General features: G+C 39.8%; 1 protein-coding gene and 1 long non-coding RNA gene across 3 annotated transcripts; one reads left to right on the forward strand and one right to left on the reverse strand.

The window, feature by feature from the left end:
* Positions 1 to 18,664: 18,664 nt before the first annotated feature.
* On the reverse strand, positions 18,665 to 25,919 carry LOC129708849 (uncharacterized). The gene is made up of 2 exons (XR_008725421.1): positions 25,686 to 25,919; positions 18,665 to 21,883 (listed from the first exon to the last, which is right to left on the reverse strand). It is a non-coding gene; the product is annotated as an uncharacterized LOC129708849 (long non-coding RNA).
* Positions 25,920 to 26,000: 81 nt separating this feature from the next.
* On the forward strand, positions 26,001 to 60,303 carry LOC129708848 (lamina-associated polypeptide 2-like). Of its 2 annotated transcripts, none has more exons than XM_055654873.1 (7): positions 26,001 to 26,154; positions 46,342 to 46,462; positions 47,301 to 47,426; positions 49,158 to 49,193; positions 52,241 to 52,320; positions 54,387 to 54,454; positions 54,606 to 60,303. In XM_055654873.1, exons 1-7 carry the CDS (start codon positions 26,071 to 26,073, stop codon positions 54,946 to 54,948), a joined length of 858 nt encoding a protein of 285 aa, XP_055510848.1. In that variant the 5' UTR covers positions 26,001 to 26,070; the 3' UTR covers positions 54,949 to 60,303. The 2 variants fall into 2 exon arrangements, with proteins under 2 accessions (XP_055510848.1, XP_055510847.1); XM_055654872.1 differs by lacking the exon at positions 26,001 to 26,154 and adding an exon at positions 37,122 to 37,387.
* Positions 60,304 to 64,950: the final 4,647 nt, after the last annotated feature.

A 64,950-nucleotide genomic window follows, 5' to 3' on the forward strand; every position in this document is an offset into this window, starting at 1 on the left:
GTCAAAATTCCTTTGATAATTTATGAAGCTTATTTCCAAAAAATGAAACCATTGAAGATTGTGGACCAGTGAAACTGCAGCACTGGGCTTGCATGCCATGCTGCAAAATCAGTCTGTAATAGAAAGAGCCATGCATTCTCATAACCAATATATCGGACATAAGCTCTGAAGCCATATAGTTGATCATGAATGGTGGAGGCCAGACACACGAATGGAAGGAGCAGATGCTGGTTTTGCCCCTCTCAACTTAAAGCTATGCTCTCTAGTAATAGATATTTCCATCCTGGGAGAAAGGATCTGACTAGTCAAGTCAAGTCACTTTTATTGATATAGCACATTTAAAAAACAACTCTCGTTGGCAAAGGTGCTTTACATTGGTGGAGGTACAGATTCAGATTCAAATGTTATTGTCATTGTGCAGTGTACAGTACAGAGACAACAAAATGCAGTTAGCATCTCCCTAGAAGAGCGACATAGAATGTGAGCAATAAATAAATATATTTACGTGCATAGTCATAGTGGTGCAATTATTTTTTTCCTGTTTATAACGTTTATATAGCAGTGTTCATAGATTAAATACAAACATCACTACATATATATAGCCCTCGCTCAGAGGACGTCAAGAAACAAAGGTGACAACGGTAACAAGACTATCTTATTACTATCTAGTCTTCTTATCAAGACAAACAAGACTATCTTCCCTATCTATGCCTCTCATAATTTTATATACTTCTGTCAGGTCTCACCTCAACCTCTGGCGTTGCAGAGGAAACAATCCAACCAAGTAGCTAATACCCCCTAATCCAAGCATCGATTTAGTAAAGTGTTTAAGAAGGAACGGCAGATGCTGGAAAATCGAAGGTACACAAAAATGCTGGAGAAACTCAGTGGGTGCAGCAGCATCTATGGAGCGAAGGAAATAGGCAACGTTTCGGGACGAAATGTTGCCTGTCTCCTTTGCTCCATAGCTGCTGCTGCACCCGCTGAGTTTCTCCAGCATGTTTGTGTACCATCGTTCTAGTAAACCTCTGCTGTATGCTTTTCAAAGCCTCCACATCCTTCCTGTATTGGGACGACCATATCTCCATGCTATGCTTTAAATATGGCCTAACCCAAGTTCAATAATGCTGCATCATGACTTCCTGACTCTCATACTCAATGCCCCAATGGTAAAGAAGGCACGCATACCATATGCTTTCTTTACCACTCTATCTTCCTGCGTTGACACTCACAGTGAGATATGGACTTAGACCCCAAAATCCCTTCATACATCAATGCTGTTCAGCGTCTTGCCATTAATTATATCTTTTCCCCCTACATTCGATCTCCCAAAGTGCAACATAGAAAATAGATGCAGGATTAGGCCATTCGGCCCTTCGAGCCTGCACCGCCATTCAATATGATCATGGCTGATCATCCAACTCAGTATCTCATCCCTGCCTTCTCTCCATACCCCCCTGATCCCTTTAGCCACAAGGGCCACATCTAACTCCCTCTTAAATATAGCCAATGAACTGGCCTCAACTACCTTCTGTGGCAGAGAATTCAACAGATTCACCACTCTCTGTGGAAAAAATAATTTTCTCATCTCGGTCCTAAAAGACTTCCCTCTTATCCTTAAACTGTGACCCCCAGTTCTGGACTTCCCCAACATCGGGAATAATCTTCCTGCATCTAGCCTGTCCAACCCCTTAAGAATTTTGTACGTTTCTATAAGATCCCCCCTCAATCTTCTAAATTCTAGCGTGTGAGAGTGGCAACACCTCTGAGTGGCTTGGATTAATCTCCAAGCACCATTTCTCCACCCATTTCTATTGCTGATCTTTATCCTGCTTTTTACCTTGGCAGCCTTCACCAGAATCCACGACCCCAGCAATAACAGTGTCATCTGCAAACTTAGTAAACAACCCACCGTTCACATCCATTTTACTTATATATTTTACACACAACAGAGGTCCCAGCACAAATCCCTGCATTACTCCACTGGTCAGAGACCTCCAGTCTGAATATTGTCCTTACACCACCACCTTGTCGTCTATCAGTAAATTAGTTCTGAATCCATGTGGCCAAGTCACTGTTAATCATGTGCATCTAAATCTTCTGGATCAGCCTACCAGAGGGGAATTTATCAAATGCCTTACTGTGGACAACATTCATCACCCAACCCTCATCGGTCACCTTTGTTACCTCCTCAAAAAAACTTGATCAAATAAGTAAGACATGACCTGCCGTGTACAAAGCTAAGAAACCTAAGAAACCAATTCTCGTACAAATGGGTGAAAATCTTACCCTGAAGAATCCTCTTCAATAGCTACCCTCTACTGACGCAAGGCTCGCTGACTTATAATTCCCTGAATTCTCTCCACTTCCCTTCTTAAACAAAGGAACAACATTAGCTACTCTCCATTCCTCCGGGGTCTCATCTGTGGCCAAAAAAATATGCAATGATCTTCATCAAGTCTCCCGCAATTTCCCCTCTTGCCACTCTCAATAACATGATCCCATCAGGCCCTGAGGATTTATCCACCTTAATGCGCTTCAAGAGCCCCAATATCTCCTCCTTCTTGATCTCAAAATGCCCTTGCATGTTAGTATTCCCCACACTGATCTCACTGTCCTCAATGTCATTCACTTTGATGCAAAGTGCTTGTTTAGTAGCTCGCCTGCATCTGACTTCAAGCACAAATTTCCTCCTTTATCCTTGCGTGGTCCTACCTTCTCCCTGGTCCCCCTCCTGTTTTTAAGGGAAGGTATGAAAAGCCTTGAGATCTTCTTTAATCCGACCCACCAAAACCATTGCATGGCCCCTTTTAGCCCTTCCAATCACCTTTCCTCCTTGCTTTATATTCCTCTAAGGCCCTGTCTGATTTCATCTTCTAAACCCCCTGCATACACTTCCTTTTTCTTTTTGACCACATGTAATACAACCTAAAACCTCAATCCAAAAACAGCAGAGTGGAACTTCTTGCTAGGTCCTTCGCAAATTTGCTTGCAACATTGGCACCTGTCTGCAATCTTAAACATTCTTTTCTTCTGCCAAGTCAGAAAGCTAAGGCAAGCAGGAGAGGAACATTTAGAAAAAATCTTCCTGTGATGAAAATTACACTCCAGAGACTGATTATACATCAAATGAATTTATCTTGCATCAGTCAAGCTGCACGTTTCAGACCCAAATCTATTTCCGTTAACATTCATTAGTGTATGATGTTCAGTCACTGTGAATGATTGATGCCTGGGAATCTATAAGCATGTTATTTTTAATTTGTAATGGGATAACATATTTCTGAATGTTTTAGAAGATATTATACTAAGACTTGCAGTAGGTCTTAAAAATGTCAGCAATATGTATGGATGTTAATATAACTAAAAGCACATTTGTGCAAAACCAATTTCGGAATGCTGCTCTGGTGGAAGGAATTGCAGATGCTGGCTTACACTGAAGATAGACACAAAATACTGGAGCAACTCAGCGGGACAGGCAGCATCTCTGGATAGAAGGAACGGGTGACGTTTCGGGTCTAGACTTCTATCCAGAGATGCTGCCTGTCCCGCTGAGTTACTTCAGCATTTTGTGTCTATCTTCAGAATCAGTCTGTCATGTACATGACTTGTTCTTAAGAGACCGTAACGAAAACTAGCAGCAGGTTCATTAGACATGCACCCTTAAGAGTGTTGTTAGTCTGTTAGGACCAATTATGTCCTTCTTCAAAAACATTTTATGTCACTTGCATAACAGCTAAATATGGAAAGCATCTCTCGATGTTTTTTTATCTTCTGTAAATTCCACTAGTTTTCATTTCAGATTCTGAAAATGTGTATTGGTGACGACGATGGTTTACTGATATCTCTGTTACCTCTGAGGTTTGTCGGCTCTAGACCAACAGATTTAAGTACATTAACGAGCTTTATTCTCTGATCCAGAACTAAACAAATATTGTTGCAACTACTGTCCTTATATCAAGAAATCATTTATGACTATGTTAGTGAGAAGGTTTTGGTTATACCAAGGTTACATCAAGGTTACATCTTGCTTCCTCATCAACACTGACATAAGGTCATAAGTGATAGGAGCAGAATTATGCCATTCGGCCCATCAAGTCTACTCCACCATTCAATCATGGCTGATCTATCTTTCCCTCCTGACCCCTTTCTCCTGCCTTCTCCCCATAGCAGTGATTCTATTCTAAAAAGGAGCATGGGATTTGTCTATTGTACTGAAAGTAATTATGGCTCAAGTATCATCACCAGCAAGCCTTCTGGTGCCTACCTCATTTATATTTGTATAAGTTCCCCGTATAAATTGGTTGCTGCTTTTACTCGATTACAAAAGTTAATATATCTCAAAATGTCCTTAATTGGCAGGAAAGCATTTTCAGTTACCCAGAGGCCATCAGGGGCACTAAATACAAATCTTTGCATATAAAGCCTGAACTTAGAAAGCGCATAAAACATTCTTGAGATGCTGTGTATGAAAATAATACTACATTAATAATACCATACCAGTGTTATGAATGACACCTTCACTTTTCCAGAGGGAGAAACCTATGGGTCAATCGCTATCACGCGCCATTCATCCTGCAAAGTGAGGTGTTATCTATGGGATTTAATTGAGTAATCTTACCTTATTATTTCCCAGAAACAGTTAGACAGGTACATGGATAGGACAGGTTTGGAGGTATATGGGCAAAACGCAGGCAGGTTGGATAGGACATGTGAGGGAGTTAGATGCCCTTGTGCTAAGGGGAAATGGAGAGAAGGCAGGTACGGGACTGAGTTGGATGATCAGCCATGATCATATTGAATGGCGGTGCAGGCTCGAAGGGCCGAATGGCCTACTCCTGCACCTAATTTCTATGTTTCTATGTCTATGTTGGTCAGTGTGGGCAAGTTGGGCCGAAGGGCCTGTTTCCATGCTGTATGGAATATGTTTCCTATGACTCTAATGCAATCTCTGTCTCTCAAATCCTGAAGGCACTATTTATTTACTTTTCAGATCTACGTCTTGCTGATACCATGCACCGACTCGCATAGGCGATGCCCCAATTTACATTTGCCTGCTTCTGTGGACTCCATGGCCTCTGCAATTCGAAGGAAAAGAAGGAAAAGCATGGATCGGAACGGGAAACATCTGTGTAGAAATGGACTCAGGATTATGGTATACTCAGCCTGGCCCCGCCGTGCACAGTGGGGCAACTGTATCTCTTGGAATCCAACGTGATGCTCCTACCCCAAAATTATAAAGGGGGTATGAGTTTGTCAAATGCAGTCCATTGAGAGAAATACCTTTGTCCTGCAGACCAATTGGAGAGTGCAATGAATGTCTATTTTGCATTCGCTGCCTCTGGAAAATGGGTCAAGCTACAAGATGATATGAGCACATAATTTACATAGCTCCACTAAAAGAAACACCGCAAATCTTGTTCAAAATAGTGTTATCGTATTCTCTCATCCTACTCATTCATGTATTCATGAGTGGCAAAGCAAGATATCCAAAATGTTTTGCATAGGATACGGACTATGCAAAACTTTCACTTAAATACCTTAAATACCTTTTAGTATTTTTGGATGAGGAGGTGGTTGAGAGCTTGGAGAAATAAGATTACGTTGCTGCTATTGTGATTCAGTGGTCTGGGTTAAAGATCTGAACATGTCAGAAGGACTTGGAAAATATATACTTGGGTAATTAAATAAAATTTGGCATAAATAATTGTCATCCATAATGACAACCTTGACACTTCCAGACTGTTGTAAAAATCCACCCAATTCATCAATGTCTTTGAAGATAAAATACATCTGTTGTGATTTACATGACTGACAATAAGTGGTTGACTCTTAACTGCTCTTTAAAATTGCCTAATAAGCCAATTGATTGAACCAAATTTGTTTTGCAATGGAAAAGAAATGCTGCACTTTGCCAGAGAAGAGTCAGTTACTGCAGTGTCAGTCAATATGCTGAAGGAATCCGATACGCCTGTATCAGCAACACTCAACTGCCACCAAAAATGGAATTAGACGCGTGCTAGTTCCCTCTGGAATGAAGAGCTGTGATAGAGAACAGTGACTTCACCGTGATCAATTGGAGAAGCAGTAAAGTATGGAGGTTTCCTCCGTACGACAATTGCCAATGCTGCAATCAAATGACGTCAAGTTTGAATGACGTGAAATCATCTTTTCTGCTGCTTGTAGAAGTGTCCAGAAGACTGACTTTTAATTCTGAGTGTTTTTCCACGTATATTGGAAGTGGAAATCAGATGTTGTCAGACTGTGCCATTGAATGTTTCCTTTAATTATTAAGATGATGCATTCAGGTTTTGACATAATTTTGAGGTTCAAATTATGTTTATTATTGCTCAAGCATCATCTCAAACAGGATTGATAGCATCACACCAGCTTTTCATACCATCAGCAGCACTTACCCTTGTATCTTTTAGGTTTTGAGTCAATGCTATCCAACCTTTTCAAATGAAGTGTGGCAAGTTATAGCAATGTTGCTGCAGCCCACCCCCCCCACCCCCCAATTTCCTCATCCTGCAAACATCAGGTTTTGAAATGTACAGAAAATCATTTTTAGTTGACAGGCTTTTTTTTTTTAAAAAGCTTTTAAGCAGATTCGCTGATCAGTATTCATCAGATTCGGCAAATTCCATTTGCTACATTGGAACAGACTGCAATGCGGGGTGCACTTGTACTTTTCACATTTGCAGAGATCAGTTGGATCAGATGGTTTATTTCTGTGCTGTAAACTCTGCAATTTGAGGCAATTTGAGGCAAAGTATTCCACATAAGAAATTTGCCGTACAAAATAACAGCTGAAGAAGTGCTTGATCTATTTGGGAAGTATGGACCAAGTATGGAAATACACCTGAGATGAGAGGAACTGCCTATATGGTATATGAAGACAACCTCCGATGGAAAACATTTGCAATAAACTTACTGTTTTATTCATTTCATATTTCTGGGATTATTATATCTGTATGTGTAAAACCTTTAACCTTCCCTTTTTGGCCACTATTACTTTCCACTTCCACTCCTGGAAACATGTAAAATTCCCAGTCGTCCTTAGGTAACTTATGTAATCGGCCATTATATGAAAGCTTGACAGTCAAAGAGGATTTTGTTATTTGTAACATTTTCAATGTTTAATTCCTGTACAATGAATCCTCAGCTTTATTGACTAGATGTCTGTCCTTATATTATGCACCCTTCCATTTCAGTTGCATTTAATACTTCAGCCGACGTGACATGATATCTTGTGTTGTGATAAATCAAGCAGAGATTAGGAGGCTTCCTTGCTCCATGGGAAACCAGGCAAATTCAAAAGGTCTTTTTTGCTACAGAGCATTTTCAAGGCCGACTGTCAGCGGTACTTCCCACTGGAATAATGAGACATCATAGAGAAGCTCAATTTAAAAGAGGAAAGAAATGCAAAGACATTAAAATGTCCACGCAATTCCTGCTCATGCATTTAGTTTTTTGCTCATATTCATGGTAAATCAAAGATTCATATACCACAGAAAGAGGACCATCAGCCCAATACACCTATGCTGATTCTGAAAGACCTAAGGAATTAGTCCTATTTCCCTACTATTTCTGCACGTCCCCTCATATTTTCCCCTGCCTCTTTCAGGCATGCACCCAATTACTTTTTTTTAAAACAATTACTGCTAAATCTGTATCTACCTACCACCCAACAAACTCTATCACAGTTCACAATGGGCAGGTCAAGAAGATACCATTCAGTGTTCATGTGATTTAGAATTACATGAAATAATCTTCTTTGACACAGTCAATTATGTTACTGTGGTGGGCTGAACCTTGGAATACAGCATGTCAAAGTTTTTACTTACGAGCAACCAAGCAGAAAATTTCCAATTACATATTGATTTCAATGAATGTAAAAATAGTGAGACCATTCAAAACTGTCACCCTCTGTATTCGAGGTGACGCAAATTGAAAAATGTCGACTGTTTGGTCTAGAATCCTTATTGTGGACATCAAAATATCACTTAGTTTCCTTTTTGAATATTTTTATAAACATAACTGATGCAATGCATTATTATAGTTAACCTGACTATGCACACCAATTAGTTGTACAATTTTACATAAAAGTAATATTCAAGATGTGTAGGAATGAACTGCAGATTTATCTATCTGGTTTAAACCGAAGATAGACACAAAAAGACGGAATAGCTCAGCGGGCAGACAGCATCTCTGGAGAAAAGGAATAGAAGAGGGGTCTCGACCCAAAACATCACCTATTCCTTTTCTCCAGAGATGTTGTCTGACCCGTTGAGTTAAGGGCCTGTCCCACTTGGGCGACTCTTTAGCCGACTGCCAGGGACTAGTTTTAATGTAATTCACCGACGACACCTAGTTTTAGTGGAATTCACCGTTGCCGAAAAATGTTCAACATGTTGAAAATTTTGCGGCAGTCGCCTGTAGTCGCCGAAGAAATCGCCTAAGTGAGACAGGCCCATAACGCCAGCTTTTTGTGTCATACTTCAAGATGCTGGGTCCACATACAGTATGTTTACCTAAAGGATTTCCCAGTTATATAAGAACTAAAGCTGCTAAATGCCAGAGGTTACCAAGATCTTTGCACTAAATCTCGTCGCACTGATGTGCAATGACAATAAAAGATATTATTATTATTCATGACCACCAATTACGCTTGCAATCACCATGACCACAGATAAGTTTGTAGTCACTATGATCGTGGATTATGATGCATGCGTTTACTATGCTTAATGCAGTATGCAACTAATGGTAACGCCATGTCTTCTTTATATTGTGCTTGAAGGATTAACTGAGATAGCAAAATTGCATCCAAGCTCAGGGATTAGAGAAGGAAGAAGTGTTATATATTACACAAATAAAATATACATGTAAAACGTCTATGGATGTAGTATGACATGAATGTAAATTTCCTGGTAATTAACTACAGATGTTTTTCCTCAAAAAAAAAATCAATAGTTGTTAACCATAAAATACGAATGTCATCCCTCACCAACAGCAGACTGGAGAATACTAACTTTTACAGCTTCAGCTTTATGTATGCCTTCTCCAATAAAAAAGATACAAAAAGCACCAACTGTTACGTTATTGCTGTGTCTTTAGAAACAACCAGACTTGCCAGACTTGGATGAGTACATGTAATTTCAATCAATGCCTTCAATTTCCCTGAATTGTGGAGGTTTGCAAATCTTTTGGATAACCATCCATCTGCCTCGTTGAGAATATTTTAATAAATCCTAAATTTGCTACAAAATGAATAGAAATGTATGTTAAGATGAAGAATTGGTTATTCAAATATACAATATGAATGGGTAAAAAGGACTTGGGGTGCTGGGATAATGCAGCGGGTCGGGCAACATGGATAGGTGATGTCTCGGGTCAGGACCCTCTTGAACACTGATTCTGGTGGGTGGGGGGAGGGGGGGGGGGGGGGAGAGAGAGCTGGAAAGAAAGAGAGGCGGGGGCAGGACAAAGCTTGGCAAGTGATAAATGGATACAGGCGAGGAGGGGTGGGGGGTGATAGGTAGATGGTTAGACAAAGGCCATAGATGAAGAGAAAACGTATGAAATAAGGATAGAAGCATTATGAAGCCATAGGAAGGAACATAGATGGAAGGGGACAGGAAAAGGGAGAAGTGGGGGGCAAATCCAGGTGCGGCACGGGGGAGGGGGGGGGGAGTTTGTAAGTAGATTAGTCACATGAAATTGGAGAATTCAATGTTCAGATCTTTAGGTTGTAAACTACCCAAGCGGAATATGAGGTGTTGGTCCTCCAGTTTGCATGTGGCCTCACTCAGGCAATGAAGGAGGCCCAGGCCAGAAAAGTCAGTGTGGAAAAGAGAAGGGGAGTTAAAATAGTTAGCCATGGGGAGATCCAGCAGGCTTTGGCGGACCGAGCCCAAGTGTTCGGCACCGAACATATCAATGGGACCTTGGCTTGTCCAACAATACAAAAAACCATATGTGTAAAATAAATATATATATATATTTGTGTATATATAGATATTCTTAATGTATGATTATCTTTACCTATGTGTAATATTTTATGTTCTTTAGTTTGATATTGCTAATGTAATTGATGGGAAGTGATACAATTATAAGGTAAACATTTAAAAAACTTTTTTAAATATATCTGTCAATAAGCAGAATTAGATGAAGCAGGATGCATATTTGTACATCAATTGTGTCAGTTTTGTAGAATGCCCCAAATTTCAGGCCAATTTGCCAAACCAGAGAAAGGGGCTGAAATGTATAGGAAGGAACTGCAGATGCAGGTTTACACCAAAGATAGACACAAAATGCTAGAGCAACTCAACGGGCCAGGCAGCATCTCTGGAGCAAAGGAATGGGTGACGTTTCGGGTCGAGACCCTTCTTCAGACTGAGAGTCAGGGGAGAGGAAGACTGGAGACATGTGGAAAGGTAAGGTGTGAACATGACAGATCAAAGCAGACAATGTTCAAGGATTAAGGAAATGTAGAATGGATCATTGTTAAATGAGGGGAAGGTGAAAATGAAAAATGTGCTTTATTTTGTTATCTCACACATTACTTCTGAAAGGTAACGATTTCTCTTATACATTATAAATAACTGTAAAGTCATTATTTTTTATTCTAATTAATGTCTTGCATGGAAATGTATACCCTTGAATGTTCTACTTACATATGCATGGAGGTCTGATGTGAAAAATTACTGACATGGAGATGGACTAGTTTTAAAAACTAATTATTTGATGAAAGCACACTAGTGCTTCCCACTAGTCGAAATATCTGGTCCTCAGGCAATCCATGGTAGAATACACTGGGTATTATTTTGCCAATTAATAGGTGAGAGAATTCATGTAATTACTTAGTGAGGGCAAAAAAAAGTGTATAATGTGACTTCAAATCCGAGATGACAAAGGGAGACAATTCAAAAATGAAGGAAATGCAAATAACAATAAATAAAAATGAAAACAAATAAGAATAAACATGGCCTGTTTTCTTTATCATTGATACTTTTTTGCAAATATTTCATTCATTGTTCTATATCTCTCTACATCATCGTCTATATCTGTCGATTCCCTTTCCCGTGACTTTCAGTCTGAAGAAGGGTCTTGACTCGAAATGTCCTTTTCTCCAGAGATGCTGCCTGAATTACCCCAGCTTTTTGTGCCTATATTCTGAATTTATAGACTGGATCAATTCACAATGAAAACAGTAGCCAGTCTAATTTTATGTCCATTTCTAGATGGTGATAGATGCCATCTACTATTTGGTATCTTCAGAAGAAACCAAGTTTTATAAAATCTTGGTCCACACATTGTACTATCATGAGAAAAAAATAATCATGTAGAGTATTAAATATCAATGTTGCTAATCTGATACATTTCATTTTTCCACTAAATATACAAAATGGCCAGTGATATCTAGCACCCACAAGAGGATAACACAACTCATGTGGTTTACCAATTCCGATTTTCCCTCAACTGCATTTATTAGTGCACTATTAGGATACTAAAGCATGATTTTCGTATTTCTCATGCATTCATTTACATTAACTACTAATTCATTTTACTCGTGCGGCAGAAGTCGTACAATTATAAATTGTATTCCTACCAAAAATATATATGGAATATGTGAAATAATTGTATTGGATCATTAAGTCGATGTTTCAAAAGGGCCAACAAAGTTTCAAACTTAAATACTTCAATTCCTTGCAGCATTGTTTTTGTATTTGAAATATTTCAGAAGGCTGCCATATTGTGAAGCAATCCTTGCTTTATCCTTTAAAATATCTGTACGATTTTACGGGGATACATCACAAATCTACAAATTACATATTGTATGACTTTATTGATTTTCTTTGATAAATTTCTCTACGATAGATTGCATAGCTTGCTTGCATACTGTGGCAACAGTGCCCTCTTGAGGCTGGGTGAAAACCCTTTGGTATTTTTGGTCACAAACATATTTTCCAATGTAGGGAATCACAAACTAAAACTATAAGGGTGTGCCTGAAGGACTGTGCATGAAAGGTTTTCATGGATCTGTTTAGGAAAGGTGTTGGCTTGGCTGGTATGGGCAAGTTGGGCCAAAGGGCCTGTTTCCACAATGTATCACCCTGTGGCTCTAATGTTTAAAATATAAATCTCTATCAGGGAAGATTTCAATAAAATTATAAAGTTAAGCAGAAAGTCTATAAATTACATTTCTTGCATCTCATCATTTCATAAATAATAGGAGCAGAATTAGGCCATTCGGCCCATCAAGTCTACTCTGCCATTCAATCATGGCTGATTTATCTCTCCCTCCTAATTCCATTCCCCTGCCTTCTCCCCATAACTCCTGACACCTGTACTAATCAAGAATCTATCTATTTCTGCCTTAAAAAAATCAGCTGACCTGTCTCCACAACCCTCTGTGGCAATGAATTCACCACCTTCTGACTAAAGATTTAGGTGATGCCAATAATAAGTACTCCGAACATTGCGAACGCTGTCATTTTACGTAACTGATTAACAAACCACCTTACCCTGCATTTTTCCATCCTCTGTGTCCCACCTGGATGCTCAACCATTCCTTTCCCATTACACCCATCCCCTTCCACCTATATTCCTTCCTCTGCCTTCACAATTGACGCATCTTCTATCCTTATCTCCTAATCTCACGTTTTGTATTTTCATCTCTGGCCTTTGTCCAACCAACCGCTCCCCCCTTACCTGTATCTTAGCCTTTGTCCTTCCCCATCACTCCTCCAACTTTCTCTCTCCATCCCCCCACCACAATCAATCTGAAGAAGGGTCCTGACCCGAAACATCACCTATCACTGTTCTCCAGAAATGATGTCTGACCAACCTTACCTTTGTGTAGTTTGGGTCCTTTTGTTTTTGCAAACCAGCATCTGCAGTTCCTTGCATTTGCTTTTGACAAAGCTGTTAATTAATAGAGCTGACATTTTTCTGTTGGATTTCATTTGTTTTGTGGAAAGTAGGCTGCTTAATTCCATTAGATATGGGTTGACCTTTAGTTGTGTGCGGCATGTAGTCAGCAGAGCATGATGTTGCCCAGTCTGTAACCAGTACATGTAACAATATACAAACAAGAGCAATGTTAGACGTGATGATTCCAAATCCTTCTCATATCACCTGAAGCAAATGCGATTGGAGGTTTAAATGGATCTGAATAATACGGCAATTTTTCATTGTAGAAATTGCAGTATTAAATTTAGACAAGTTCTACATATAATGAAAGATGTATTGGGTATAAGCATTGAATAATAAGAATCACATGTGATATCTGAAGACCAGTACATTACAATCTGCATGTATGCAAGTCTTCTGCAAAAAGCTTTCAAAAAAATTCTCAACATTAATTTTTCAACATCCAGCCAATTACATCACTTTCTTACCCCCAAAAAACTGCACATACTATTTATACATTATCCTATAAATCAATATTCTGATAAGTACCAGAGGCAAGATGAGAAATTTAATTTTATGTTTCAAGCTGCTCAGATCTGAAGTGCAGTGCCTGAAAAGCCTGATGACAGCAGATTCAACAGTGACATTAAAAAAATGAAAATTTGAGGACTATGAAGCAATGTGAAAGTAAAACTCATTCGATCTTCCAAGAACCTGGCTCCGGCACAACATACTGCTGTATATTTTTCATGGAACGTGCAAAATTGAAATGTCAATGGGCATCTAGAAATGAGATGTGTTGTGTGGACAATCACACAGAATAAAATGGTTATTAAAGAGGTTACAATCTAATTCAAGCACAGGGTATTCGACATATAGGAATATTTTGCAAGTTGTAACTCAACATACAGATTTGGATATGGACACAAAATGCTGCAGTAATTCAGCGGGTCGGGTAGCATCTCTGGATAAAAGGTATAGGTGACGTTTCGGGTTGAGATCCTTCATCAGGTTAAGATTCTTTGGTGTAAACCAGCATCTACAGTGCCTTCCTACAGATTTGGATGATTTTTCTTTAAAGAGAAGGACAAGAGGGAATCCAGCCAATGAGTTGAAGGTAGTTTATTTTCAGATATCTGCTAGTTTCCAAATTTTATATACATTTAGTGCAGAGCAACTATGAGTACAGGAAGATTTGAATTTGTATCCAAAGCACTCTGGCCATTTAAGTATTTTAATGTAGTCATGTGATAGTCAATCTGTGCACAGCATGGTTTCACAACAGTAAGGTACAGCTGATTGATAAATATGGGCGGTAGACAAAAATGCTGGAGAATCTCAGCGGGTGAGGCAGCATCTATAGAGAGAAGGATCTCCTTCTCTCCATAGATGCTGCCTCACCCGCTGAGTTTCTCCAAAATGTTTCATCTACCTTTGATTTTTCCAGCATCTGCAGTTCTTTCTTATACAACTGATAAATATGGGCCTCTTCTTTGCAATTATGTCATGGGATCCTTTAATTCTATCAGCTAGACGGCCTTGGCTTAAGAGCTCATTCAAGTGACACAATTTCTGATAATGGAGCCATAGAACGATACAGTATGGAAACAGGCTCTTTGGCCCAGCTTGTTCATGCTGACCAAGCTGGGCGACCAGAACTGCAGACAGTACTCCACTGTCTCACTTACAACTTGTAAGTGACTGTGTGGCCTCACTTACAACTTGTACAGCTGCATCAAGATGTTCCAATACCACTCACCACCCTTCGCAATGAAGGCAAGCATACCAAATGCCTTCTTCATCACACTGCCCACCTGACTCACCACTTCTCAGGAACCTTGCACCTGTACTCTCAGATCTCTATGTATTGCAACGCTTTCCAGTGCTCTACAGTTTATTGTGTGCAAGTTTGACATGCCAAAGCGAACACCTAACACTTGGCAGAGTTAAAGTCAATTTTCCATTCTTTGGCCCACTTTCTCAACTGATCTAGATCTTGTTGTAAACTTAAATCTCCTTCCTCACTGTCTGCTTTACCACAAATGTTGGTGTTATCTGCAAATTTACTAATAATGTTGACCACATTGTAATCTAAATAGTTAACATAGTCCTGAAATGTAATCTCTTTGGTGTAAGTTGTGTCTTATGTTCAAGTTCCTGAAGTGAAAAATCTTTAAACTCAGAGGTATAAAGGCTCACAACCAAAATACAATCTAATAGATTTTTAACTATTAACTAGTTGGCAGGTTACTCCATTGGGAGGTTTAGTTTACTTTAAGACTATGTCCTCATCAGCATGTTACCACCGAACTGCATGCCCATTGCAGGCTGCAGGCTGACCCGATATCAAAGAGCCTGCAGGTTGAGCAAGCTGATAGATAAACAAGTCTGGTAGCAGCAGGTGGGAATGAATGAAAAGATGATGTGGGTGACTGAGGGAAGAGTCAAAAGGAAGGAGCCTTCAGCACAGAAACCCAACAGAGAGCTTATGCTCTCACAAGCCCTACAAAGGTAATTTCAAAATACCTTCAGAGCCTCCATACTAGTTTGATTTTTACCCTGCTACTCCTTTGATACTACCCAGCACAGAACTGTCACCTTTCAACATGGCTGAGATAAGATAAAAAATGTGAAAGCATAAAATATGAACTAATTCAATAAAAACAATAGATATGCACAATGAATCTTCTCTATTCTCAAAGAGATTCAGAGGTTTTCATATCACAGCTCAATATTTGGACTGAAAATGTATATCAAGCCTTGACTGCTGATACTTTCATTGTTAGATCAACTGATTGATAATACCTAATAAATAACCTTTAAAATGTACTTGAATGAATGATTTTTTTTTTAATCTGAGGTCTTATTTAGTTCAGGCCTACTCTATCAACAAAGCATACCTCAAACATTCAATACATTTCTATTAGGAACTAAATAGTAAAATACTTTGGTGCAACTTTTGGCTATTGCCAATTAATCAAACAACAAATGTGTAGGTGACGCTGGCAGGTACCATTAATATCACCATTGGGCTGTGATAGAATTCTGGCCTGCTGGTTGATGTGTATTTTCAAAACTATAACAAAGAAGTTGGCTCAAAAAAAGTCATATTTCACAGGAATGATCATTGGTGACAATTGAAATGAAAATGCAATATTGTATCTATTTGAAGATAACAGAGTTACTGGTTTTACATTTGTGTTTGGCACACAACTATGTTCGTATTTTGTCCTCAAAAATACATTCAATTTGCTGCTTTCTACTGAATCCAATTATGATTTATGTCATGTAGTTGAATGATAAATCTAGGCAGTGATGAGTGAACATTTGATAGATATTGCAGCTTGTCCAATAAATCTACCTACTGATAAATTGGTCTGTTAATTATGATTCCATTATGCCATGTAGAAAAATCAGTTATAGTAATTGTTCATGCAAGAGTCCAGTCAAGAGTGTTTAATTGACATATGTATTGGGAAAAGAACGACAAAATACTTACTTGCTGCAAGTTTATAGGACCATTAATGCACAACTCAACAAATAAATATACAACAATTATATACAATAAATTAATAACCAGTAATATTTGGTTTCAACAGGACAAAATCAAAGTACATAGAGCAACCAAAACAATGTCCATAGTAGATCATTGCTGAGGTTGTGTTATGTTTGGGGTTATGCAGTGTGGTTCAAGAGTTTGATAGTTGCCAGGAAGAAGTTGCTGGGAAGAACCTGGAAGTCACAGTTCGCAGGCTCTTTTGTCTAGTGAGTGTGGACAGAATGGCGTGGGTCTTTGAAAATATTAGCTGCATTTCTGAGGCACACTTCCTATAGATCCTTTCGATGAGGAGGAGGTCAACACTCGTGATGGACCAAGCAATGTTTATTACTTTCTGTAGCTTCCTTCATTCCTGGGCATTTGCATTATTTAACTAGGCTATGATGCAACTAGTTAGTTTGGTCGATACCATAGATGTCCAAGGCAGCATTCGGCAACATGCCTAATTTCAATAAGTAGAGGCATGGATGAGCTTTCTTCACGATTGCGTCAATGTGCCGAGCCCTGGACAAGTCCTCAGAGATATGCATGGTGACGAACTTGAAATTGTTGTCTCTGCCAATGTCCAATCAATTCCCTGAGTTTGATGATGTTTAAAGGAAATTATGGTGTTGAATAACGAGCTGTGAACAATGAACAACAGTCCGATGTACGTGTTCTTTTTGTTCAAATGGCCCAGTGAAGAGTGGAGAGCCGGTGAGATCGCATCTGCTATTGCTCTGTTGTGGTGGTAGGAGAGGGTCCAGGTCCTTACAAAGGCAGGATTTGATATGCATCCTATCAATTTCTCGTGGCACCTCTCAAAGCACTTGCTTGCCACTTGATGGGGGCCATCAAATATATATGTTTATCACACTATTCAAAATAAATAAATAATTACAAAAAATAAAATATGAAAAAAAAGAAAAAAACTAATTAAGTACTATTGAAGAACATTTATTAACTCAACTAATTAAGAAATGTAAACTTCCCCAAACCAACCAGCCACAAGTTTGCAGTACTGATTTCTATCCATTTCTAAGCATCTGCAGGAAGTTTGTTCTCCAGCTTTGGAGTTCAATAACAACCTGCAATGGCAGCAGCGAGATATTTTCAAAATATTTTTTCTATCAGAAAATTAATAAATAACACTTTTAACTTCCGTCAGACTTGATTTGGAAAACCAGTTTGCTTCATCCCACAGATCAACACAGAGTGCTGGAGTAAACATTCAGACTAATTTTTATGTTCAAAGATTCAAGAAGTCACTGGCAAGAAATTAAACAACTTGTTTGGCTGGAAACAACAGCTGTTAAAATAATGTCATCACATTCCAAATTAGATATTATGCTGATAAAACTGTTCACCATTCCTTTGTTCCCAGTACCTGTCAGCTCAAATAGCTAAACACAAGAAAATGCAGATGCTGGTTTAAACTAAAAAAGATACAAAATATTACATGGATAGGACAGGTTTGGAGGGCCACACATGGGCAGGTGGTACTAGTGTAACTGGGACAAGTTGGCTGGTGTGGGTAAGTTGGGCCAAAGGGCCTGTTACCACCGTATGACTCTATGAACTCGCAGATCAGGCAGATGCTGCCTGACCTGCTGAGTTACTCCAGCACTTTATGCCTTTTTTTGTATCTCAACTGGATAGCTTGTCCATTTGTAACTGCTAGATGATAATCAGTTTTATATGCAAATCACCATCACTCATTGTTACCTTTCTTAACTATTTAACATAATTTCTAAAACACAAAACCTGCACAGAAATTATGGAAAAATCCCTTTTTACAAAGATGTCAGCAAATTATAAGCAAGGTGATAAAGACTTGTCACATTGGGGCCAATTTATGCTATGTGCAGTCAGCCAAATGTCCTCACACTTTCAAATTTCCAATATGAAAGTGACAAGCAATTATTAGGATAAATAAATAGCTTCAGTTAAACAAAATGTCATGAAAATGTGGGAGTTTCAGGCCCATGTGGAAAACCAATAGTTGCTGGCTTTCCCTGTTGAGATTGCTTTTCCTCTTGTTGTAAAGTATTTTTGTTCCCATCCTGAGGATAATGCTGAATCTTTTGTTTGTACTCCGTATTAGAATGGGATTAAACTGGACAATTTAGACATGTAAAGAAGGTCTGGGGAGGCATTCACATGCAGGTTTAACACTTTATGGAATAACCAGACTAATGGGCGTTTTCTTACAGTTTTGCATCAATAACCTTCCTTCACATACCTCCATTCGCCAAGTTTATCTTCTCTGGGATCAATCTGTACATAAAATCCATGTCAATTAAGTTTTGCTAACAACTGAATTATTTTGTGCAAGAGGTGTTTCAAGACATTTGTAAGAGGCGCAGTGCCATATAAATGAATATCAAACACCCATCACTTGGGGTGGGAGATTGCAACCTTCACATGGTCCACCCTGTTTTGACTAATGCAATCAACCCGACGTGCAGAAACAAAAGATCAAATAGAACAAGTTGACCTACAACTTTAGGCTGAAGATTCATCACTTCCATTCACGTCCCCCTCCCCCCCCCCTTCTCCCCAGTCTCCAGCAGTTAAACAAGAACAACTGGACTCTCATCTATTAAATCTGAAAAGTCAGCCATACCTTTACCTCCACAGATTCTGATTGACCTGCTTAGTTCCTCCATCAGTTTGTTTTCGTTCCTGATTAAGTTTCATGTGTATCCAGTTGGCCAATTCACTGTTATTTGCGTGCTGGATGTATGGACTCGACCCAAAACGTTACCTTTTTCCTACGCTCCATAGATGCTGCCTCGCCCGCTGAGTTTCTCCAGCATTTTTGTCTACCTTTGATTTTCCAGCATCTGCAGTTCCCTCTTAAACATCAGTCATTCATTAGATGCTATCACCCCCCAGTGGCAAGTTTTTTTAATTCATTTTTGCTCACATTCTCCATGCTGCAAATGTTGGCACATTGTATTTTATAAGATAAAAAACAAGAATGCATAAATATACACAAAGCAATGGGGCTTATCATTGTGGAATATTTCTAGAAATTACTATCTTGATTTTTTTCCCCCCCCAAAAATGGTTCATTATTGAACAGAAGTTTACAAATGGTACCAAACCAGGAGGTAACTGCAGTGAGGAAGCAAGTAGGATTCAGGGCAATTTGGACAGATAAAAGGAAAGTAAGTGCAAGGATGTGGCATAGGGAATATAATCAGGCCAATTGTGACATTTTCCACTTTGATAGAAAAAATAAAAGGTCAGGCTACTGTTCCAAATGTAAGAAATTGAAAGGATTCAGGGGAGCTGAATCATTGAAAGTCAACATGGAGCTGCAGTAAGCAATTACGAGGGAAATGGGGTGATGCGTTTTAATGGAAGAAAATTTGAAAACAATTACACGGATCTCTGCTGAGAGTACTCAAAGGCACGGTTTGATTAGGGATAGTCAGAACCACATTGTGCGTGCAAAATCAAGCTTTGCAAATTTAATTTAGATTTTTGAGGAAGCGTCCAGAAGGAGAACAGGGTAACAAATGTTATCTACATGGTTTTAAGCATGGTTTTTGACAAGTTTCCACATAGTAGACTGGTCCTCAAGGTGAGATCCAGGATGAGGTGTGATAAAGAACAGATTATGTACTTTAATCAATGATAACCGATGTGTTCATTTTAAGTAACAGAGTAACTTTATTCATTATAATGCCGATTTGAAGATATTTATTTATTTCAGAATTTTTTAATGAAGTAAGTTTTAAAAAGCAAATTTCAAAGGTGCCAGTTGGCTATTTATCAAGAACACCAAATAGGAAGAGTTCCGAATAACTTGTGGCTGTACGAGCGCTATCTCAGGTAATAAAAGCATACAAATAAACAATAATAATCGTGAGGACATGATATTAGTAATAATAGATAAGTACGAGATGTTGCATTTTGGAGTCACATCAGAGCAGTACATTCAGTGAATAGCAGGGTCATGGGGAGTGTTGTGGAGCTGTTTCATGATGTACGAGTCTATAAGATCGACTGTATTTAATTATCCACCCAATGAAGGGGAACTGTCTCAAAAAACAGGCAGTCACAAAAAGGCAGCCAATATCATCACGAACTCACAGCACATTGGTCACTCATTTCACTCCTGTTATCGGGAAGAAGATGAAGGAGTCTGAAAATTGTAACATCCAGGTTCAGGAGCAGCTTCTTCCCAACAACCAAACTCCAATTAAACTCTGAAACTCTGGGTTAAGTTTTTTTTAATTAAACTTTTTTTCTGTTCGGTTATTTCATTATCTATTGCCCAATGTGTTTATAAACCTGTTGTGCTGCTGCTGCAAGTAAAATTTTTATTGTTCTGTTTCGGGACATATGTCGATGAAATCCTTGTGATGATAATTCCAGCCTTCTTAATGCTTTAGCATTCATTGAAGCCTTGCTCACAACATCTAAAACTGTTCCTGCAAAATTAGGCACTTGACGTGGTAGGCCTAGCACGGCAGAGGTTTTGTCGTTTTGCTGTCCTTGACCGCACATCAACTCCATCAGGAGGGACTAGTAGTTTGTTTCTCTCTTTTATCTCCTTTGCTGCCAGTGTGAATTCTTCTTGCTTCTTCTGCAATGCCATTTTTTCTCTCTCAATCTTGCTTCTATGTCCATGAGTTTTTCCTCTTTTTCATGACGTTTTCTTTGTTGTTCTTCAAATATTTTGTTCCTTTTTTGCTCTTTTCTATATACAACTCACGCCGCCTTGCATTCATTGCCTCACGCCTCTACTTCGAATAGCCTGCACGTTGATTTATTTTCTTGTTCCGCTCATATTCTCTCTTATCAGCCTTCTGCCTTGTTAATGGCTTTTGGGGTTTATCCTTGTTCTTTTCCTTCTCCAACCTCTTCTTCTCTTGATGTTTTCTTTGTCGCAATTTGCCCTGTTCATTGTAGTGCATTTTCCTTTCGATCCACTTTTCTGCCTCTTCTCTCTCTCGTGGATTAAGATTTCCCTTCTTCATATTTTGTTCTGCAGTTGCCATGTTTATTCCATACAGCTGACTGTAGTGCTTTGCCATTTTTTTAAATATCACTGTACCTGTCTGGATTATTTGTCTTTAATTTGTCCCTCCATGTTTGTGCTTTTGATTTGACACTTGACTTAGGCCCATGCTTTTCTTTGTAGCTAGTGTTGTTAACACTCTTTTCATTTCAGGTTATGGAGCGAATCTGGAGTTGGAAGGGAAGATTCCTTGACGGAGTCCTTTTTGAAGGACTTTTCTTTGAACGAGCATTGTTTTGTTCGTTCGCTTGTGTGTCAGACGATGTAGTTCGCTGTTGGCTTCTGTCATCGTCCAACATGTTGACAGAAATGTCGCCCGACACAATGTCGCCCGTTTTCGCTTCCAGGGATTGCCATGAGGAGGCTTCTGTCATGATCCCATTGTTTGAAGAAACCTTTCGAGCAAATGTACAAAGACAGAAATGAAATAAACAGCAAAAAATAAGTAGGGAAAGGATAGAGGTTTTTTTTCCATTATGTAAAACAATGGTAACACTTGTTTTTCTTGTAGCTGGTCTGTTTTTTTTATGAAGACTGGCCATTTTGGAAAAAGAAAAGGTAAGGAATAAAATGGGCAGCTTCTTCCTTTTTCTGGAAAAAAAACCCAACAAATTATCTTTTTTTAAACTTGTGTTTGATAGTTTGCAATATTACAACCAAAAGGAACAATTCCAATGAAAAGTGGAGAATTTGTGCAAAAAAAACCTCAGCATTAAAAATGAGCCTACCTATAAACCATAATGTGGACCAATCACATGAGAATTTTTGTCAGTTTGGGTAACCGACGTGAGTGGTATGGTAAAGGGTTTGATACATCGGCACCCTTAATTTCATGAGCTGTTTTAATAGTAAAATCTTGTCTAAATTACTTCAAATTTGGGTCATGCATCACGAAAATACAGCAAATTCAGATGTGAACAGGTTTTTCCTGGTTTGCAACGGATGTACGGAGGTATCGTAGTCGGCCTGAAGCAATGTAAAAACATTGCGCCACAGCTGATTTTTGAAACCGGCGCCCCCCCCCCCCCCCCCCCCTGCCATAACTACATAGAAACACACAGTGAAGGATTTTTTCCCTTTTTGACATGCCCAAATAATGTCCAAATTTCAGCACAGGGCAATGAAAATAAATTAGGATTAAACATATATCTATATAATTCAGAAATAAAGTTTGGATCTTGATTCTGAAATGATTTTCTCTCCTGTACAGGAATTTAAATACATGGGACTACACTTCATTGTACAATTTTCACTAGTGAGGGTGCTCTTCCCACATTCGGTGACCAAAATGTGTCACCTTTTTCTGACATGGCCTCAAATTTCCCTCTCCCACTGTTTACCGCCGCCGTAATTGGCCACAAGTTATATACCATATGAAAGCTTAGGAGTCAGAGAACACAAAAAACAGTCACTTTATAGTCATTACCCCTAGCTTTTGAGCTAAATTGGGATCGAAATCGATCACAATTTGCCCAAAATTTCTCATACAAACTTTGCTTTCAAAATTTGAAAACAATTAGAAAATATTTTTTTTAATGTATAAACAAGAAAGAATATGATGTTAATTCATTTAATCTACTACAAAATTTGCCTGAAAACGAGCATTTGTGTAGACAAGAGCATTCATTGCCTACTTTGGACGAGACACGGTGTTATCTGGGACACGATCATTTTTCATTCCCTTTGCTACAGCATACACACCCTACAACCACATAGCAACAAGCAATGGAAATTTCATGTCATTTCAACATTTCCATTCTCTCTATCCCTCCCCCACCCAAGTTGCACTAGCTTCTCGTTTTCGCCCTACAAGCAGCTAACAATGGCCTGTTTCCTTTATCATCGTTACTTTTTTGCATATCTTTTATCCATTGTTCTTTATCTCTCCACATCATCGTCTATATTTCTCGTTGCCCTTATCCCTAACCAAAGATCCTATAGCAAGCAAGATAGCCCACTCGACGAAAAATACATAGTACGGTCATGGGCAGATTCATGGGTACTTTTCGGCCCCATTTCCGTAACCGGCTTCCGTCTACGCACCAAAGATCCCATAGGATACTAGTGCAGAGACGGAAGCCGGTTACGGAAACATCCTCGTAAAAATAAAAGTTATTTGGTAAAAATCTTCTCATTTTCAGAATTTTAATTTGTTAACACAAACTGTTCCCCCGCAACGTTGATTACACTGCGAGTCAGGTCTGGTCGGGTTACTGAAATGGATGGAAAAAAAGCCCACGTTCTGCTCCGTTGCGTACTACACGTCAGCCCATTGCATTTAGAAGGAGTGATCTATCTTGCTCCGCTATAGGATCTTTGTCCTTAACCAGTCTGAAGAAGGGCCTCAACCCGAAACGTCACCTATTCCTTCTCTCTAGGGATGCTGCCTGTCCCGCTGTTACTCCAGCTTTTTGTGTCTATAGAAACATAGAAATTAGGTGCAGGAGTAGGCCATTCGGCCCTTCGAGCCTGCACCGCCATTCAATATGACCATGGCTGATCATCCAACTCAGTATCCCGTACCTGCCTTCTCTCCATACCCCCTGATCCCCTTCGGTTTAAACCAGCATCTGCAGTTCCGTCCTGCACCAGCATTATGATTATTGATTTCTCTAACTTCAAGTGAGAAAGGTTTGAAAAGAACAAATCAAAGCCAGCAAAGAAGTTAAGGTGAAGCTCACAATGGTCCATTGTTGCCTGTGGAGAAAGTGATAACGAGTGAATACAAGAATAGTGAAACTAAGCAGGACGACAGTGAAACTAGTCGGACCACTAGGGTGGGGAAGGGACGGGGAGGGAATGCATGGGTTGGTTGACGTTCGAGAAATCAATATTCATACTGCTGGGTTGCAAGCTTTAAAGGTGTGGGAAGGAACTGCAGAATTTGTTTAAACTGAAGATAGACACAAAATGCTGGAGTAACACGGGCAGCATCTCTGGAGAAAAAGAATGGGTGGCGTTTCGGGTCGAGACCCTTCATCAGCCTGGGGAGAGGGAGACAGAGATATGGAAGGGCATGGTATTAAAACGATAGATCAATGCAGACATTGACCAAGGAAATGTAGAATGATTCATTGTGTAGGAAGGAACTGCAGGTGCTGGTATAAACCGAAGATAAGACACACAATGCTGGAGTAACTCAGTGGGACAGGCAGCTTCTCTGGAGATAAGTAGTGGTTCATTGCAGGTTTATTTGTGTCTATCTCAGGAATGAATGGTTCATTGTTGGCTGAAGCTGAAGAGAAGGAGGACAGGGAGGCATACAATCAGTAAAATTTAATCAGGACAGTGAAACCTAAGATCTTTGAGTGAAACTGGGCAGAAAACCAGGGTGGGTGGGTGGAGAGAGAGAGAGAGAGGGGGGGGGGTAGAGAGGGGGGGGGGCTACAGGGAGAGAGGGGGAGGGAGGGGAGAGAGGAGGGGGAGAGGGAGAGAGGGAAAGAGAGAGGGGGGAGAGGGAAAGAGAGAGGGGGAGAGGGAGGGAGGGGGAGAGGGAGGAGGGAGGAGGGGAGAGGAGGAGGGAGGGGAGAGGGGGGGAGGGGGGGGAGAGGAGGAAGGAGGGAGGGGGGGAAAGAGAGGAGGGAGGGAGGGAGAGGAGGGGGGAAGAGGGGGGGAAAGAGGGAGGGGGGGGGGGAGGGGGGGAGGGAGGGGGGGGAGAGAGAGGGAGGGGGAGGGGGGGGGGGGGGGGGAGGAGGGGGGGGGGGGGAGGGAGGGGGGGGGGGGGGGGGGGGGGGGGAAGAGGGGGGGGGGGGGGGGGGAGCGAGGGGGGGGGGGGGGGGGGGGGGGAGGGGAGGGGGGGGAGGGAGGGGGGGGGAGGGGGGGGGGGGGGGGAGGGAGGGGGGGGGGGGGGGAGGGAGGGGGGGGGGGGGGAAGAGGGGGATGGAGGGTGAGGGAAAGGAATGCAAGGGTTACTTGAGGTCGGAGAAATCAACCATACCAAAGATTATAGAGGAGCTACACAGAAAAGCTGGAGAAACTCAGCGGGGCAGCAGCATCTATGGAGCGAAGGAAATAGGCAACGTTTCGGGCCGAAACCCTTCGAAGGGTTTCGGCCCGAAACCTTGCCTATTTCCTTCGCTCCATAAATGCTGCTGCCCCCGCTGAGTTTCTCCAGCTTTTCTGTGTGAACCTTCGATTCTCCAGCATCTGCAGTTCCCTCTTAAACATTATAGAGGAGCTAGTATCTTTGATCCATACCGCTGTCCAAGTGACCCACGACCAAAGATCTGCTATAGGATCTGTGCCCACGACGTGTTTTTCCTCAACACTGGGGGACGAGGTGAATCTTGACGGACAACTCCCGGCCGGCGCTCAAACTGAGGCGCCACCACTGAAAAACCGGGGGGGGAGGGGGGGGGTGTCCGTGAAATCAGCCCCTCGACAGCATCACCCCGCTTTTCGAACTTAGCCCTCCCGACGAAATAAATCACTTGTCAACCATACAGCTGATGGTGGTGAAAGAAACGGCGCGCTGTGGGAGGAAGGGTCGCTGAGAAGGCGGCATTGCATGGGGTCTCCCCCCCTACCTACTCTCCCTCTCCCCGCGGTGGTAGCGCCGGTTGTCCGCCAGTGACGGTTTTAAATGGCAGACGGTGAAAACAGCGACGAGATTTTAAAGTTGCCAAGTGCTGGGGGGGAGGAGAGAGAAACGTCCTTTCGTTTCCAGGTTAGTCATTCATTATATTAAATAGGGGGTGGGGTTTTTTTAAAAAACGATATCGTAAGGCCCGTGGGCCTATAACATGCCTTCCAAGTTTTGCAGGGGTTTCAAAAATATCATATTTTTATAATATATCTATCTATAATTTGGATTTTTAACTTTATGTATTGTGTTGTTTAAAAAATATATAAATTATGATGTTTTTATAAGTGATATACTAAGATTTTATATGTATTTTATGATATTTAATATGCAATGCATTTTTTATGTAATGTTGCCCCTTGTCTGGACCTTGAGTCCGTAATAAAGTATTATTATTATATCATATATAAATATGATATGATATAGGAGTAGAATTAGGCCATTCGGCCCATCAAGTCTACTCCGCCATTCAATCATGGCTGATCTATCTCTCCCTCCTAACCCCATTCTCCTGCCTTCTCCCCATAGCCTCTGACACCCGTACTAATTATCTCTGCCTTCAATATTTCCACTGACTTGACCTCCACAGCCTTCTGTGGCAAATAATTTCTCCTCATCTCTTTCCTAAAAGAAGGTCCTTTAATTCTGAGGCTGTGACCTCTAGTCCTAGGCTCTCCCACTAGTGGAAACATCCTCTCCACATCCCCTCTATCCAAGCCCACTCTACCCAAGCGATATTCGAAGATATCGACATTTATTTTTAGCTTTAACAAATATCTGCTGCAGGAGAAAGTGCACAAAAAGCTGGAGTAAACTCAGTGGGTCAGGCAGCATCTATATGGAGAAAAGGAATCTGGAGAAATTCCTGCTGCAGGAGAAACTATTCAAGTCCAGCAGAATAGGTGTAGGAGTTTTAATATTTTTTAAATATTTTATTAAATGTTTAATATTATTGTTGTCACGTGTACAGTGAAAAGCTTTGTTTTTTTCTAATTAGAGCCTTCCTCCCACAACATTTTGTTTCTTTCACTATTATAAACTGTAATGTTTAGTGAATTTTTATGATGCTGCACATAAATAAAATTAATACACTGAGGGGAAGACACATAGTGCAGAATATAGACACAAAATGCTGGAGTAACTCGGCAGGTCAGGCAGCATCTCTGTAGAAAAGGAATAGGTGACATTTCGGATCAAGGGCCTTCAATTGATGGAGGGTCTTGACCTGATTCCTTTTTTCTGGAGATGCTGCCTGACCCGCTGAGTTACTCCAGCATGTCGTGTCTATCTGCAGTGCAAGCCAGCATCTGCAGTTCCTTGTTACAATATTGAATGCAAAATATAGTTCTCGACCCTGTGGACCAGTTCCATAGATTGTCCAATGGCTGCGATGGAGCAGAGGTGAACCAGACAGTACCGTAGTTTATGGAACTACTGTTCAGAAGCCTGATAACAGAGGGGAAGAAGCTGTTCTCTAGTCTGGTGATGTACGTTTTCAGGCTCCTGTAATGTGCTTTTTTTACCCTGAAGAAGGGTTTTGGCCCGAAACATTGCCTATTTCCTTCGCTCCATAGATGCTGCTGCACCCGCTGAGTTTCTCCAGCATTTTTGTGTACGTTAATGCTTTTTTTGCTCATTTCCAGCATCTGGTGTCTCGGTCTAGAGTTCCAGTTTTTGCATTTAATGGAAAATTTCTTGCATCAACCTGCATCTTCAGCCCGCTGACTGATTTTTTTTCTCTATGTCGATGATCCTGTGTAGACCATGTGATATGCTGCTCATTTACACATCACTATATTTGCATGGTGCACAAAAAAGCTGGAGAAACTCAGCGGGTGCAGCAGCATCTTTGGAGCGAAGGAAATGGGCAACGTTTTGGGCCGAAACCCTTCTTCAGATGCATGTTCATTTTGAAAAGAAAGTGGTTTAATTTAGAACAGAGAAGTACAGCACAGGAAATGGCCCCATGATATCTGCTAAACATAATGCCAAGATAAACTCATCTCATCTGCCCACACATGGTCCATATATCCTCCATTCTCTGTTTTTCTTTGTAATTGAAAACCTTGATATTATTTGAATTTTTGTCATTCCATTGAAAAGTCACCAACCAGTGTCAATTAACGATGTTAATAGATTTTGCCTGACCTGCTGAACATTTACAGCGCTTCCTAGTTTTTTTTTAGACTTGCAGGATCCGCTGTATTTTTCTTTGAAAGTGCCTTTCGTTAGGTTGCATGGGTAGTAGCTATTAACGGAAAGCTATTTGCATTAATATAAATGGTGCTTAAGGAAGTGTTTTGAATTTCTAAGCTCTGGGCAGTGGCTTCCATGTACACAGTCCTTGCTTTAATACATGTTTTTCCTTACAGTAATTTTCGTAGAATTTCAGTTAATTGCAAAGCTGGTATTCAGAACAGTGTTTATTCCCTTATCTGTTTATTGTTTTTTCTCTCTCCTAAAATTAAAAATATAATAAATATATGTTACATTATGCACTGAAACATGTGATGATACTCAAAATGTGGTGGGTATAGTCCAAAGCAAGCAACATATTGACACTTGGATTAGGTAAGCAGAAATCTAGAAACCAGACAATATTTCTGTGGATCCTAGCTTGCTATAACTTTCTTTAGTACAGTTAAATATTTTATGACACACATACCAATATATTTGTGATTTTTTTAAATGTTTGGTTCAATGGGACTTTTCTCGGTATGTAAATATAGAAAGATCTTTGTTTAAAAAGCTTTTTCTTGTGACATCCTAAGCAAAGAATAAAAATTATTTGTTCCAGTGTACAATTTAAAAAAAAAAAATTTCCCGAATCATTTTGATATTTTTCAACACAACTTTCAGGGTTTGGAGTACCTATTTTTCATGGATGTTGTGTGAGTCAATGAGGTATAGAACAATATTAGGGCATGATCAAAAGATCATACTCCTAAATATAAAATTCTTCATTGAAACTAAGATTTACGAATGATATAGGATAGGACATTCAACCTGAAAGGATGGTTATTTCTCTTTCCATAGATGTCTGATCTGCAGAGTGTTTCCAGAATTTTTTGTTCTTAATTTTATTTTTGTATGTGGCAAAGGTAAGACACAAAAAGCTGGAGTAACTCAGTGGGACAGGCAGCATCTCTGGACAGAAGGAATGGGTGACGTTTCTGGTCGAGACCCTTATTTCGTAATTTTATTTGCGCTGCAGCTGATAAGAATCTTTCATACCACAAAGATTCCTTGCCTTGTTCTATTTTAATCATTGCATAATATTGAAATGATAGAATTTGAAAAAATGTTAAATGTTGTTAAACATCCTGTAGTTTTAAATTGATAAAACAATACTGTACTGGAGTAACTCAGCAGGTCAGATCACATCTCTGGAGAACAGCATCTCTGGAGACTCTAGTTGGAAGAAGGGTACCGAACTGAACGGCTCCTATCTATGTTCTGCAGAGACGTTGCCTGACAAGCTGAGTTACTCCAACATTATGTCTTCTTTTGTAAACCAGTATCTGCAGTTCCTTGTTTCCACTTCTTAAATGGATATTAGTTTTAGTATATTTTAATTAACTTTTACTCATTTTGCTCAATTAGATTTTTTGCAGATACTGTGATTTATTGCTGAGGTGAATTATAAATGTAAGACCAATCCCCTCGTATGCTTTGATGCAACAATAAATTTGAGCTCAGTCTTCTAAACATGCACATGCATGAGCATTATCTGAGTTCTGCTGCCTGCCGATCATATTATTTGTAGTTTAACCCCAACCTGCAGGATGCTCATTGGAGGTGAGGTGCAATATTGTAGTTAGAAAAGTTGGAAAGAGTGTTGGATTGATGATGTTACTTTGCTTGGTGTTAGACTGCACCGATATTGGACCTTTGTGAGGATTATTAGCTGCATGAAACAAATTTAAGATACAACTCATTTCTGTAGGCAGATGAGTACGAGGGGGATGTTCCGCTAGACTGATAAAGTCAAAGTGGAATTGAGAAAGGCCTTACAGAGTGTTGCTCTCTGTATTTATGAGTTAATACACAGTTTAGTTTATGTTCATTGTGCCTCCAAATAGATGGAATCCTTGTTGTAACTGTGGGAGCGGCTCTTCTGTCACCTGAAGGAGGTAGTGGAGGAGGATCCTAGCAATCATATTATCCATAGCAGACAGCACAGAGACCTATATTGTAGTTACCACAGTTGGATTTGTCTCCTTTGTGGTCAAGATTATAGTGTCACTGGGAACCAGGGCATGTTCTTCTCCTTCTCCCCTCCCAGACATGGGAGGTGGGGTAGGGAATTTGTGACTGATTTTCTCAATGACAAGTTTTATAATACCTGTATCAGCAATACTCTTTGGTCCAGAGGCCATTGATTCTTGTTAGTTGGGATAGGGCCTTTCTGTCCTGACCAAGTTGTCCGTGCCATTCAACATTTACTTTTGGACAATAGAAGTTCGTAACATGGCCCTGGAGATTATAAATCACTTCCTTATCACAGAAAGATTGAGGGAGGGATTGGGGTTGTGGGGAATGATGTCATATGGAAGCAGGTCAGGGAAGGGAAGGTGATAGGGTTGAACAAAATAAAGAAAAAGATAGACCCAAAATGCTGGAATAACTCTGGGTCTGGCAACAACTCTGGAGAAAAGGAATAGGTGCTGTTTTGGAAGGGTCTCAACCTGAAATTTCACCTATTCACATTAAAAACTATGCCACATTTAGTCATGACTATTTAATTCATAAATAAACTTCATATGGCCCCACATACATATACGTTTTGATAATGATCTAGGGAAATATCTTCATGAATACCAGGAGAAAAATACAGTAACATGTCTGGTATTCTGCCCAGCAATGATCTCGTAACGGTCTGTGTTTGGTGTCCATTGTCACAACGACCGTTATCGGGGTCGGTACCTCCATAAGTTAAACCATGGAGGCTCCAAACCTGTATTGCTTTTCACAAATCCCAACGATGTATCCTATGGTAGTAGTGATTTTTGGGTGAGTTCATTATTTTTCTTATATTCACATTTAATATATCAAAAGCATCGTGCTGTCAAAAACACAACGATCATTTATGATATATTTTGCGACTTTTTAAAGTCAATTAAAAAAAAATTTGGGGCATAAATTGGACATCAAAACTAAGAAACTGAGCAAATCTTCAATTTGGCAACACACTGTCTCTTGTTTACCTTTCGTACGGACCAAGTCGCTATCTTCATCCCTTTGACGGAGACAATTAACATACTAAAAAATCCCAAATCATCCCAATTCAACCTTCCGATGAATAATCGGCCATCGACATAGCTCAAATCATTAAGTAATGTACTCTCTATGGATATAATTTGGTTTTCTCTAATAATGTAATGTTCGTTTTCTGGGACACCAAACCTTTGCGGGTCCACCGCAATGTACGTTTGTGTGTATGATCGTGTAAAGCGAGTTGCGGTGTCCACTCAGATTGACGCAGTATTCTACTACATGATCAGGTGAATGAAGTGGAAACGGTGTGTGTCATTTTATTGTTCCATGTGGTATTCATAAACATAGAAAGTAATAAGAAATATGTGCACTTACCGTGACAACTTGGTCACTGGTGGACACCACGTCACCACCGTTACATCCCCACCACCGTGTTTCACAGATGAGGTGGTATGCTTTGGATCTTCGGCAGTTCCTTCTCTCCTCCATACTTTGCTCTTGCCATCACTCTGATATAAGTTAATCTTTGTCTCATCTGTCCACAAGACCTATTTCCAGAACTGTGGTTGCTCTTTTAAGTACTTCTTGGCAAACTGTAACCTGGCCATCCTATTTTTGCGACTAACCAGTAGTTTGCATCTTGCAGTGTAGCCTCTGTATTTCTGCTGATGAAGTCTTCTGCGGACAGTGGTGATTGACAAATCCACACCTGAAGAGTGTTTCTGATCTGTCGGACAGGTGTTCGAGGATTTTTCTTTATTATAGAGAGAATTCTTCTGTCATCAGCTGTGGAGGTCTTCCTTGGCCTTCCAGTCCTTTTGCGATTAGTAAGCTCACCAGTGCTCTCTTTCTTCTTAATGATGTTCCAAACAGTTGATTTTGGTAAGCCTAAGGTTTGCTTGATGTCTCTAACAGTTTTATTCGTGTTTCTCAGTCTCATAATGACTTATTCCGGTAGGCGGCGCGACTCTGGTCAGCAGAGGCCTCTGCAGCCTGTCCGCGTTTTTATTATTTTTTGTCTATGTTTATATGTAGTTTTTTTGTTATTTTTTGTTGGGGGGTGTGTGTGGGGGTGGGGTGGGGTGGGGGGGGGGGGGGGGAGGGGGAAACTTTTAAATCTCTCCCTGCACTGGAGACCCGACCTTTTCTTGTCGGGTCTCTGTTGTCGTTGGGGCTGCAACGAGGAGCGGCCTCCAACAGAAGAAGCCGGGGACTCTGGTGCTGACTCACCTCACCGTCGCGGAGCTGGCCGAGCCCAGAGCGGGTGGAGCGGTGGTGGAGCGCTGCTGCTGCTGCTGCTGATGCGGAGGCTGCTACTGCGGGTCTGCGGACGGCGGCACCGGGAGCCCGCGGGTCCCTGGAGGGAGACCGCTTGTCAGGGCTCTCGCAACGGCGACTTCTCCCGCCCGAGTTGTGGGGTCGAATAGCTCCTGGAGCGGGGCCTGACATCACCGCCCCGCGCGGCTTGGAATGGCCGCGGGACTCTGCGAGCGCACGCCGGGGGCTCTAACACCAAGACCCGGTGTGCGACCTTGCACCACCCGGCGTGGCTTTAATGGCCGCGGGACAATTGCCATCGCCAGCCGGGGGCTTTGACTTTGACTCTGACATCGGGGGGGGGGGGAGAGTGCAGTGGAGAGATAAGTTTTTTTTGGCCTTCCATCACAGCTATGTGATGGATGTTTATGTAAAATGTAAATTATGGTGTGTCTGGGGTCTATTTGTGTGTAATGTATGGCTGCAGAAACGGCATTTCGTTTGGACCTCCAGGGGTCCAAATGACAATTAAATTGACTATTGACTATTGATTATTAGACTTTCATTGGCCCAACTTTGGGCCTCATGTTGGACAGCAATAAAAGTTTCCAAACTAGGTGCTGAGAGCTCTCTTATACCTGCATTAAGGAGGCATTTAAACACACATAAATAATTGCCAACACCTGTGAAGCCATGTGTCCCAAACATTATGGTGCCCTGAAATGGGGGGGGGAGGACTATGTATAGACCAAGCTGTAATTTCTGCATGGTGAAACCAAATGTATAAAAATACCCTTTGATAAAATCTGACAATGTGCACTTTAACCACATGTGATTTTTTTTTTTTCTATTGCAAATCTAAAATTGTGGAGTACAGAAACAAATAAATAAATTATGGGTCTTTGTCCCAAAAATTGATGAAGCCAAATAAAGTTACAAAAATAAGAAAAAATTAAAATAGGTTTCAGGGCTAGCTTACAGTTTACATTTAGTGTCAAATTAGGCTTGTCTAAGGTTGCGGGGTGTGGGAGATAATAAATCCTATAACATTGTCTTCCAAGTGACAGGCAGAGAGAAGGAGCTAAAGATATCTTTGAAGTAGAGATCAAATGACCAATGTTTATGGGGAGGAGGCAATAAAGGAAGACGAGGAATAGGCAGTCACATCTTTGTAAACAGATGGCCTATGTTTAGGAGGGACCAAGTGACAAAGGAAAAAAAACCCAGGAAAGTGGAAATCAAATGACCAATGTTTATGGGGGAGGAGGTGATAGAGGAAGAGAGATATAGGTGGTCACATCTTTGAAGCAAGAGGCAATAAAACAGATGGACTATGTTTATGAGGGACCAAGTGACAAAGAAAAAAACCAGGAAAGTGGAAATAAAATGATAAAGCAGATGGTCAATGTTTTTAGTATATCTTGTACCATGTAAACAAAAGGCCTTTGATGTGATGCAATCTGTGGAAACCTTTTCCTGTACCTCTGACATGATTAATGTCTGTGGAAGGTGTTAAGGGGAAAAAACCCTATTTAAGGCAATGTAATTTCTGTTGTTCAGAGAAGAGGACTGGGGACAGTTGAGTGTCTACATTGGTCACTTAGCTGGAATCCTCGCTCCCTTCCATCGGCCGATGTTAAGTAAAGTTTTGAACTGATCTACCAAACCGTTTGTGTGGTGTCTGTTTATTAAGAAGCGAACCTGGTTTAATTGTTATAAAAGTAACTTTTTCAAAATCATGGAGGGCACTATATCTTTGCTGTAAACCAGCATCGGCAGTTGCTTCCTACACAAAGTAAGAAAAAAACCTAGATAGACTTGTGGAAGGAGAAAGGGAAGTATTGGAATCTTTTTGATGATGTTAATCAGAAATCTAGTTACATATGAGACTTCAAATGTTTATTCTTTGCTACATTCTAAGCAAGTTTTGGGATCAGTTTTAACTTGTTAGTGGCATTAACGGTGTTGCTCTTAAAATCCAAACTGAAATAAGTAACGCTGTTGCTCTTAAATTCCAAACTGACATAAGTAAATGATGGCATCTGTATTGTGCTAGATGCCATCATTTAGATGATAGAAGGTAGACAAAAATGCTGGAGAAACTCAGCGGGTGAGGCTGCATCTATGGAGCGAAGGAATAGGTGACGTTTCAGGTCGAGACCCTTCTTCAGATTAATTTAGATGATACATTGAGCTTGGGTACTGTCTGTCCTCGGATGATTATCAAAAATCCACTGACTCTGTTGAATGAACAGTTGAGTTTGTAACCATGCACATGTTAATTTACTACTCGGTGCATATGAGAAAGATGGACCATCTGCCCTTAATTTTCCCATGGCAAATAAGTAACTCATGTTTTCTACAGTGACTGCACCCCCTTCATTAAAGCCTACATGAAAGCTAGCCTTGTGCTTGCACTCACAATACAATGTCCCCACTGTACAACATTGCCTTTTGACAATAGAGGGTCACAACAAGATCCTGGATGATGTGAACTAGTTACCATATACCATACCAGTCATTGCTCAGTAAAGTTGAATTTTGATGAAATTCACCATTTCATCCTTGAGCCACCACAGTGTTGGCCAATCAAAAAAGGATGTTTGAAGATCAAGACCTTGAGTCTGATCCCTCCCCTTCTGAGACGGTCAACCTCGAGTAGGCACGTCAAGGCACTAGAAAAATGCTATTAACACCATATCTGCAAAATCCCAAAAAAAATGGCAATTCTTAAAAGGATGTCCCCTCCTGGGGCAATATCTTAAGTATCAGGGCCCTAATTATACTCTGTGTAGGAAGGAAGTGTAGATAGACACAAACAGCTGGAGTAACTCAGTGGAACAGGCAGCATCTCTGGAGAGAAGGAATGGGTGACGTTTTGGGTCGAGACCCTTCTTCAGACTGGTTAGGGATAAGGCAGCTTACGGCCCAGTGATATGAATATTGATTTCTCTCACTTCAGGTAGCCCCGGCATTCCCTCTCCCTATCCCTCCCCCACCCAAGTCACACAAGCTTCTCGTTTTCACCCAACAAACAGCTAACATGGGCTGTTTCCTTTATCACTGTTACCTTTTTGCATTTTTTTTAAATTCATTGTTCTTCATCTCTCTCCATCATAGTCTATATCTCTCATTTCCCCTATCCCTAACCAGTCTGAAGAAGGGTGTCAACCCAAAACATCACCCATTCATTCTCTCCAGAGATGCTGCCTGTCCTGCTGAGTTGCTCCAAAATTTGTGTCTATATCTTCGGTCTAAACCAGCATCTGCTGCAGTGCCTTCCTACACAAGGAACTGCAGATGCTGATTTAATTACTCTGTCTGTTTGCTATACTGTTCAGGTCACTTTGTTCACATACCAACGCCAGACATTGATACAAGGAAACTCTTTTCTGAAGTTTGTCATGGAAAATGGTTTATGGATGTTCTTAAAGCCATCTGGGTTGGGAGGTATGGGGTAGTGTAGAGACACACTATACCCTCACTGCCTCATGAGAGATCCGTAGTCCAAGTGTGTTTTTTTTTAAATAGAGAAGAAGCCCTTGAGATGACACAGAGAACCTTGAATACCTGAGCACATTGAGGTCTAGCAAAAAGAGCTCACCACTTCCTATATGTTTACAAAGTGTTGGAGTAACTGGAAAACATGGATAGGTGACGTCTTGGGTCGGGATCCTTCTTCAGACGCTGAAGAATCTGAAAGGATCTGACCTAGAACCTCACTGATCCATGTTCTCCAGAGATGCTGCTTGACCCGCTGAGTTACTCCACCACTCTGTGTCTTTTTTGTAATCCAGCAACTGCAGTATTTTACATCTTGTTATGCACTTTTTGCATTATCTGCCGAAGGGGCCAGAGGTTCCTAGTTGGCAGCCTTAGTCACCTTACTATGCAAACAACTGGAATGAAACAAATTATCCTAAATCCTGAAAAAAGCAACAGCATTTGGCACCTCACATTTTAATGTGCTCTGTGGATGTGAACATTTTTTATTGCAGGTGTGCTATAAAGATGCTGTTTGACGGAATTAGATCAGTTCTGCTTTTGATTGCACATTCCTTGTCATGTTTCATATTGTCCAGATGCTGAGATCATAGCTGCGGCCAAAAAAATAACCCAGACTACGAAGGAAACAAAGGACATTTATTATCACATACTCCAATTGGTGTAGTGAAATTTGACTTGCCAATTGCAGCACATACTGCAGACCAAAGGATCTTTGCTGCAGACTATAATACAAATATCATTCCGATGCTACTATCATAGCCTAAATAGAGTTTGTCTTTGGACGCATGCATACATGTTGGTGAGAGCTTTGGGGGAAAATATGATTGTTTCGCTTAAAATAAGGTATAAATGCCATGCTTGTCCCGCTGAGTACTCCAGCATTTTCTGTCCACCTATAAATGCCATGCGATGTTGTACTTTTATTTTCTTGGCTACGAAGGGGTTAATAAGTTTAACCAATGAGTTTCCTGTTTTAAACGCGTCCAATCGGTCTTGAACTTGCTTTTATGTACATGTTGTATTCCGTACATGCGTGTGCTGAGGGATATTAATGCTGTTATTTGGTTAGTGTTTAACCTTAATTCAATATTAAAAGTGCGATTTGACCACTGTGCTGAATATGTCAGACACTTGGGAAAGTCGCGATCCGAATCACTTAACTAAAGGGAGACTGAAGAGTGAATTAATTGCGCATAACGTACCTTTACCGCGAAAGGAGCAGAAGAAAGAGGTTTACGTTCAGCTCTACTTAAAACACATTACTTCTAAGATTAATTCAGAATTAAGGGCGGATTTTTCCAGCGACGAGGAGGATTCTTCAGAAGTTAAAATCACCGTGAGTTTAGGGGAAATGGCTTGTCTGTATGTTTCCGTATTTTGAGTGTGACGGTAGTTGTCAGTGTTGAAGTAGTTGTGTTTTACAGGATTGATTTTATTTAAGAGGTTTGGGGCTGTATTTGCTATTAGTCGTGCGTCGTTTCTTCTTTCTGTTTGTATTCTGGTGTATTTTCTATCCATTTTGCACAGTTCAAAAACGGCGCAATCTGTTCATTTCTATTCAACCAGGGTTTTCAAATTTTACGCACAATCCAAATTCATAAACGCTACTGTCAAAGTTGGTTATTTTTAATAAGGTGAGAGGATGCATGTTGGGTAACATAGTGCATGATATTTATAAGCATTAACCGAGCAATAAGTTATGCTCTGAACTGACAAAGCTTCATTGACATTAAAGCTACAAAATGGCGGTTACTACGCGGAGCAGATTCGAGTGGGGGATTTTTTTGTTTTATTTTTGGCATCAACACACCGGCAATTTCCCGCAAATAATCGTATCATTGTTAGTTTTAAGTTTCTACAGGTACAGAACGCTGATGACGAATCTTGTGGCTTTTTTTGGGAGGCGGGTTGATCTTTGGTCAAGCTTATGTATTTTGAGGTTAATAACAAAAAAACAATGGTGGTTTTTATAAAGACAGATGTTGGAAGCAAGCAGCAGGCCAGGAAAGAGGAGCAGAATTAACGTTATCTCCGTTTCTGTCTGACCCAGAGAATGTTTCTCTGCAACTAGATTTAAAAAAAAAAAACAGATTTCCAAGATCTGCAGTTTATGCAATGAATCGTTGTAAAATGAGTGTGTATGACTGTTTATGAATGTACACATAATGAAATCTGACCATGTTCTGCTTTTGGGGTTTTTTTTATCTTCCCTGTTTCCACATGATCTGATTAATAATTAATTAATTTATAATCAAACCCCGTAATGACCTCCCAATTTCCAATAATTAACTTTTAATTGAAAATGTAAAACAACACATTTGATTGCTAGTAGTTAGAACTAAACTAGATATGACAGGCTGCATATGTTGTGTGAGTGAGAGAGAGAGAGAAATAGAATTAATGTTGCAGGTCAATGATCTTGTCTCATAAAATGTTAATGCTAACCATGCTGTCTGGGGCATCTGTATTTTTTCTCGGGCTAAGCTGTGACTTCCATGGGAAGCATGGTCACCCAAAGGCCATATGTAGCGTCGTAGCTCTGAAACGGGCTCAACTTGCCACCTTCTGACTGTGATGCTTATCGATGCTAACATCATTAACCCACCCTCTCCATATCCCTCTAGTCCTTTCCTAATCAAATAAGTGTTCAAAGTCTTTTAAACATTGTAATAATATGAGGCTCTACCTCTTCCATTTAACCACGACATTTAGTGTTAAAAAGCTATCAGATCCTTTAAATTTCTCCCTTGTGTCAGATCCTTTAAATTTCTCCCTTCACACATTAGACTGGCAATGATTGTGACCGTCTATCCTACTTGTTTATTTGGATTATTTCTTTAAAAAGTTCATGCCTAGTCTACTTTTCTTGGTATGCATATTTCACACATTCATGACTATGTTAAAAGATATTCCCCATAGAGGCGACTCGCCTGAGGCGAGGAAGTGAGCTTACTATGAAAGTAAGCAGGCAGTGAAGAAAGCGAATAGCATGTTGGCCTTCAAAACAAGAGGAGTTGAGTATAGGAGCAAAGAGCTCATGGCCCTAGTGAGACAACACCTGTAGTATAGTGTGCAGTTTTGGTCCCCTAATTTGAGGAAGGACATTCTTGCTATGGAGGGGGTGCAGCGTAGGTTCACAAAGTTAATTCCCAGGATGGCGGGACTGTCATATGTTGAGAGAATGAAGCGGCTGGGCTTGTATGCTCTGGAATTTAGAAGGATGAGAGGTATTCTTATTGAAACATAAGATTATTAAGCGTTTGGACATGCTAGAGGCAGGAAACATTTTCTCAATGTTGAGGGAGTCCAGAACCAGGGGCCACAGTTTAAGAATAAGGGGTAAGGCATTTAGAACGGAGATGAGGAAACACTTTTTCACACAGCGTTGTGATTCTGTGGAATTCTCTGCCTCAGTGGGCGTTGGGGGCCGGTTCTCTGGATACTTTCAAGAGAAAGCCTGATAGGGCTCTTAAAGATAGCGGAGTCAAGGGATATGGGGAGAAGGCAGGAACGGGGTACTGATTGTGGATGATCAGCCATGATCACATTGAATTGGGCGGTGCTGGCTCGAAGGGCCGAATGGCCTACTCCTGCACTTGTTGTCTATTGTGTTCCTCATGATTTTATAAACCTCAATTCACAACTCCGCCCCAATTTGACACATTCCATTGAAAATATATTTTGAAGCCCTCGTATTGCAGGCAACATCCCAGTAAATCTCTGATGACCAGAACTTAACATACATTGACTGACCATTGACTTGTATCCCAGTTCTTACAATGTTCTGACCCAGTATCACTGATGAAGCTGCTTGGAATCCTTTCATCTATATTGTGGTTGTACTTGTTTGCTGCCTTGCAAGTCCACATTTTGGGAAGAGAGTGTAAAAGATAAGTACGTGAATCAGAACGGCAAAAAAAACATTGTCAATTTGAGGTGTATCAACATTATTACAGAAGTTTGAGTTGTAACTTAATGTGGCACAAGATTAATTTAAAGTGTCTTCAGTGTTATTAATTTCACTCCTATGTAACTGATTTCAGTTCTTGTTCAAAAGCTGGCACAGTATTTGCACTATTATACAGTTTGAATGAGCTGAGTTTTAAATCATCTCCAATGGCTTGGTTTCACTTTTGCCTCTTGCAACTCTGGCTTGCCCTTGTCTTTTGTCACTTTCACAATTGGCACTTTACCTTTATCCACTTTGCTTTTAAAAGTTACGGTGCTGACCATAATTTGCTGTTCTCTCTCACTCTAGATTGGAACTCAAAACACTTAAAACATTTTCTGCACACTTCCTCGTCTCAGGCGAGTCACCTGTATGGGGAATTTCTTTTAACAAAGTCATGAATGTGTGAAATATGCATCCCAAGAAGAGTAGACTAGACATGGACTTTTTAAATAAATAATCCAGTACCGAGTTTATATATTCCTAGCTGGATAAATTATGATAGGCTGAATAGTCTGATTTATTTGTATTTTTTCGAGTGATAAGTGTGGGTGAATGAGCTAATTATAATATTTTAATCCATCTTTGCCACATTTATTAATGTATACAGTAGGTGATGTCTTCATTTACCTCTCTAACTTTCCATCTTTTATATTTTTTGTCTTTTTTTTTACATGTTGGCTTCTCTCCTGTGCACTTGTAACACCTGCTGGAAATAATTAAGAGTTGGGGGTATTGGCTAATTTGTCTTGGATTAGGAATTCAGTACATTCCTTATAATCTTTAAGGCTGTGCTACAGCTTTCAATTGCCATCTGTGTTGTCAGAGGAATTCTGGTAATCTAATGCTCAGATCTCCACTAGGAAAAAGTCTTTAGAAAGGGTTGATCATTTTTTGGCCTTTAACGTTTTAAATTTGATTAGGAATGTAGATTGTTAGGGCAAAGTTTTAGCGTTCTGCGTTCCACAAGATCTTTGGTTCAAACCAGCCTGTAGCAAATTAGTTAGTTGTTTCTCAATTGTGGACTGTTCCAGAGTTACTAAATTATGATGCAAGTATGTAGAGTTGTAACAGAATTAGATTTAACCATGTTTACTAATTTTCAACACTTTCAGCCAAATTACCAAATATTGGAACCTCAGTACCAATAAAACTGTATTCTACCATAAATTAAATGGATAGAGAAGGGGGGGGAAGGATACACATTGTATGGATTTAGTTGGGCGATATGATGAATACTCTTGATGGTAACATTCTTAAGTCATTGGTGAGTCTTTTTTTCCCCCCTCCTGCCATCTTCTGTTCTGTCCTCAACTTTGTTTGCTTCCTCCTTTTCTCCTCCTGCCCACTCTGCATTGTTGTTTGCACCTTTTCTTTGTTTACTCGCATCGTGGAATAAGACTGCAGTAAACAGAAATCTCTCAGAAATGAAAGGTTTGGGATTTTGGGTATCCATTGATCTGTATTCTAGACAGCTTAAAACTCAACTAAATAAACCTTTTCTGTTGTTGGGCCTTCAGGATGCAATATGTCATTCAGAGAAAGAAGATTACCCATTGAACATCTAGTATCAGCAGCAAGCTGCGGTGTCAAGTATAATATGATTCGCTTTTTATGATCACTACAAAAATGTCTCAATCACAGCCATTTTTGTCTTTTGAGCTTATCCATGTAATTCCAAACAATGCAATGCTGAATCCAAACTGATTAACCTTCCATTCCAGCAAAATAAACAAACTTTCATGATTCAAACATTTTGCAACATGATGCCATCATTTTCACTATTAAATTAAATGAAGTCAGCATTGCATTAAAAAAAATCTATTGCTTGCATTTTGAAACCATGCAAAAATTAACTGTACAGTTTTTCTTGCGGGGTGGGGCGAGAGTGAAATAGGGCGGATGGTGCTGTCCACTAGAATTAACTGTTGAACCAAGTTATAAAAGCTGTGAAAATAAAAAGTAACTAGCAAGTAATTCAAAAGCAGACCATAATTACTTTAAAATGAATGACAAGAGACAATGTGATTTCTTTATTGGGTAACAGTTGGCTTTATTTGGCTTTATTTGCCTTCATCAGTCGGGACCGAGTATAAAAGTCAGGAAGTCATGGTAGTTGTGGAGAGAAACTTTAGGCTGCTTTTCAAGTGTTGTGTCCATTTCTGGTTATCACACAAAATGAAAGCTGTAGAGTCTTAGGAAAGGGTGCAGAAGTTTACCCGGATATTGCGTGCATTGGAGTGTATTAACTGTAAGGAGAGATTGGAGAAACCTGGTTTGCTTTATCTGAAGCGTCAGTGGCTGCAGGGCAATTTAAGGTACAAAGTTATGAGGGCATAATTTTTTTTTTCACCAAGGTGGAAATGTCAAATACTGGAGGGCATGTGTTTATGGTGAGAGGGGAGGAAGTTTAAAGGAGGTTTGAGAGGAAAGTTTGTTTTTAACATCATGCTTGGTGCCGGGAATGCACCGCTGGTAAGGTGTTAAAAGCAGATATGATACCAACCTTTTAGAATTATTTTTTGACGGGCAGGAAACAGAGGGAATGTATTCTAAATGAACTGCAGTTGCTGGTTTATACCAAGGATAGACACAAAATGCTGGAGTAACTCAACGGGTCTGGCAGCATCTCTGAAGAAGGATCGTGACCCAAAATGTCACCTATCCATTTTCTCCAGAGATGCTGCCTGACCCGTTGAGTTACTCCAACATTTTGTGTCTATTTCAGGGAATAAAGGGATATGGGCATCTATTCAACAGGGAATAGAGATCAGGCACAGGCAGATGGTCCGCGCTTACAGAATAGGCCAAAAGGCCTGTACATATGCTGTGCATTTTCATGTTCCATCGTAACTGTGGTGTTGTACTGTTTTTATTTACAAAATCAATATGGAAAGATTACCTTGCAACAATATTTATTATGTAGGAAAGTAGTATCCTGGGAGACATATTGAATCATTGCCTTTTGTCAAACTTAACATAAGCAAATTTAATATGAATATTAACATATTGAATAAAAAAATGACTAAAGAATAACAAGCACCCAGGGCCAGTAAGTGTCCTCCGTTCTCAATGTAATGGTTCCTTCTGCTTGGACAGTTGCATATGTTTACTATTTAAGAAAGAGGAGAGAGGATCACTGGGGAATCAATGGGAAAGTTACCGGAATCTATAAGGATAGATTTTAGTGATTTTTTTTTTTTTTTAATTAATCAGGGAGAACCTGTAATGATTAGTAAAAGCCTAATACATATGTGACCACAAATGTTTTAGAAACATAGAAAATAGGTGCAGGAGTAGGCCAGCACCACTATTGGCTGATCATCCAAAATCAGTACCCTGTTCCTGCTTTCTTCCCATATCCCTTGATTATCTAACTCTCTCTTGAATACATCCAGTGAATTAGCAGAGAATTCCACAGATTCACAACTCTTGGGTGAAAGCAACATTAATAGATTTGGCAAAATGGATTTTGGTGTGGGCTAATGTCAGTTGATTCTTGACCTTGGACTAAAACGAATAGCGGTATCTAAATGTTACCGCTGTGAGTAATGGCATCCCAAAAATCTAGAGATGCAAGTACTTCATAAGAAGTCATTGTCAGCTCAAAAATCCTAGCCTTTATAAGCCTATTGTATGAAAGAGTAAAAGTGTGTTATAGCAAGAGTATGCTTCAGTTGCACTGCTGCTGGAGAGTTGAATAGTTATGGGCACCACACCTAAGAAAGTTTTTTTCAGCGTTTGGGAGGAGTCTCTCAGCTAATTGGCCAACTGCCTCATGGTGTGCCTGATGTTTACGGTTTCAGTCTATGTTCCTTTGAGAGACTAGTTGAGCAGAGCCTAAACAATGGTTTTCTCATTTAAATAAGTCTTCCAAGTGGAGATGATACAAAGTACTTTTTGGTTGTTCTGCAGCAACTATCAGCACTTTCATTCTTTGTTTTCACCTGTTGCTTTTTCCTCGGTTTAGTTTAGTTTAGAGATACAGCGCGGAAACAGGCCCTTCGGCCAACCGGGTCTGCACCAACCAGTGATCCCCATGATCCTACACCCACTAGGGACAATATTTACATTTACCAAGCCAATTAACCTACAAACCTTGACGTCTTAGGAGTGTTGGAGGAAACCGAAGATCTCAGAGAAAACTCACGCAGGTCACAGGGAGAACGTACAAACTCCGTACAGACAGCACCTGTAGTCGGGATTAAACCCGGGTCTCCGGCGCTGCATTCGCTGTAAGGCAGCAACTCTACCGCTGCGCCAACGTGACTGCCCTCGGTCTTGTCAAAAGGCCTTTGCCATTAAAGCCATAAATGTCATCCTTAATATGATGACATAAATCTTCAGACTAGATGCAGAACTGCCAATCGCACATCTGCAAATGAAATGCATGCTTCAAGTTGATCACCTTTTTTTTTTTTTTTTTACAAGCATAAGAAGGAGCATACTGATTTTTATCTCATTTATTGATTTCATTTCTATCTCCCTGTATTTGTTCCTTACATCAGATTGATCTAGTGAAAATATACTACTTGTGAGTTTAAGCTGTTGAATATAATTAATTCACTGTTATACAATTTAATGTTTTTGTTCCTTTTATACTCCCACAATTTTTTTGCTTCTCTATACCAACGTTTGGAACATGACTAACTGAAGTTTCATCTCATAAGTCAATGTCAATTTATCAGAACCATCGGGTGCATAGTTATTTTAGTAACCATCTCTTAAATGATAATTATGCATACCTGAGTGTTTAATTACAGTTTGGTACAAGTCAAATTCTGCTGGCTTTGCAGACATATCAATGTCTGTGGACATAAATGCCGTATGTGTGTGAGTCTTCATAAGCAGTCTCCCTTTAGTCTGAACAGGGCGTCGCGGTGTGCCTGCCGCCGTAACTTCCATTACAGGCAAAGGTGGTGAAGTGTCTTGCCCAAGGACACAACGACAGTATGCACTCCAAGCGGGATTCGAACCGGCTACCTTCTGGTCGCCAGCCTGAACTCTTAGCCCATTGTGCTATCTGTCGTCCATAAGCAGTCCTTTAGTCTGAAGGGTGATATACTTCCAGTCCAATTTTATGGGCTCTGCAGTGATTAATGTAGCCAACATGGAAACTGCAGACTCTTCTACAGGTACGGTAGATGGCTGATCGTGAGCCAGGAATTCCCATCGAATCGGTGAAGATGTTGCACTTTGTGCCTTTGGCCACTCTTACCATGACAGAGCTCAGAATAGATGGGCTGGTGCTGGGCTTGCAAACAATTCTGCTTGCCTACTATACTTGACCAGGTGTAACTAGGGCCTCGTAGAAGTCAAGTTAAGCTTATTCTCATCTGGTCAAGCAGAGTGCGGAACAGGTAGCTACAATGACAATCTTGCTTGCAGCAGCATCATAGGCACATAGACAAAGACAACACACAGAAAAATAGGCTGTGCTAAATGTGCACTGTTAGAAAATAGTCCTTAGAGATGATATGGGCTGAGCAAAAGACATCGATGTTGGCTTGCTTGTTCTTCCGGTGAATTTGACGATTTTGAAGACCCAGTGCAATACAGTTTTCCTTTCTATTTTACTTACTTTCCAATTTTATACCTTGCACTATCACCAGAAATTATTTTTTTATATTTTTAATGCATTTTATGTATTCCTTTTCTCTACAGGTTTTCCTTGTATTTTTAAGTATAGTATGTGGGCTGTTCTGTCCATAAAGAATGCAATATATTCTGAAATGTTCTCATCAACTGCTTGAGAAGTTTTCAATCTCTCCCAACCGTGGACTTCAACACTACAAAATTCTAACCTCATATGATGCACCAATTTTTTTTTCTAAATTGCCCATTTTATGGAAATGGCAAATTACAATAGCATAATGCATACTAAATAATATGGCTAAATTAAATTTTTGGTACAATTTTATCAAAAGTTAAACTGCTGCCCAGCATCAATTAATATTTTGGTGAAACATTATTTTAATATGGTGTACAGTTATTGAATTATTTTATGGAATAAATTTTCTGACTAAATAAATTTCAAGCCTGAGACTGAATTTTAACAATTTTGGACTGGTCCTATTTATAAATTGTATGAATAAATGCAGATGTGTGTGTTTTTTGTCTAACTTGTTTGCAACAGTGGTCATTATAAATGGTCATGTTAAACAAGGTGATTATGCTGCTGAATTAAATAACATTAAAAACATTATATGCAAGATTGCTGACATCTCAAATCAATGTTTATTTTGGAAAGCAGTTTTTGATCTGGATTATTTTGAAGACTAAAATAAATAATTTGGTGTAAGTAATAAGAAACTTACCACTTTTTACAAATTTCAACTCAGGAGCTGCCCAGACTGACAGAGACCAAAGATAATTATACAAATATGAATGTCTCACAGTTGAACGATGAAGAGTTGAAAGAGCAACTCATGAAGCATGGAGTTACACCTGGTCCAATTGTGGGTAGGTCTACAGCAAACTCTTTGTTGATCAAATTATTAATATCTTTCTAGTTTTGTAATTTTACCATTGTCAACCATTCCTTTAACTGTATGGAACCCACGCTATGCACTACTTTTCCGCCACCACCGCACTCCTCCCAACCAATCACTTCACATTTGAAGTTCTGTTTAAAGTCTAAGTGTGCGGGAGGAACTCCGCTGGTCAGGCAGCAACTGTGACCAGAATGGACTGACAATGTTTCAGGTCGGGACCCTTCCGACTGAAGAGTCCCATCCAGAAAAAACATCCGTCCGTTCCTTCCTTTGCAGATGCTACCTGACCTGCTGAGTTCCTCCTGCATTTTGTGTTTTGCACAAGATTCCAGCATCTTCGATTCCCTGTGCCTCTGCTTGAAGTCTGTTTGACCTTGTTTGGTCAATTATTTAAATATTTCTTTCCTTTTCATTTGCGTCAAGTTTTGTCTGATTCCATCTTTGTGGCACACTTTTAGGCTGTTTTACTAAATTGGAAATGCTATTAAGGCAAATTGTTATTTCTCCATTTCTCAAAAAATATTTGAAAACCGAATAGAACTAAAAGTTAATAAATGTTTATACCTATTGAATTGTTACACTACAGGCAGATGACAAGTTCAGATGATGATTAGTTTTGTATCATGCAGTTTAATTTATTATGCATGTCTTTTTTCCTTGCATTACCGTGGTCTTTTATTAATTTCCTATTGTTCCACATTAATAATTGAAGTTTTGCCCTAAAAGGCATCAGAAATCATTGAGATGTAGCTGGTCATTCTTCCCCCCCTTTATTTGTGTTTGCTGTCTTTTCTAACTCCATGTAGCCACTACCAGATCAGTTTATGAAAAGAAGCTCCTGAAGCTGATGGGGCAGGGTCCAGCTGTGCCTCCACCCAAGCAAAACGGAACCGGCGATGTTGAACAATACTCAGATAGTGAAGAGGAAGAAGGTAAAGTCATTTGTTTTTGTGTTTCCTGTTTACATTATCCAACAGGTCATAAAGCATCTTTGGATGGATGTACGAGTTAACCTTTTAAAAAAATATATGATTGAATGTCGTTAAATTGAAATGCTGTTTTACACTTGCCCTGGATGCATACCATCCTGCTGGCTTGCTGTGTTCCTCCCACTTTATGGTTATATATTTCATTTTGATATCCTGTTAGGGATTGGGATGTAAAGATAAAAATGCAGAAAAGATAGCATTGCACAGCAGATTAGGTATCATACTAAATGGAAACGCCAGTACATGTTTCTAATTTGACTCCTTTCAGTTGAGACATTTAGAGGAGAGAAAATCTGTGGAGATGAGGTTAAGCCTTTTCTTTATTTTTAAGAAATCTGCTTTTGTCTTTCCTCCTTTTGGTGGCAATGTCCTGCCAAAGCATAACGCCGACGTTCAAGTTAAATTGGTATTTGTTGCACTATGGTGGTCTGCAAATTAATAATTAATAATTCATTCCTCGTGAAGTTGCACCTTGTTATGTTTTAACAGATTTTTAATGCAATGTGGACTTCTATTTAAAAAGACAATTAGCAAATTGTTGCTGCCATGCTGAATGTGTTCTGTTTCCTTGGAGGTCAAAGTGAAAAAAAAAATTGCCTGTGCGGTGATCCCTCTATAATACCCAAAGGTGTCTGCTTACTTTCTGGTATGTGGCTTGAACCCACAATATTCAGACTTGGACTAGAATCCTGTCGATGAACCAGGACCAATATCGAATTTTTTAGTATTTTTTGTGTGGATTAGAGAAGGTGATTTAAATCGCGAATATTCTACATTAAAGTTGCTTGAAGACTGCATACGTATTGTGGGCCTGCTGTGCCACCATCTTCCCAATAACATTTGGGTATAGCGATTGAATGCCGGAATTACCAGAAAAAAATATATTCCATAAGATTCGTAGTTCTGTTTAGGCGACGTAGTCCCACTTGGGCGACTGCAGTCGCCACATGTTCTACCCACATTATAGTCAGGTTTACTTTATTTGTATTCTACCTGCGAAAGTAAACTCACCTTTTATGAATTAGCATTATATTACTATTGATATCGTATCCCATTGCCTAATATTTTGCAATGGATTCCTCGCTAGTAGGATGATGTTATGTAGAGTAACATTGAGTGTAAAGTATAATTGAACTTGTATCAGTTAAGAAAAAGAACGGTAGATAAATTGGATGTACCAGTTAATCTTTATGCAGCCTAATGATAGAAACTGCCAGTGCACATCAATTGATCGAATGCATCATCAGTTGCTGCCAAAATGTAATTAACAAAAACATAGCAATATTCTGAGGGTAAGCTAGTGTAAAGTATGTAGAAATTTTAATAAATAAAAAGTAGACTTTTAAACCTTTCAATTTCTTGCTTGCCATTTCAAATTCAAGCTATTAAATGTTTATAAAATGCCAAATAGTATACTTTTGTAGGGTGTGGCTGCATAAATTAGAGATTATGTCATGTTAATATGTTGTACAAATGTATAACATGTTGTATAAATGAGTCTTGCTCCCAAATAGTCTATGATTTTGATCACTTCTTAAATTGATAAAATATTTGTATCTGTCCAAATTCCTGGTATCAATTCAAAAATATTTGTTGACATGTCTCGGATTGCTAAAAGTTTGATTTTTGTTTCCAAAATTGAATGTTATACAGAATTATAATTCTCTCTTGCAGATTTTCCACCTGAGGGCTCCACGCACAGTAAAATTGGTAAGCTGCAGTTAAGTATTTTGTTGAGATAAGCTCAAAGTATTTTGTTGCCTCAACTTCTTTGTCAATTTAAGCCCAACTATTTATTTTTTAATCGGGTTATCCCCAAATTTAAAAAAAAAATGTAGATTACAGTAAACAATTGAGTGGGGTACAAGGAGAATACTGCCCAGCACGATATATTTCAAGAGTCATGAGTCAATTCGAGAATGTTTAATTGCCATCTGCACCAACAACCAAACATTCTTACACGACATTCCTACTTGCAGCAGCATAACAGACCTATAAAACATAACACACGTAGATAATTTATAATAAGCAAAAAATCAATAAATGAATAACCCCAATGCGAGTGCAAAAACACCTAAAGTACTTAGTGCAACCAAAGAGAGCCCACAGTTTATAGCTGAGGTTAGTGCTATGTAATGAGATGGTTGTTGGTAAGAAGTTGTTATTGAAACTGGTGATCACTAATTTCAGACTCGTGTACTTGGCTTGTACTTGTACTTGGCTTGTACCTGCCGATGGTTGGAGTAAATTGAAGATGTGGCAAAGGTAGTATGGGTCTTTGATGCTGACTGCCTTTTTGAGGTAGCGCCTCCTATAGATCCATTTGATAGTGGGTGTCAGTACCTTGAAGTTCACATTTCAACACACACAACCCCTAAAATGATTTATAAGAAGAAAATAAAATGCACTATTCTGTGTGTTGAGCTGCATCTTTTTGACTCTTTGCTTTGCACAGACCATAACGGGAAAAAAACAGGCATGGAGAGTGCCAGAACAGCAAATAATTGATGTTTATTGCTGTTGGATATCGAGAACTACAAATGGACAAGCATTTTGGTCCAAGCTTTGAATTTAAGAGAATATGAATTTCATCACTTTGTTGTTATTCCTTATGTTGGACACTGCAAATTGAGATCCTAATTTTGATTAATACCAGTGATTTGTAACCACTTTTGTTTAATTTGTGAAATTTTGATCTCTAAATAATGCTCTTTTACATTGTGATTCATTTTTGTATTGCTTTGAGTAATTTAGGTAATTCGCAATCAAGATGCATTTGATATCAATACCTCCTAATATTCCCAACTTCTATGTGCTTGCTTCATGTCATCTTTCTGATCAGCTTGACCATAGGCTGGGATCTTGGCATGTAAATATTCCCTACCTCTTCTGAAGTACAACTTTCATTATTTTATTGAAGCCATTTAACTTATTTGAAATGCGAGTTAACTCCTCTGATAAGCCAAAGTAATACCTTAAATTATTTCACTTTGTCCATTAGCTATACCATTCTAAAAATAAAGATTGAAATTCAGAATCATTACCATGCTCTCATCGTGCTGTGATTGTCAGGGGAAAAAGGTACAGGAACCTGAAAACCATGACCTCCAATTCCCATAATTCTTGGATTCGGAATCAGATTATTTATTATAATGTACACCAGGGTGCATTGAAGCTTAAAATAAGTAGTATACATCCTGTAATAATAAATCAAATTACGCGCACCTGCGGATTCAGGGACAGTTTCTTCCCAGCTGTAATCAACCAACTGAACCATCCTACCAACAACTAGAGAGCAGTCCTGAGCTACTATCTACTTCATTGGAAACCCTCAGCCTATCTTTGATCTGACTTTACTGGGCTTTATCTTGCATTAAACATTATTCACATTATTCCCTTGATCGTCTACACCAGGGGTCGGCAACCTGCGCCCCCCACCCCCCCCCCCCCCCCCCCCCCCCAATCATGCTGCCCGTAACCCGAAATCATCCGGCCTGCAGGCAGAATCTTTTTTTCCCGTAATCATCCGGCCCGCTGAGTGCTGAGCTCTGGCTGTACCGCATCCTGCGCAAAGCCACCGGCACGGCCGTGCACCTTCTCTGAACACGTTTAAGAAAGAACTGCAGATGCGGGAAAGATCCACGGTAGGCAAAAATGCTGGAGAAACTCAGCGGGTAAAACATGCAAGGATTGCATGATGCTGCCTCACCGGCTGAGTTTCTCCAGCATTTTTGTCTACCTTCTGTGAACATGTATTTTGATGCCTGCCATCCGGGGCGGGATGGGAGTAGGATCCATGTGTACACGTGATAGATGTGGCCCGCCCTCCGCTGACATACATGCGTCCTGGCCCCTATGCAGAACAAGGTTGCCGACCCCTGGAGCACACCGGATGGCTCGATTATAATCGTGCTATCTTTCCACTGACTGGTTAGTATGCAACAAAAGTTTTTCACAGTACCTCGATACACGTGACAATAAACTAAGCTAAACTATAGTATATTAAAAAAATAAGGTGCAACAATAGAATGGCGTATGAGGTAGAGTGAAGCCTATGTGGCAGCACCTCTAGGAACGGGGTGTGAAAGAGGTAATTGGATCAAAAGTCTAACACCAGTAGGGAAGAAGTTAAATATTAAGTCTGGATGCTCGAGCTTTCAAGCTCCTGTGGGTTCACTCGGAAGGTAAAAGAGAAAAGGGAATGGCCAGAGTGGTAGGAAACCTTGAGCTTTGATTTCAAAATGCAGCCTTGTTTACTTGTGATTTCCAAGACATTACATCAGAAATTACGTTTTAGGCAGCAAGAGAATTTAGTTGTCGTCTGTATTGGCAACGGAACATTCAAATTGTTGCTGCAGCTTTGTGGGCTGATTAATGCAATAACACGCACAAGTATAAAATAATCAGTAAAACAATAAATTGATCATCAGTATTACTAGCTAACTAGACCATAATAGTGTAAATTCATAGCGTAACCAAAACAAAGTTCATAGTAGATCAGAGTTACTGAGATAGTTGTGCAGTGCTCAAGAGCTTGATGGTTACTGGGGAAAAAATGGAGGTCGTGTTTCTCAGATTCCTTGACCTTTTTCCCGATGGTTGTAGCGCAATGAGAGCATGGTACAGATTCTGAATTTCAATGTTTCTTAGAATGGTACACTTGATGCCGATATGAATACATTTCTAGTTGTATATCTCCAATCCAGTTTTTTAAGACTTTGTGTTTTAGATTTAGTTATCTATGCATCTCTCTTCAGATTCGTCATATCAAAGACACAGTACATCGAAAATCACCATCACAGATGCAAGTAGTACAAGCAAATCAAGACAAATGCAGGTAATTGTGCATGTAGTTCAATTATCTAGGATGTGTTCGGCTCACAATTTGATGCCTTTCACGTCTGTCAATTTCCAAAACTGATCACTTCTCTGAAGAAAATATGTGAATGGAAGCAGAGGAAAATAAGTACTTTTTGTTTGCAAACTATGAAAGGCAAACTTATTATTTTCCTCCCTGATTATTTTTCTCATTATTTAAAATGTTACATATTTTCAAAAGCCTTAAGTTCTGGAATAATCATGATTACAATCAAAGGATATGGAGTGAAGGGATAAATCTGGAGACCAACCTGTTTATAAAGTCGAAAACAAGTAAGGATTATAAGTCATTCAGATGAATCAAGGGCAAGAAGTCGTATTGGGCAAAAAACAATGCCAGAATCACTCATGCTGACAATTCCCTTAAAGGATTTAGATTGAGAAATCTGTGTCCTTGAGAATTAATATTGAGAAATATGGCAAAATATAAAGAGAAAGTAATAAATTCAGAAATGCTCCTGCAGTTCCACATTGCTGGGCAATGCTTCTGACTTGTTTTATTTTTCTATTCAATTAATACATTCTATCCACCATAATAACTACATTTTTGCATATAGCCAGGGTTTATGCCATTTCATGGCAATGTTTAAGATGAAATGTGAATCTACATGCAAAATATTGGTTTAATACGCTAGAAATGACTGTTGGGTACTAGTATATGCAATGGCTTTTGCATTAGCAAGCAAAGAAAGTCCTTGGCTATTCGGTTTCCAGAGGGCAAGTGAATGATAACCTATAAATAGCTCATTCCTCATCAATCCACATCGGAGTGAATGTTAAGCTTTCCCACATTCTGTTTGCATTATACATCTTTGAAAGAACTCACTTCCGATTTATGAAATTAACTGTACATTTAATTACTAACTTTATAAATGACAACATTTGATGCTGATGGCTATTTAATTTATATTTTATACCAGTTGACAGAGATATTGTGTGGTGAAATTGCCTTTATTTTCTGTGTGAAAGATGCATCTTCTAGATGCGCTGGGACGCATCTTGGTTCTTGGTTTCTTGGTCCTCCAAAATATTCCAAATGGAATTTAAACTGGAGGTGGAGAAGGGAGGGCTTAAGCCAGAAAGGGTTATTGGGAAGAAAGAGCTATTTTAAATTTAGTTGCATCTGGTTGGGTAACTATAGATGGGTGGAGATTATTCCATCCTCAGTGATGTGGCCTGGGGTCATCGTGTGTTTCGGGACTCATAACATCAGACACCCTCGCCCAGCCGACCCAGCCGGGGTTGATCAAGCCCTGGCTTGCGTCCCAGCAGCAAACACCCTCAGTTCAGCCCTCTTAATCTAAAGCCATCTAGTGGCTTTCTCTGCGGCTTCACTTGTGGATTGAATGGCCCTCTTCTTTATCGGCCCCGTAATGCCCAACTGGTTGAGGACTTTGCAGAATATCTAACAAGTGATATTATCCAAATAGTAAACCCTTGTTATTACCATCCTCTTTATAACGGCCCCTTGAAATATTCCCAAGTTAGAATGAGCACTTTATTGTCTCTCTGTTAATAGAGCAATTGCAGAATTCCAATATAATAAGGCTTAGCCGAGAAATCTGGAAAATAATTTTTTCAAACTGTTCACCCTTTCAAATTAAGAGTTTCCAGAAAGGACCATTTTAAATTAACTAAAAATAATAATAATTAAATATGCTAAATTATACATTCCTTTGGAGGAGAAACATTTATAAATAGAATCCTTACATGCATTCATTAGGTGTAAAATGTTATATCTGGTTTGCCGATATAAAAATAAAACTGAATATATAGTGGATTGGATTGTTATTTGCTGTTGCAACACAGACTGTTGTATCCAAGTAAGTTCGGATGAAATGCAGATCTTGGTTTAAACCAAAGGCTGTCACAAAAAGCTGGAGTAACTCGGCGGGTCAGGCAGCATCTGGAGGAATAGATGATGTTTTGGGTCGAGACCCTAGACTTCAGACTGAAATCCAAGTGTTCAAGTGAAATACAAGCATTAAAATGCATAAATATCTTTTTTTTTTACATTTATTTCAGGTAAATGAAACAGTGGATGTATTGACTCCGATGTTTCCAAATGAAATGAGCACTCCATCAGGAATCAGGTTAGAAATGTGTCCTTGTTCGGCATAATTATCCAAAATACCTATTAGTTGGATGGGGGGGATGGGGGGGGTGTGATACATGCTATCATGGGAAGAATGCTGGAAAGAAATCCTGCAATGAAGCTAACTATTCTTTTATTTCTATGTACAGTGCAACACGACGTCGACCAATCAAAGGAGCAGCAGGTCGGCCAATTCAGTATAATTTTGATGATCTGGCCACACGGGCTTCGATGAGGAATACCTACAAGGAGAAAAGCAGCTATTCGGGTACAAAGGAGAACAAACCAGTACAACGTCTTGTGCCAGTGTGGCTACGAATCCTCCTGTTCATCATTGTGATATTAATCCTCTTTCTCGTCTATCAGGCAATGGAAAGTAATCAGGAGAATCCTTTTGCATATTTCCTGGAGAAAGCCAGCAACCAAGTGTCTCAGCCACAACCCGAAGCTTCGGCCACACCAGACCGTGAGGCAGAGGTGATTGTGGAGTAGGTGTATGTGGTAAAATGACAACAATCTCTGCATTAGCTGGTTTAAAGTAGTAAAGCCTATTGAGCTTCATTGCTTTAAAACAAGAAATGAGGGCTCTATCACAGTAACCAGATATGCCAGTACATCTGGACAAAAATCCTCAGAAATAAATACGTCTTCTTCCCTCCATCATCCCCTGTTTCCATTTCTCCCTTATTAAACAATGTCAGGCCTGTTGAATTTGTAAGGGAAGGAAAAGGAAAACTTGTCTAATTTGTTCAAACTGAATATAGAGGAAAAATGCCAAATTGGTGAATTTGTGGGTGTGGGGGGGGGGGGCATATGTGTTGTATGATATCTGCCTGATCATCTAATTAACATAAGGTGCCCAGATAATAGGTAAGGTTACATTTTTCTCTAAACAGAGATATCCATTTCATTCTTTGGCAATTACATTGTTTAACAATTCCTCTTGTGTTATAACATCTGTCTGCTGTGCCATTTAATATTGCATCCATTCTTATAAATCCCTAAATTGGTGCCTTGGTCATTTAGTGTTTTTTTTAACAGGAAAGTCTTGAAACTAGGATGCCTTTTTAATCTTTGAATTTTGCATGTGTTTCACTGCTGGCATGACACACATAGGGACAGCATTTCTATATGTAGCTTAATATTAGTACTGGCTTGATATGTACTAGTTTAGTGCAGAGGGTTAAATTATCAAAACTTTACGGTCTTTCAAATGTTTTTTTTTGTTAAATTTATGCATGTAATTGTCTTAACCAGGATATTAAAGTTGGGTTTGTTTGGAAATACAATTTTATAAATAAATATTCAAACTAGTTCAAATATTAATTTTTCCAAACTTTTTGTTAAAGGTTATTGTAAAAATTCTTCAGAGTCAGTACTGTATATATCTCCCCCCCGATTTACCAATTACAGGTCCCCCCCCAATTTTCCGGCAAATGGTGGTTTCCCCCCCCCCCCCCCTTAATCCAAAGTTCCCCCGAAAATGTGGCGCCTGGGCCTGATGAAGCAGCTGATCTCAACCTCATTGGGGCTTTCACACAAATCGGCGGGTCAAATTTTTTCCCCCTGCGGTTCCCCCTCTGGAACCCTAGCCTGGCTGACACCGGCAGATCCATTCCCAAAGCAGACTTATGCGGCAGATCAACAGTTGGAATTTGCTGCCAGCAGCCAGTGCTCTGGAACTCCGGCCTGGCCAGAACCGTTCCCACAGCTGACATCCATGGCCGACTTTATGGGCCGGTATCTTGGCGCCACCAAGGCCATGACCTCTGTTGGTCCAGTAATACGGATAACACAGCTAGGCTCTGGAACCAAGTGTGCCAGAAAATTGGTAGTGGACCCGTTTCATAATAACAGCAGCCGAACAGTTTCTCCACTTGCATTTCTTAAAAATACTGAAATCACAATTTAGAATGTGCATTTATTTTACAGGTTTTCTACCTCTTTGCTTTTCTGTTGTCAGCTGGTAAAGAGAGCATACAGTGCCCTCCATAATGTTTGGGATAAAGACCCATCATTTATTTATTTTGCCTCTGTACTCCACAATTTGAGATTTGTAATTAGAAAAAATCACTCGTGGTTATGAAGCACATTGGCAGATTTTAATAAAGGGTATTTTTGTACATTTTAGTTTCATCATGTAGAAATTACAGCAGTGTTTATATATAGTCCTCCCATTTCAGGGCACCAGAATGTTTGGGACACAGCAATATCATCTAAATAAAAGTAGTCATGTTTAGTATTTTGTTGCATGTCCTTTGCATGCAATGACTGCTTGAAGTCTGCGATTCATGGGCATCACCGGTTGCTGGATGTGTTTTTCTGGTGATGCTCTGCCAGGCCTGTATTGCAGCCATCTTTAGCTTATGCTTGTTTTGGGGGCTAGTCCCTTTCGGTTTTCTCTTCAGCATATATAAAAGGGATGCTCAATTGGGTTCAGATTGGGTGATTGACTTGGCCACTCAAGAATTTACCATTTTTTAGCTTTGAAAACTCTTTAGCAGTATGTTTGGGATCACTGCCTTGCTTAGAATGAACTGCCGGCCAATGAGTTTTGAGGCATTTGGTTGAACTTCAGCAGATAGGATGCGTCTATACACTTCAGAATTCATTATGCTTCTACCAACAGCAGATGTATCAATAATGAAGATAAGTAAGCCAGTACCTTCAGCAGCCATACATGCCTAGGCCATAACACGCCCACCACCGTGTTTCACAGATGAGGTGATACTTTGGATCTTGGGCAGTTCCTTCTCGCCTCCATACTTTGCTCTTGCCATCGCTCTGATATAAGTTAATCTTCGTCTTATCTGCCCACATGACCTTTTTTCCAAACTGTGGTTGCTCTTTTAATTACTTCTTGGCAAACTGTAACCTGGCCATCCTATTTTTGCGGTTAACCAGTGGTTTGCATCTTTTTGCGGCTAACCGGTGGTTTGCATCAATGTGTAGCCTCTGTATATCTGTTCATGAAGTCTTCTGCGGACAGTGGTCATTGAAAAATCCACACCTGACTCCTGCAAAGTGTTTCTGATTTGTCGGACAGGTGGTTGGGGATTTTTCTTTATTATAGAGATAATTCTTCTGTCATCAGCTGTGTAGGTCTTCCTTGGCCTGCCAGTCTCTTTGTGATTAGTAAGCTCACCAGTGCTCTCTTTCTTCGTAATGATGTTCCAAACAGTTGATTTTGGTAAGCCTAAGGTTTGGCTGATGTTTCTTACCAGTTTTATTCTTGTTTCTCAGTCTCATATTGGCTTATTTGACTTTCATTGGCACAACTTTGGTACTCGTGTTGATAAACAGCAATAAAAGTTTCCAAAGGTGATGGAAAGACTGGGTGCCGAGAGCTCTGTAAAAGGAGGCATTAAGGAAGCATTTAAACACACCTGAGCAATTACAAACACTTGTTAATCCATGTGTCCCAAACATTATGGTGCCCTGAAATGAGGGGACTATGTATAAACACAGCTGTAATTTCTACATGGTGAAACCAAAATGCATAAAAATACCCTTTAATAAAATCTGACACAGTGCACTTTAACCACATGTGATTTTTTTTTTCTATTACAAATCTCAAATTGTGGAGTACAGAGGTAAATAAATAAATGATGGGTCTTTGTCCCAAACAATATGGAGGGCACTGTGTGTGTTTCTTTCTCGTGCCCTGTAGACATCTCTTCCATCCCCTGCCTCATTATTAGTCCAGTGAGCATTGATTGAATCCCTATGGAAAATTAACAAATGACTTGGATGCTCATAGCTTCAGAATTATCTAATGGTGAGATAAATGAGTGAAAATAAGGCATAGGCAGGAGATGTGTTACTGCAATGGGTTTATTGATCTGAGCACTCTACAAGTGCAGTGAGCAAAGCATCATTGCCCAGACTCTGTTTATGCCCCATTTCAAAGAGGGCCGTGTAATAGTAGATGCTTGGCTGCAACATCCCTGAATTGTACAAAATCGCAGCACAGAAGGAGACCATTCAATCAATTGTCTCACTATCTGAATATATGAAGAGAGAGAGAGAGAGTGCAAGTTTCCATTAAACGTCCTGTTAACACATCCAAGTCATAGGCAAATACATGGATTATTCACCACCTCAAGGTTGCATGTTTTAAGAAATCTTAAGTTTTGTTGGGGTATCGACATTAGCCAGCTTGGTGTCTTGAGCTTATGCTTCCCAAAAGATTGCATATTGTCAAATATGATTGTTGAGGGCATTTATGTGTTTACAAGCTATTTTGTATTTTTTTTTAATGTTTTTAATAATGGTACATACATGGTCACATGAAGTGCAGAGATGCAAGGTACACCAGAAATGGTGGACTTTATTAATTTTGGACTTTCCTAATTATTAAATACTTTATGGCATATTCATATTTAATGTTCATAACCTAATGAGCACAACATATTAACTTTTGTTTATTAAGCTAAAGATGTGAAATTCAGTACATTTTTTTTGCAGACTATGTATTTGATAATGGTAAGCTAAGATTTAAAACTTGTGGAACTTCCAGCTTTGTTTACTTAAATTCCAATTTATCTGGCTATCTTTCCTGATTTATAGCTGTTTGCTATTGTAGTTCGACAAAGGTTTTTGATGTTTTTTTTTTTCCCCCAGCATGAAAATAAGTTAAAATATTCATAACAGTATGTCCATATTGGTGGTAAGGTGATAGAACTTTACATTTTTAATGTATCATTCCAATTTCTACTTAAAATTTGATTACACTTCTTTACATTGCATGTGATTTTGTGTGTGCTTGTTTCTTTTATGTATTGAATCCTGATCAATTTTAATTGGAAAATTGTCTACACAAACTTATTTAGATAAATTTTAACTGGTCCAGCAAGAAAACGGGTTACTTGACTGTTACAAATACAGTTTTTTCAAAGAAAAACAATTAATTATCCAGATAGGTTTGAATTTCTGAAAAGCTGACATAAGATTTCCATTATTATATTGGCCTATGATCCTCAATAATGTTAGAACTCAGTAAGTAGTAGGGAAGTCTATTTTCTATGTCTATGCTTGAGTAATGAAATACAAAGTTCATGCACGTACAGTCTTAAAGCGCTTTGCATTCATGAATTGTACTTCAGTAAACCACTGAGGCTGACACGTACAAAATGTGGACAGATACTTCTCAAATCTGAACCACAGACTAGCTGCGCCCAGCTCTTAGAGACCTACAAAAACTCGATTTTTGTGAAATGACTACATTTACAATTTTTAATTTGGGAAAAATCTAAACATGCATCATTTTTGAAAGGCTTGTTGGAGAACAAGAATTGATACATTTTCAATAATTTGCAGGTATGAAAAAGGCATTTGTGTCCCTTTTGATATTTGGGCAACAGGGATTTGAAGAATGGATTTAAAAGTGGGTGGGAAAATTGTTGTGATTAATTCTTACTCCACTTTGTGCTTTTGGATACTGTTGAATTCATCATGTTGGTACTTGGATTATTTGGCTTCCATTTGATACATGTTTGAAATGTTATGAAACACAACTTTATTGTGTTCATTGTTGCTGGTTTTTGAATAATTTTGAGTTAACCTGGGATAATTTTGTCGGGATCTCAGTTGATGTATTTCTTAATGGGGTTGGCTCTGTTTTGCTGAACAATTGAGCCCACAATTGGGATCTAAATTTGCAATTTCTTTCATCCATTTGGCCGACAGGTTACATTTGAAATGTTCTGCATTGTTTTCATTTGGTGGTGTTTCTCTCTAAAGTGCTCTGTTTGGGAACCTTTGAAATGCTATCACCAGCTCTGTTTTGAATGTGCCTTATTAAAGTTTCTTATCCAAATTTAAATAAAATTTGTATATTTAAACTGCATCTTCATTCTGTGTGTGTGGGTGGGTGTCTAATGTAACTTAGACAGGGATAGACTTTCTGACCTCAACCAGTACTGTACATAGCTTTTACCTTTTGTGTTTTATGTTGTCCATCTTACCAACCACCATATTGTTAGAATATTCTCTGCCATATATGATAAAGTATGAATTATATCATCCACTCATTTATATAGCAACTCCAGTATATACAAAAATCAAATACATTTTTTTTCTCCTCCATTTTGTTTCATGTGTTTCCCTCTCTGCCACACACATACTTATTTGTTCAGTCCCGACCAACATCCATTCTTTCCCACAGCACTTTCCTGTGCATCTGCCAGACTTTTAACATGTTTTATCTCTTGGGGCCCCGAAACAATTTCAGTATTTTGTTTTCCTTTTGGATTCCTCGCATTGTGGCTTATGCTTTCTGCACATTACTGTGTTTGACTCTTGTCAAGTTGGTGTGCGTCATTATCTTTTGTCAATTAATCTTACTATCATTCCACTCTGTTTTAAAAACGTTGTCTTTTTGGATATTTCCTTTCTATTTTCTCCTTCACATCAAAGCACTACTGCTCCCAACTTTCTGTAGCTATCTTGTAGTTTTGGTGAAGTTACTTTGTATTCGCTACTTAGTGGGGTGAGATGTCAGATTTCCATTATTTATAATCTGCCATCCATCCTTTTCTGCAATATAAGAAGCATTTGCAAGCAGCAGATCTTTTCACTGCATCTAAGTGATTTGTTTTCAACTTTCACAGGGCCTGTATCCTTCTCAGTTGACTGTCCTTCCTCCAGATTGTAATGTGAAATAAATAGCAGTAGCATCCTAAAGATAGACATGAAATACTGAAGTAAATCAGCGGGTCAGGCAGCATCTCTGGAGAAAATTAATAAACAACATTTCGGGTCGAGACCCTTTTTCAGACCTGCTGGGTTACTTCAGTATTTTATGCTCGGTGTAAACTAGCATCTGCAGTTCCTTCCTACACAGCAGAAGCATGCTGTTGTGTTGTCCAAATGTTTTTTTTTAGAATGAGCTTACATTGAACTTGACTGCAGAGGATTGTTACTCCAGCTTTTTGTGTCTATCATCGGTTTAAACCAGCATCTGCAGTTCCTTCCTACATCAGGCGATGAATAAAGCTCTGTCGTCATTCATGAGGTTGTATCTTTTGATTTCAAATGTCCAATTAATATAGGCATTTATTTTAAAGTCATCTTGTTTGCATGGACAAGAATGGGCATGGAAGTATTTCTTATAATCAATGGTTGCTTGGAGAGCACTTGAAGTTGATCATATTTTGCATGGTCAGAGAAATGCATCTTCATTCTGGATCAATCAAGTTTCTGAGATCTGAATCACAGTTGGTATAGGGCCAAGTAAAGGAAAGGAACAAAAATTCACATGCTGCAATTTGGGTGATTGCAAGCATTTAGAATCCTGTTTAATTATACTTTAAGCTATGCCTGCAGCCTGAGCAATACTTTATTTTGAACTCAACATCTAAGCAGATGACTGGAAAGGAAGTGAAATTGTACCAGCACCACCGAATTGGGCAAGGGTATTGTGCCAACACAGAATTGGCCTTGCCACGTGATGTGCCTCAAGTTATTTTTGCTTGTTATATAAAGTTCCTGCATTAGGGAGTGCTGCTCATTGAGACGTTGGCAATCACTTGTGTTTCTCTGGCCAAAACCAACTTTGAGTCGGCTAACAGTTATGATTGGCAAAGGTAGGATGGCGGCGGGTGCTTGAGTTGGAATTGTATTTCAGAATTCCCTTTATTTTGTAATTAGAACACAGCACAAGAATAGCCCCTTTGGCCTCGATCACATATAATCCATATCCCTCCTGTCCCTGTACGTTCATGTGCCTATCCAAAAGTCTTTTGAATGCCACTAATGTATCTGCTTCAACCCAAGCCCCATGCCAGTACGTGCCACGCTCTGTTTTTCAAAAACAATTTGCCCCCAACATCACCTTTTAAACTTTGCGCCTTTCACCTTGCAAGGGTGGCACAGCGGTATTGTTGCCTCGCAGCACTTGCAGCGCCAGAGACGCAGGTGCTGTCCATACAGAGCTTGTACATTCTCCCCGTGACCGCGTGTGTTTCCTCCCACACGCCAAAGACATACAGGTTTGTAGGTTAATTGGCTTGGCTTTGTATGCTTGGTATAAGTGTAAATTGTCCCTGGTATGTGTCGGATAGTGTTAATGTACGGGGATTGCTGGTTGGCACGGATGCTGTAGCTCGGCATCTCGTCCCTTGTTGAATGGCTATTCATCAGCTACAGAGCCTCTAGGAATACTATCTCTAACTAAACTATACCTTCTAGCATTTAATTTTTTTTTTTCCAAACTGGGAAAAGGACTCTGACCTATCTATGCCCCTCAAAATTTTACATACTTTTATCAGGTCTTCCCGCAAACTCTGGCATTCCAGAGAAAATGATATTGCTCCATTCTCTGCTTATTATTGTGCCTATCTAAAAGCCTCTTAAATGCCGCTGACATGTCTGCCTCCATCACCACTCTTGGCCTCACATTCCAGGCACCAACCATTCTCAGTGTAAAAAATTATAATAATTACCCCGCACATCGCTTTTTGCCCATTTCACCTTAAAGCTATACCTTCTTGTCTTTTCATTTCAACTCTGGGAGAAGGTTCTCACTACCTACCCTATGTATGTAGAAAAAAAGACTTGTATTTCAAGCCAGTGAGTGCTTAAAATGTAGTGTGTTTCTCGTGAAACAATCTAGAGATGGGTATCTTCAATTAAATAAAACAACTTTTCAAAAAAATCTTTAAAATTCAAAGACTGCAGGCTAATATGTGCAATTAGTATCTGTAATTATATCGTGCAGAAGCACGAACTTCTTTGCAAAAAATAATCTAATTTTCTCAGCCATAACCTCCAGCATCCTGCCCTAGATTAATCAAAGCAGTGAATGGTTTGTGACTATTTTGTCAGCCTGAAGCAATTTAAATAGGTTCTGTCAGTAATTGTCCTGGGAATTTGTCTTGGATGAAAACTCCTGAAAACCATAAATAATTATTGGAGCTTTAATGACCATTTCATTTTAGATTTTGCCATCAACATTTTCTAGCTTTCGCTACCATGATTTGATGCTAGTCAGTAAAATTTGATCATCTTTCCTACTGGCTTCAGTGAGGACTGAGTTGGGTGTGAGGGTGAAGGGAAGGGAAATATCAATGCATGCAAGCTTCAAAATGTAATGAGGTGGAAGTTTCTTGTTTTTGTTTTAGCGATACAGTGCAGAAACAGGCCCTTCGGCCCATCGAGTCTGCGCCACCCAGTGATACCCTCACACTAACGTTACCCTACACACACTAAGGACAATTTACAATTTTACTAGCTAATTTGCCTACAAACTTTTGCATCCTCGGGGTGTTGGGGGAACCAGAGATTACAGATTCAACACGGGTCACGGGGAGAATCTACAAACTCCATACTGCAGCACCCAAAGTCAGGATTGAACCCGGATCTCTGGCGCTGGATGACAGCAATCCTGCCACCGTGCCGCCCTTGATGGAATGTCCTGAAAAGTCTGGGCCTTTTTAGCGCGGCACCTTGTCCCTTGCTGAATGGCTATTCATCAGCTATAGAGTCTCTAGGGTCTTGCACCCACTGGACTTCCACTGCCATACAGCGCCAGAGACCCAGGTTCGATCCTGACTACTGGTGCTGTCTCTGCAGAGTTCGTACATTTTCCCTATGACTGCATGAGTTTTCTCCGGGTGCTCCAGTTTCCGCCCACATCCCAAAGAAGTGCAGGTTTGTAGGTTAATTAGCTTCTGTAAAATTGTCCTAAGAGTGTAGGATAGAACTAATGTACAGGCGAGCGTTCGTTGGCGTGGGCGAAGGGTTTGCTTCCACGCTGTATCTCGAAACCAAAAGACTTGATTCAGTGACTGTTCCCGATGTTGGGGGAGTCAAGAACCAGGGGCCACAGTTTAAAAATAAGGGGTAGGCCATTTAGAACGGAGATGAGGAAAAACCTTTTCAACCAGAGAGTTATGAATCTGTGGAATTCTCTGCCTGGAAGCCAATTCTCTGGATGCTTTCAAGAGAGAGTTTGAAAGAGCTCTTAAAGATAGCGGAGTCGGGGGATATGGTGAGAAGGCAGGTACCAAGTACTGAATGTGGATGATCAGCCATGATCACAGTGAATGGTGGTGCTGGCTCGATGGGCCGAATGGCCTCCTCCTGCACCTATTGTCTATTGACTTTGCTACCTTTGTCCTGCACTTCCCAATGCTCCCAAAGTTAAGTGTTTTAACTTGTAAAATAATATGGTAAAATATTTTTGGTATACAAGAGCAATGTTTTCCCACATCCCAAATTTAGATTCTAATGTGAGTAAGTGGAATGTGGTCATTGAATGTAGGTCCAGATGGTATAGTCAGCATTCAGATATGCAGACCTTGTTTGAGCTGTATATGTTGTCCAGTCTAGAAATAGCGAGATCGAAAAAGCAGTGTGCTTAATGGTTGTCTTGGACTTTGAAAGTGGCAGAGTTTACGGAGTGTGGTCTGTTAAATGTGGTTGGTGGGGTGAAAGGCAAAGATGAGGGGAATGCTTTCATTTTCCACAAAAAAGTGGCAAGCTCCAATTGCA

This window comes from Leucoraja erinacea, chromosome 24 (assembly GCF_028641065.1).
Source record: "Leucoraja erinacea ecotype New England chromosome 24, Leri_hhj_1, whole genome shotgun sequence".
Taxonomy (NCBI): Eukaryota; Metazoa; Chordata; class Chondrichthyes; order Rajiformes; family Rajidae; genus Leucoraja; species Leucoraja erinaceus.

What these genes read in the sequence shown, in the direction of transcription:
- LOC129708848 (XM_055654872.1), top strand. Translation starts at nt 37,172, where the DNA reads ATGTCAGACACTTGGGAAAGTCGCGATCCGAATCACTTAACTAAAGGG. An exon ending in CTCCACGCACAGTAAAATTG is followed by an intron (nt 49,194 to 52,240) that starts GTAAGCTGCAGT and finishes ATCTCTCTTCAG; the next exon opens with ATTCGTCATATCAAAGACAC. An exon ending in AGCACTCCATCAGGAATCAG is followed by an intron (nt 54,455 to 54,605) that starts GTTAGAAATGTG and finishes TTCTATGTACAG; the next exon opens with TGCAACACGACGTCGACCAA.